Raw genomic sequence first — 72,089 nt, 5'->3', positions numbered from 1 at the left:
TCTAGATGAAAAGCACGCATGAACATAGGGGGAGTGCGGTTTAAACTTATTGAGCTATCCCTCCCCCCATAATGCATAAATAAATCCAAAACATATGCTATTTGTCAAATAAGTGCCTAATGAGCTTCATGTCAAGTTGTAGCCGTGAGTCCCAGATACATCTACGCGACCTCACACTACTATACTCTTACACGGTGGCTTCGGCCACCAACCTCCTCCTTGAGGAGTTTTTGGTTCTTCTTGTTTCTCTTTGACTTTCTTTTGTTTTTCTTATTTTGTCTTTGGTTCTTTTTCTCCATGTTCTTTGTGGGAGTCTCATCCAAGCTTTGTTTTTTCCTTGTTGGTTTTTGCAAGCTTGGTTATGTATTTCCTTACCATCCTTGTTGGTATGCTTCTTCTCCTTTTTTGGTGTTCCAATGCCAAAGGGGGAGAAGTTATCTATTAGGACGGGTTTTTGCATGGGGTTTTTGCATGGGGTCTTTCGTGGGGTCTTTCGTTTCTTATCTTATGTGTTGGCTACATCAATTCTATGGAGGCACTTGTTGTGAGTTTGGGTATTCTCAAGGCAAAGGTATGACAAACTCACCCAAAGCTCTTTGCATGATCTTGTGTTGCCTCCATAGTGTGCATATGCTATATGAACATGTCAAGTATCCTTGTTGCATATATGCATGGTCTTTGTTGCTTATCTCTTGTGTTGGCTACATCAATTCTATGGAGGCACTTGTTGTGAGTTTGGGTATTCTCAAGGCAAAGGTATGACAAATTCACCCAAAGCTCTTTGCATGATCTTGTGTTTCCTCCATAGTGTGCATATGCTATATGAACATGTCAACTATCCTTGTTGCAGATGTGCATGGTTTGTAAAATCTAGGGGGAGTTATGCCTCTAGGATGTGTGTATATGTATTCAAATGCATATTCTAATTATGCACATGTCTAGGGGGAGCTCCGTCGAGCTTTTGCAAATCTAGAACCTCATCATAATATCTTATGCCATTGCAAATTCTTGTGTTGTCATCAAACACCAAAAAAGGGGAGATAGAAAGACCAAAGTCTATACTCCGTGTTTTGTGTGTTTGATAACAACACAAGAATGAATCTCACCGTGTACAAAGATTGTCTTTCATAGATTTGAAAGTGCACAGTGACCTCACTGAACACGTCATGATCGGAGGACTGAAGCGTAGCTTATAGGTTTTCTGGTTTGTGTGTGTATCGCGAGGTAACATGGCTGGAGAGGAAAAGGGGAAAAAGCAGTTTCTGCGTGACCGGTACTACTGGTACCAGGAGCGATAGTACCGCTACCCTACTGGTACCGCCCTGCAGTACCGCTCAGGAAGATTGCACTGAAAAGTCCCACAGAGAGCCTTACGGTACCTTGAGCGGTAGTACCGCTTACGAGCGGTAGTACCGCCTTGGTACCGCTTAGGTACCGTAACGCAAGTTACGGCACCACCGCTTTGGTACCGCTAAGGTACCGCGCGAGGGTCCAGGGACTCACAGAGGTCATTGCGGTACCTCAAGCGGTACCGCAAGCGGTACTACCCCTGTGAGTCCACGTGGCTAAATCTGTGGGGGATTTCGAATCCAGAGTGGTACTACCGCTTGCGAAAGTGGTAGTACCGGTCGTGCGGGAACTGCACATAACGGTTGGATTTGAGGGGCCCTATAAAAAGGCCCCTTCTTCCCCATCTCGATTTTATCTCCTCTCTCTCTCCTCCATTGTTGCTGAGCTTAAACCTTGAGGATCTCCCCACCCATCCAACCAATCTTGCCCAAACTTTGAGGAGTGGTGGAGGAGGCCCCGATCTATAGTTCTACCAAGAGATATTTCACCAATTCGTGCTAGACCTTTGTGGATCTTGGAGTTAGGGTTCATATGGTGGGATCTTGGAGGAAGTGCTCCTATGGAGGGTAGCTTGAAGTTGTGCTAGCCCCATAGGGTGTTGAGAGCCTCTGGTGTTGTGGAGCTCGCTCCAACCTTGTGAAGGAACCACCGCCTCGACCGGTGCCTTAGTGGAGAAGGGGGAGCCCCTTTGTGGAGCTCTCTCGAGGAAGAAGGTGAGGCCTTTCTTTGTGGTGTGGCCGCCTAGCCTCTTGTGTGAGGCTAGCACCTCCTCAACGCAGACGTACTCCCTCTTGTGGAAGGAACTGCGGGAAACAAACCTCGCCTCGTCTCCGCGCCCCCCGGTTGTCCCGCTCCCTACCTTTGTTATTATGCTTGGTTCCTTTGCTTGTTAAACTAGCCTAGGATCATACTAGGAACATCTCCACCACTAAAGCTATCACCTTTACCTTCCGCATCGCCTAAAATCTGAAAAATACTTAAAATTTGTGTAGCGTCCATTCACCCCCCCCCCCCCCTCTTGTTCACTACGATCCATTCATTTGGGACAGACTAGGTTGCTACCACCCTTAAAAGGAGTCCTCCTTGGTGTTGCAAAAATTCTATGGTTTCACTCTGGAGCCTCGTCTTATTGTGGTAGCTCTATCTTTTTGACTTCTTCAAAGCTCCCTTGATGTGATGATTGCTTCTTGTTGGACTTCAAAGGCTTGCTTCTTAGAACAACATGTTGAGGGCTCTTTTCAAAGTTTTAATTCAGATAGAATATCATTTTCTTTGTGTCCATTGTTTTTGTTTTGTAGTACTTCTCCATGTTCTAGATGTTCTTCTGGTCTTCAAGTCTTATCCACTTCATGAATCTATTATTTCAGGGTTTAAGATAGGGGAGAGTAGACTATAGAAATAAAAGAGAGATATATCGATACCCACAACAACAAAAATTAATATATATATATTTTTTATTGTCAACAAAACAATAAAAATGACAACTCACAAGTCATCGCAACTAACGTTGTAGCGGAGTCTATCTAGGTTTGGTTCCTAATAGGGAACTTGAAATGTTCATACTCTGGAGTAGTGTGTTTGTAGTCTTCTAGTCTTTTGAATCTTCATAGTACTTCAAGATCTTCGGAGTATTCAGTAGACTATTAGCGGAGTCTATCTAGCTTTGGTTCCTAACAGGGAACTTGAAATCTTCATAGTCTAGAGTAGTGTGTTTGTAGTCTTCTAGTCTTCTGAATCTTCATAGTACTTCAAAGTCTTCGGTGTATTCAGTAGACTATCGTTGAAAAATCATTGGTTAGAACATTGTAGATCTAACTTTGTGTAATGTATCATCTTGATAAGTCTCTGGGTAATGGTCAACTATTAATTTTGAAAAGAGAAAGGATTAGAAATTTTTCACTTAGATGGAAGACGAGTAGTACTAGATTATTTCATAAATTACTTAGAAGTTATAAGTTCTAAGGTTTTCTAAGGCTAGGGTCACGTCCTACAGTCAACATGTGCTCTGATACCATCTGTAACGACCCCAGATCTGGTAGGATACAAAGTCCCTCTGATTAAACATGTAGTCCCTCGATTATTACCTAGCACTCACAGTCGATGAATTATCATGTAAAACACAAGTGTTTATTACACGATTTGAATTATCTAGAGTAAAAATAATTATAACTTGCATATAGCCAAAGGCTAGTTCAATACAACGGAAAACAAAATTACATCTTGGAAGTCCCATCAATGCCACAGGCTTGTTGAGTGCAGACTCGTGACCTACGCATTCTCACAAGTCGTCGATTAACCTGCAACATGAAAGGTTGCAGCCATGAGAGTGGTCAATATTTTGAATGTATGGAAAATTACACCGAGAAGGGAAAAATTGACTAGAACTACATGCAAGGCAGAAAAGAGGAGGCTTCAGGTTTTATTTGCATAAAACCAATTTTCACTTAAGAAGTAGAGACAAATTCTTTTTTTCCTACTTTGCAAAATTTTGATAAGTAATATTGGCCGAGTGGAACACATGGATATTACACACCAAGTTTCCAAATCAACCTAACACTTGGATATGACACACCAAGTCCCCAAAATCCCACCTATGAATGATATTACACACGTCATAGGGTTTTGAAAATTCCTTTGAAAAGAGAGAGGAAATCATTTAGAGGCTCCATCCTTTAGATGCTCAAATTGTCCTTTTACCGTGGACACGGCTGATCGATCAGGTTAACACTCTCGAGAGGTTGTGCACTTTCCCCACAATTCACAACCAAACCTTTTCGCCAAAACTACTCATCTTCATTAAGGCCAGGACGAGGTCACGACAAAGCTTTTCCTTAGCAGCCCCTCTACCTTCCGGATCCACCCGTGCCAAAATTCCTCCAAATGGCGGTACCCAGGTGAGGTTTCCCGCTAAGTACTTAGCCAAGACAGAGCCCATATTGTATTGTGGTTGCACTAGAAGCACATCTGGAACATGGCATACTTCTTTGATCCTGGGCGGCAGTCCTCCACCAATCTCCACTCGTTCTCCCGACAAAACCACTCCGCCGAGAAGAAAACTTAGTTTTATTTTGAAGAAGACTTTTGGGAGAAAAGTTTCGCTCATAAGCTCAAGTACTTAGAAATTTTCTTGTTTTGAACCCTTTCGATATTTATATAGCACAAGCATAGCACTTTGAAAAATTTAGGGATTCCTATGGCCATGATATCAAGTGGAAATATTTCTAAGTAATATTTCTACGCATGGCAATCTACAAAATAGCACACGAACTTGTAAAATATTAAAGTAAAAACTACCAAAACATCCTACACATGCATACTAATCATTTGAAGGAAAAAGACATGCATAGTAGAAAACTTGGACAAACATATGAACAAAGGTGTAACTTGCCTTAGTAAAATTTCATGATGATTTCTTCCTTGTGAACTTTCTCTCGCACTCCAAGTAAATCTAACGCATAGAAAATTACACGCAATAAACAACCATTGCAAATAAAGAGCCAAATAAAACACATAATCATGTAAAACAAAGAAAATGCAAAATAATTTTAGATTATATATTTATTTCATGCTAGAGTAACTATGTTTGGTACAAATATTACATATGGTCATAAGGATCAATTTGCAAAAGGGATTATTTTAATAGGATTTATATATGTTCAAATTAAGGTTTAAACTAATATTACATGCTGGCAGATTAATTATTTATATTTTCGAAATTCCAACACCAAAGTATAGATATTAAAATTATGAAACTAACGCAAAAAGAATCGACCAAAACGGAGTTATGATTATTTAAATATGATTTTTCAAAGGTTTAACTTTTTCGGGATTTAAAACTTGTTGCGATGAACATGCCCCATTGGATCTACATCTCACGAGTCCCGATGCTCCTGTCTGGGAAGCCTTCAGCCTGAAGTTGACGTCACGGTGACCGTGGCTCCGGTGTTGCTTGAAGCGATGCGATTCGATCTCAATATTATTTTCTGATACGAGATTTAATCGAAACAAAACTAGAGATAGCATAAAGAAGATTCGAAACAAATTTAAAACTTGAAGATTTTATTAAATCTATAATTGGAAAAACTAGAATCATTAGATAGAACTTTTAATTACGAAATTAATGCAAAAAGAATTATTTAAAACTAAGTTACAAATTTTTATAGTTATGAATTTTCGAAATCTAACATGAGCTAGCAATCTACCGAACTGATGGATCTTATGTGCGCGGGTAAAAGAAAAAGAATCTAAGGAACACGTGGCATGGTACGATAGGCTGTATATATGGTTATTTCCTACGATGCTGGGAGGGGCGACGAGGACGACGTGGTGATCGGGGCGTGGATGGCGACATCGCTGTGCTGGCCTCCGACTCTCAAGGTGACGACGAGGTGCGGCTCCACGAGGTGATCCCATTCACGTACTCTTCAGCGATTTGCTAGTTCCGAACTGCGGCGATATGTGGCTGAATTCCTCTGTCTCCGACGAAGCTCCGGCGTTCCCGTCTGCTGTTTCCGTGGTCCTGCGTGCAAGAAATAGAGCTGAAGTGGATTCGGTTGAGCGATTAGGAAGATTTGGCAGAGAAGGGCGGGCGAGCAGTGCTGGAACCTTCTCTCTCGAGCTCGGCGGTGGTGCTTCGGCAAGATCGGAAATCGAGCTTTTCGTGGTCTATAGTTTACGATTTTTGGAAAAACGGAGAGAGGCTGATGCGGAAGTATATATGGGAGAGTTTTCATGATGTAGGGGCACGGATTCAAACGAAATCAGGATAAATTTTCGTGAAGTAGGGGCACGGATTCAAACGAAATCGGGATAAATTTCTGGGGATTTGAGCCGGCTTGGTAGTCTCGTGTTCGTACGAAAGTCGAACAGGAGGCTGAAGACGATAAGGACCAGCGTGGACCCTGGATGTCAGCGTTGGCAGGAAAGGAAAAAAAAAGGAAAACAGGAGCTGGCCGCCTCCGCTGCTGCGTCCTAGGCCGGACTAGCCGATGCGGCGCTTCCGTGCGCGAATGTGGGATGGACGTGGTGTGGCCACTTCACAGGTATGTCACGTTCTCGTTTGTTATTTTTTTTTTCATTTTTAAAATCTCAATTTAGATCAGAAACAACTCATATAAATTTTGTCCCAAAGAAAAACTGAATTTAAATTTCGATTTTTCTTTTGAGAATACAAATAGTTTTATTAGAGTCAGGGAGCATTGGTCCGGTCCGAAACTTATTGTAGAGAAATAGTTTTGTACACGTTGGCCTCACATGGCTACTTATGTAAATTCAAAAATTAGTTTTCTAATGCTCGAATTAAATTCAAACATGCCACAAAATGCACAAAACTGAACGATCTTAACATCCAAATAAAAATGAAGAAGTCATATTATCTTCTCTCTTTAAATAGGCGGTAGAAACATTTAGAAGATTCCACAAATTTGAATATAAATGACCTAGAAATCAGTTGGGACATTAAAATAATAATCCACCATAATTGGGAAAGTCATTTTATTCCCTCTCATTAATAATACAGGTATGGTTGGATGAAGATTTTATATGCCACTCAAATTCAACAACTTGGATAGTCATGTTAATCCACTCATATAAACAAAAATAATTAAAGCGAGGTTGGAAAAATTCAAACAAGTCGTCAAAATTTTCTTTTCATTCATAATTCCAATCAATGTCAAACAATTCAATCAAATTAATTTAATAATTTTAACATTCCAAAATTAGGAAAAATTGTGGATGTCAGGCAGAGCCAACCATAGCTTGGCCTGGGGTGGAAGGAAGGGATGCCCTATGGCTGCACATGCTAATGCTCGGTTGGGCTCTTCTTCTCTCTCTCTCTTTCATTTCTTCCTCTCACCAGCGTGCCAGGGTTCAGGTGCAAACGTGCTTGATCAAGATCATTACTTAGTCGAAGTTGTCGTTCTCCGTACGCAACACCAAGTAAATTAGGACGAGCAGTGGAAACTTTTCATTCACGTGGTTGCGTTCATAGCTGTGAGCCATGTCTGGATGTGTGTGACCCTAGAGTGAGTGGTTTGTTGCAATCTCAGGCCGGCTATCACCAATGGTCCTATGTTCGAACGTGGCAGAGAGCAAATGAGCAATCTGAATTACATCTATAGCAACAATGATGTAGAGTATGTCCAGATGTTGAGGATGAAAAGAGCCTCTTTTAATAGCCTGGTGAACACATTCAGGTTTAGGGGGTTGCTTACAGATAGCATCCACTGTTGTATCAAATATCAGGTGGCAATGTTTCTTCATATTCTTGGACATAACTAGAGACTTTGAATGATTCAAAACACATGGAGGGTCCACTGAAACAATATCTCGCTATTTCAAGCAAGTATTGTTTGCAATTGGGGAGCTCAGAGAAGAGTTGATGAAGCCGCCAGCAGCCCACACTCTCATCAAGATCAAAGACAGCAACCGATGGTTTCCATATTTTAAGGTGAGCAAATGAACACTTCGTGCATCACACTATTCTACTTCAGCAAGACCTAACAAGTTTCTCATTTTCATGTCAGGATTGCATTGGTGCGATTGATGGCATTCATGTCACTGCAAGAGTGCCAAGAAGCGAGTCTGATGCATACAGGGGAGGAAACACTACACAAGCCAAAATGTGATGGCAACTATTTATTTTGATATGAGGTTCACATATGTTCTAGCAGGATGTGAATGATCAGCCCATGATGCGACGATTTTGGTAGAAAACTTGGAGAGACCTGATGGCATGGTAGTACCAGAGGGCAAGTTCTACCTTGCTGATGCGGGTTATGCATGTTGTCCAGGTTTTCTTCCACCCTTCATGTCAACAAGGTATCATCTCAATGAGTTCTCTACAAGACACTGCCCCAAAAAATGCCTAAGAACTATTTAATCTCAGACACTCTAGCCTCCTAGTAACAATCAACAGGGCATTCGCTGAACAGGTTTAAGATCCTTGATCAGAAGACATTCCATCCTTTCCCCACCAAAGTTAAGCTTGTTTTTGCGCGTTTCATTCTACACAACTAGATCTTACGGTGGGGTTTTGATGAGTTCTTCCTAGGTGAGGAGGATGTGACGCCAGACGGCATTGACTATGACCACGGTGTTACTCAGGGTGATATTCACGCTTGGAAGAGCAAGAGGAAGGACTGGGCTGACACAATGTGATACGGGGTGACTTTCGGTCTTCACCGCATCATGTGCTTCATCGCCAAGACGGCACGCAAAGGTGAATCTTCTCCTTTACGCGTGCCTCGAATCGCCTATTTGGGACGATATACTACTTCATACTCCATTATATCTTGATGATAGGAACTCGACGACAAGTACGGAGGGAAGAGAGGACACCATGGAGACCCGAGGACGCAAGGCCGATGTCACGGAAGTATGGAAGAGAAGGAGAAAGAGGCGTTGGACGCTCCAGGCCGGAACTTCCGCCCGCCACCGCCGGAACTTCCGCCCAGATACTGTCAAGAATGAAGATGCTCACGCTGAAGGAATCCAGCCGGAACTTCCACCCCTTAGGACCGGAAATTCCGCCTAGATGCTCTCGCTGAAGGAATCCAGTCGGAACTTCCGCCCCTTAGGACCAGAACTTCCGCCCTGACAGGAACTTCCGCCCCCGGAATCCGGAACTTCCGCATGTACGCTTTACATCACGAAACTGTATGTTTTCAGCTTGTAACTTACCCCTTCCGCCCCCTACCTATAAATAGGCACCTACCCCCACCTTCATGAGGGAGAGATGATGTTTAGATGAATTGGCTTATGCCGCTATTAACCCTTTGTGGATTTGGGAAGCCCCCACCTTAGATGATCCATCTATTGTATCCCTCCTTATCCGGATCTTCTCCATTCTAGTAATTCTATCAATTGAGAATCTCTTGTTTTGCAACTCTATTCTTAGTTGATCTTTACTCTTTGGACTTCTATTTGGATTTGTCGATCTTTTGCGAGAGATTCTATCGTTTGGTCTTTGTCTTGCAATTCTATCGAGTTGGTGGTTCGGGCCAACGAGGATAACCGATTTGTGTGTGTGTGTTTGTATCGTGTTCTTCGCGTTCATCCACCTCCCCGGGAATCCCCCTCCGCAATCACACTCCCCCGGGTCAATTCGTGAGATCAGGCAACCCACACAGGCTCAGCCCGTATCACAATGTAGACAGACAGAGGCACAACCAGGCTCTGAAAAAAGAAGGAATATGAACCTGCAAGAACACCTTGATCACCGTTGCTATCTTCATGATGTCCAGCACTTCACTTCTTCTCATTATGTTGTACTGAACACCAATTTGCTAGTAGCTAGGGAACATCATGACAAACTATAGTTTGCTAGTAGCTAGGGAACATCTAACGAACTGATATTTGCTTGTAGCTAGGGTTGAATGACATTTATTTTACTTTTGCCTATTACTTGGATATTCCACTTAGATGTTCATAGTATTGTGTGTAAGGTCACCATCTGTGACGTAGCTAGGGTTGAATGATATTTATTTTACTTTTTCTTATTACTTGCATATTCCGCTTAGATGTTCATAGTATTGCGTGGTAAGGTCACCATCTATGACTACTGGTTACCCGAGCAGTACATAGCAACCAAACTGGCTAATATTATGTCCTCGCTCACGGATTTGTGCTTTGGGGGCTGTCAAACAAAGTGCATAAATGGACCAGAAATGCCTTGTTACCAACCAAACTAGATATTGAACATGATTTTGGACTTGGCCCAGCCCATCATGGCTCTACGGGAAAGATCTCCGCAGATGCAACAAAAACTTCCAAGCAACCCAACAGGTCTTTTGTGAATACAATAGAACATACATCATCCATGATTACCTCTAGATCATATTTCCAACACTTGGATGCTGCTAGTCCTGGATTGGATAGAGCGATTGTCGCCTCCTAATGAGGACACAAATCAAAAGCAAAAGCAAAAAAGGTGGACAACTGCCCTCAAACTAGCATTCAGAAGGGAAAGTCACTCAAGTGTATAAACATTAAAAGTGACAGCCGTAGGAAAGTCATCTGCAGTTGTTTGATGGATGATCTTGTTCCTCGGCTCATCATCTCAGTTTATGTCTTTGGTGGTTTTGGTCTTGCTCTTTTCCTTTTTCCCTAGCTTTGTGATGTAGAAGTGATGGGCTTGTCATGGTTCTCAAGTCTCGAGATCTTGGCCATGCAGTGTGAGTGGGTGTTGCCCCATGGTGTTGGTGTTCGTCTAGCATGGCCCTGTGGTTTGAGTGGCCATCACCCCGTTGTGTTGGTGTTCGACGGGCTTGGCCCTTGTTACGGGAATCTAGGTTTTGCCTCTGTTTCAAAGAAGAAGAAAAAAGGCACTAACCCCATCGGTATAAATGTGAGCACCAGGACTGAACCCCCACAATTCCACCACACGGTGCGCTTTCGTGACAACGATAGGCAACATCTTCCGGATGCCACAAAAAGAACAGCTCACAGTATCTCTACAATCTTACACAGTTGATAGTACAAATTCTAACAAATGCTCTCATACGTACAAAGAAAAAGGTATGGTAAGAGCATACAACTACCGGAAGGCTATGCTATCCAGCGTACTGAAAGCTGCATTGTAAGCTCTACTATATCTTCCTAAATCCACGGTGATGGTGTAAGATTATAGTATCTTATGTTGGCGGGGCCTCCTTGAGTTTTCCATTATCTCCACTTGCGCTGCCATTGCCATTTCGAATGAATTTTTCCAGCCGGAACTTCCGCCCCTTAGGACCGGAACTTCCGCCTAGATGCTCACGCTGAAGGAATACAGACGGAACTTCCGCCCCTTAGGACCGGAACTTCCGCCCTGACAGGAACTTCCGCCCCCGGAGACCGGAACTTCCGCCTGTATGCTTTACATCACGAAACTGCTTGTTTTCAGCTTGTAACTTACCCCTTCGGTCCCTACTATAAATAGGCACCTACCCCCACCTTCATGAGGGAGAGATGATGTTTAGATGAATTGGCTTATGCCTCTATTATCCCTTTGTGGATTTGGGAATCCCCCACCTTAGATGATCCATCTATTGTATCCCTCCTTATCCGGATCTTTTCCATTCTCGTAATTCTATCAATTGAGAATATCTTGCTTTGCAACTCTATTCTTAGTTGATCTTTTACTCTTTGGACTTCTATTTGGATTTGTCGATCTTTTGCGAGAGATTCTACCGTTTGGTCTTTATCTTGCAATTCTACCGAGTTGGTGGTTCGGGCCAACGAGGATAACCGATTTGTGTGCGTGTGTTTGTATCGTGTTCTTCGCGTTCATCCACCTCCCCCCGAATCCCCCTCCGCAATCACACTCCCCCGGGTCAATTCATGAGATCGGGCAACCCACACGGGCTCAGCCCGTATCATATTGTAATAACCCAGAACATAGGAACATCGAAGGGTAGATTTAGGAATGGGATGTGCATTTCATCGCAAAACGGGGGAAATTTTCGCTCCTTATTGCAACTAAACCTAAGAGGGATCGAGGTTCTCTCTCAACTGCAATTAGGGTTAGGCAAGCTGAGTTATGAATTTTGACATGAACTCTTTTGAATCTTGTTGATTTTGGAATTGATTTCAATTAACAAGTTAAACTAAATTTATAACTCAAAGAATAAACAATAAGCATTATTGAGAATGAAATATGAATTCATAATTCAAATAGAACTCATAATTCAAATGACTTTGAATTGCAAATTGAAATATAAATATAACAAAAATTTAAAATGGAATTATACAAATAAAAATGAGCTCATAGTTAAACCTTGAGCTTTATTGATAGACATACACACACATACATTGTCTTTACAATATTGTCAATACAAGAACTTAATGAAAAATAAACATAAATAAAAATAAGATTACATTGTTTGATCCTAAACTAAAATCCTAAAAATATGACTTGGAAGAAATGCTTTTGTAGTCATATTCACCTTCAAAATCTGCAAAGAACAAATAGAAATACTATACAGGGGTAAATAGAAAGTTAGTATTCAGTTTTGGAAGGAACCAAGTGTCACAGACACTTGTGCTTGTCCAAAATCCTGGACAGCACAAGGATAAGATGGAGCAGACCAAACCTGAGCCTGTATAGGGGCTCAAGTTTCACCATTTGAGCACACAGCTCCTGGGTTGCTTTGCAAGCAACAGCAAGGCAAGGCCAAGCCTAGTCACCAGGTCAAGCCAGGCTTGTGTGGCATGGCCAGTGGAGAAGTATCAGGGGTATAAAATGAGCACAAACCCAGAAATGGTACACAGTCGATAGCTAAACATTCACCAGGCAACCAGAGAGTGAAATAGGATAGAGTTCATCTTGTTCTTGCTCAAGAACAACACCAACTATCATAGAACTCCACCAATCATCCAAAACCACCAACCCATCACCAGCAAGCATGGTGACATAAGGAGGAGATCAACCAAGAGCTGGAGGTGAAGGGCTGTGAACATAAATCCACCAGAAGCACTGCAACAACACAATATTTCTTTCTAGGAGCTGGAATAAGGTATACCAAATTCCTGGAGTGGATCCAATGGATCCAATCCATCAATTATGCATGACACAAGTCATGGGATTGAGCATATGCTCAAGGGATGACCATCACTTGGTTTTCACCAAGGATCACTGGCAGATGAGGAAACCACTAGAGCTAGAAATCATCCAGACACAATTTCTGTGCAAGTCAACTAGAACACATGCACAGATGTGCACACAAGCAAGCACACATGCACAGATAGCACCAATAGATGAATTGCTAGGAATAGCAGTGACCAAGAACCACCTAGTGAAACCTAAGCAAATAACCATCAGGAAACCCTAGATTTTCTTCACAGGCAAACATAATGGCATTCATATTAATTATGATCCCCAATTATGCAAGCAAAGGTGAGTAGCCAACCCGATCTAGCCAACTGTGTGAGCAACCAGTCAGTAGCAATGTTACTGAGGTCACCACAAACACAAATCCATCCAAGTAAAGCAAAAAAAATAAGTCATCACTATCCAGTAAAGGATCCAGACTTCATTTATTTCCAAATTGATCATGGAAATATCAAATCATGTATAGCAAATCATTTAACCAACACTACATAAGCAGTTCATCAATAATTAATCCATCCAGGCATGAATACATAACAAAACCATGCAATACTTTTACAGTAGCATCACTGTGAGGCAACAACAGCATGTACCATTGCATCCTAGCTACTGGATCAAGTCCAGGGAGCTATGGATGACAGCAGCACACACACACAGAGGCATAGACATGAGCAGCAGTATCAGCAAGCAAACCATCCATTTAGAAAAAGAATACATCAGTAACCAGCCACTAGCATTTGATTGATCAAATGGATCAATTAGAGCAAGCACAAGGCATAGTATAGCATCAGAGACAAGCAGGGATCCAAGAAATGGATCAACTGAAGCCTACACACAGCATGTGTCAGTGAAGCAAACCTAGGCCAGATAGCAACCCAATAAGCATATTTATCAACCAATAAGCCTAGAAACGAGCCAGTAAGCATATGAACAAGGCCATTAAGCATATACACAAGGACCAGTAACCATTTGCACATCATATAGGCATGAATCAATGGATTGAGCACAGCATAGGGAGCCAGAAGGCATAGGAATGGCCAGTAGGAATAGGAATGGCATCAGTAGGCATAGGAGAGAGCATAGCATGCGCACAGCACAGCTCAGGCAAGCAAGAACAGCAGCAAAGCAGCACAGCATAGAGCAGCAGCATACGCAGTAGGGCTGTAGGCATAGATAGAGCAAGGATAGGTAGATCACAGTATAGGATAACGTTGCATAGAAAACAAAAAATTTCCTACCGGGAACACGCAATCCAAGCCAAGATGCAATCTAGAAGACGGTAGCAACGAGGGGTTTATCGAGTCTCACCCTTGAAGAGATTCCAAAGCCTACAAGAGGAGGCTCTTGTTGCTGCGGTAGATGTTCACTTGTCGCTTGCAAAAGCGCGTAGAAGATCTTGATCACGATCGGTTCCGGCGCCACGAACGGGCAGCACCTCCGTACTCGGTCACACGTTCGGTTGTTGATGAAGACGACGTCCACCTCCCCGTTCCAGCGGGCAGCGGAAGTAGTAGCTCCTCTTGAATCCGACAGCACGACGGCGTGGTGTCGGTGGTGGTGGAGAAGTCCGGCGGAGCTTCGCTAAGCGTGCGGGAAGTGGAGGAGCGGGGCGGCTAGGGTTTGGGGAGAGGGGGGCGCCGGCCACTATGGGGTGCGGCCACCTTGGTGGTGATTGAGGTGGCCGGCCCCCTCCCCCTTGGCCCTCTATATATAGGTGGAACCCCAAGAGTTGGTCTCCAAGTCTTCGAATAAGACCCGAACCAAAAACCTTCCATATGGAGGGGAAACCTAGCCAAGCTAGGACTCCCACTAGAGGTGGGAGTTCCACCTCCCATATAGGGGGCGGCCGGCCCCCTAAGGGGGAGTCCACTTGGGACTCCTCCCCCACTAGGGTTGGCCGGCCATGGAGGTGGAGTCCCATGTGGACTCCACCTTCCTTGGTGGTTTCTTCCAGACTTTTCTAGAACCTTCTAGAACCTTCCATAGAACCTTCTGCGACATTTTAATTCACATAAAATGACATCCTATATATGAATCTTATTCTCTGGACCATTCCGGAACTCCTCGTGATGTCCGGGATCTCATCCGGGACTCCGAACAAATATTTGAACTCCATTCCATATTCAAGTACTACCATTTCAACATCCAACTTTAAGTGTGTCACCCTACGGTTCGTGAACTATGCGGACATGGTTGAGTACTCACTCCGACCAATAACCAATAGCGGGATCTGGAGATCCATAATGGCTCCCACATATTCAACGATGACTTTAGTGATCGAATGAACCATTCACATACAATACCAATTCCCTTTGTCACGCTATATTTTACTTGTCCGAGGTTTGATCTTCGGTATCACTCTATACCTTGTTCAACCTCGTCTCCTGACAAGTACTCTTTACTCGTATCGTGGTATGTGGTCTCTTATGAACTCATTCATATGCTTGCAAGACATTAGACGACATTCCACCGAGAGGGCCCCAGTATATCTATCCGTCATCGGGATGGACAAATCCCACTGTTGATCCATATGCCTCAACTCATACTTTCCGGATACTTAATCCCACCTTTATAGCCACCCATTTACGCAGTGGTGTTTGGTGTAATCAAAGTACCTTTCCGGTATAAGTGATTTACATGATCTCATGGTCATAAGGACTAGGTAACTATGTATCGAAAGCTTATAGCAAATAACTTAATGACGAGATCTTATGCTACGCTTAATTGGGTGTGTCCATTACATCATTCATACAATGACATAACCTTGTTATTAATAACATCCAATGTTCATGATTATGAAACTAATCATCCATTAATCAACAAGCTAGTTTAAGAGGCATACTAGGGACTTCTTTGTTGTCTACATATCACACATGTACTAATGTTTCGGTTAATACAATTATAGCATGATATATAAACATTTATCATAAACATAAAGATATAAATAATAACCACTTTATTATTGCCTCTAGGGCATATCTCGTTCAGTCTCCCACTTGCACTAGAGTCAATAATCTAGATTACATTGTAATATACCTAACACCCATGGCATTCTGGTGTTGGTCATGCTTTGCCCTAGGGAGAGCTTTAGTCAACGGATCTGCTACATTCAGATCAGTGTGTACTTTGCAAATCTTTACTTCTCCATCTTCGATGTACTCGCGAATCGAGTGGTAACGCAGCTTGATATGCTTCAGCCTCTTGTGTGACCTTGGCTCTTGTGCATTGGCGATGGCACCCATGTTATCACAGTAAATGATTAATGGGTCCAATGCACTAGGAACCACACCGAGCTCTACAATGAACCTCTTCATCCATACCGCTTCTGATGAAGCCTCTGAAGCCGCTATGTACTCTGATTCTGTTGAAGACTTCGCCACCGTGCAATCGCTACGAGCTTGCCCACTACTTTGCAGCACCATTCAATATAAACACGTACCTGCATTGTGACTTAGAGTCATCAGGATCAGTGTTCCAACTTGCATCGGTGTAACCACTTACAACGAGCTCTTGGTCACCTCCATAACAAAGAAACATATCCTTAGTTCTTTTCAAGTACTTCAGGATATTCTTGACCGCTGTCCAGTGTTCCATTCCTGGATCACTTTGATATCTGCTAGTCAAACTAACAGCATGTGCTATATCCGATCTAGTACATAGCATGGCATACATGATAGATCCTCTTTGCCCGAGGCATAGGGGATTTTAATCATCCTTTCTCTTTCTTCTGCCGTAGCCGGTCCTTGAGTCTTACTCAAGACTTTGCCTGGTAACATAGGTAAGAACCCTTTCTTACTTTCGCCCATTCTAAACTTCTTTAGAATCTTGTCCAGATATGTACTCAGGATAGCCCTATTAGGCGTCTTGATCTATCTCTATAAATCTTGATGCCTAATATATATGATGCTTCACCAAGGTCTTTCATTGAAAAACTATTATTCAAATAACCTTTAACAACTGCTTAATAGTTCTATATCATTCCCGATCAATAATATGTCATCTACATATAATATCAGGAATGCTACAGAGCTCCCACTCACTTTCTTGTAAATACAGGCCTCTCCATGACACTGTATAAACCCGAAGTCTTTGATCACCTTATCAAAGCGTCGGTTCCAACTTCTCGATGCTTGCTTCAGTCCATAGATTGAACGCTGAAGTTTGCATACTTTGTCAGCATTTTTAGGATCGACAAAACCTTTGGGTTGTACCATATACAACTCTTCCTCAATGTCTCCATTAAGGAACGCCGTTTTGACATCCATCTGCCAAATCTCATAATCGAAAAATGCAGCTATTGCTAACAAAATCCTCACAGATTTTAGCTTCGCTACAGGTGAGAAAGTCTCATCGTAGTCAACTCCTTGAATTTATCGGAAACCCTTTGCGACAAGTCGAGCTTTATAGACAGTAATATTACCATCAGCATCTGTTTTTCTCTTGAAGATCCATTTATTCTCGACAGCCTTTCGGCTATCAGGTAAGTCTACCAAAGTCCATACTTTGTTATCATACATGGATCCCATTTCGGATTTCATGGCTTCTTGCCATTTGTTGGAATCTGGGCTCATCATCGCTTCTTCATACGTCGCAGTGACCTCATCATTGTTTTCCACACTCATGACCGTTAGACAAGGTGCATACCACTCGGGAGTGGTACGTTCCCTTGTCGATCTGCGAGGTTCGATAGTTTCCTCGTTCGAAGTTTCATGATCATTATCATTAGCTTCCTCTGTTGCCGGTGTAGGCGGTACAAGTACAACTTTCGGTACTGCGCTACTCTGATCAACGAGTATAGATTCATCAATCTCATCGAGTTCTACTTTTCTTCCAGTCACTTCTTTAGTGAGAAATTCTTTCTCAAGAAAGGTTCCGTTCTTAGCAACAAAGATTTTGCCTTCGGATCTGTGATAGAAAGTGTACCCTATAGTTTCCTTAGGGTATCCTATGAAGACGCATTTCTCCGCTTTGGGTTCTAGCTTGTCCGGTTGTAACTTCTTTACATAGGCTTCGCAACCCCAAACTTTCAGGAACGACAGCTTAGGTTTCTTATTAAACCATAGTTCATACGGTGTCGTTTCTACGGATTTTGATGGTGCTCTATTTAAAGTGAATGCGGCTGTCTCTAATGCATAACTCCAAAATGATAACGGCAAATCAGTAAGAGACATCATAGAACGAACCATATCTAAGAGAGTTCGATTACGACGTTCGGACACACCGTTACGTTGAGGTGTTCCCGGCGGTGTCAATTGTGAAAGTATTCCGCATTTCTTTAAATGCATGCCAAACTCATAACTCAGATATTCACCTCCACGATCAGATCGTAGAAATTTAATCTTCTTGTTACGTTGATTTTCTACTTCACTTTGAAATTCCTTAAACTTCTCGAAAGTTTCGGATTTATATTTCATGAAATAGATATACCCATATCTACTCAGATCATCTATGAAGGTTAGAACATAACGATAACCACCGCGCGATGCTACGCTCATTGGTCTGCACACATCGGTATGTATGATTTCCAATAAGTCAGTAGCTCGCTCCATCATACCAGAAAATGGAGTCTTAGTCATTTTACCCATTAGACATGCTTCACATCTATCAAGTGACTCAAAGTCAAGTGATTCAAGTAATCCATCAGTATGGAGTTTCTTCATGCGTTTCACTCCAATATGACCAAGACGACAGTGCCACATATAAGTAGAATTATCATTCAATTTAATTCGCTTAGCATCAATGTTATGTATATGCGTATCACTACTATCGAGATCTAACAGAAATAAGCCATTCTTTTGTGGTGCTCGACCATAAAAGATATTATTCATAAAAATAGAACAACCATTATTCTCAGACTTGAATGAATAACCGACTTGCATTAAACAAGATCCAGATATAATGTTCATGCTCAACGCAGGTACATAATAGCAATTATTTAGGCTTAAAACTAATCCCGAAGGTAGATGTAGAGGAAGTGTGCCGACTGCGATCACATTGACCTTGGATCCGTTTCCAACGCGCATCATCACTTCATCTTTCAGCAGTTGTCGTTTATTCTTTAGTTCCTGTTTCGAGTTACAAATATGAGCAACCGAACCAGTATCAAATACCCAGGTACTAGAACGAGAACCAGTGAAATGAACATCTATAACATGTATATCAGATATACCTTCATTCTTCTTCTTGACAAGGCCGCTCTTTAGATCAGCCAGATACTTGGAGCAATTACGCTTCCAGTGTCCCTTCTCCTTGCAGTAATAGCACTCAGCATCAGGCTTAGGGCCGTTCTTAGGTTTCAGAGGAGGCGTGGCAGCTTTCTTGCCACCCTTCTTGAATTTTCCCTTAGACTTGCCCTGTTTCTTGAAACTGGTGGTCTTGTTGACCATCAACACTTGGTGCTCTTTCTTGATCTCAATCTCAGCAGCTTTTAGCATGCCAAAGAGTTCGAGTAACTCCTTGTTCATGTTACGCATATTGTAGTTCATCACAAAGTTCTTGTAACTTGGTGGCAGTGATTGAAGGACACGATTAATCCCCAGTCTGTTAGGAATCACTATTCCCAAGTCACTGAGTTTCTTCGCATGCCCGGTCATGGCAAGCATGTGCTCACTAACGGAGCTGCCTTCTTCCATCATGCAGCTGAAGAATTGTTTCGATGCTTCACAGCATTCCACGGCCGCATGAGTCTCAAAAATAGCTTTCAGCTCTTTCATCAACTCATGAGGATCGTGGTGCTCAAAACATTTTTGAAGATCTGATTCCAGACTGCACAGGATGGCACATTGAACTTGAGAGTACCGTATATTCCGAGTCTCGTAAACAACTTTTACTTCATCGGTTTCAGTTTCTGCAGCAGGGTCACCTAGCGGTGCATCAAGCACATATTGCAGATTTCCGCCAGAGAGGAAGATCCTCACATGACGGAACCAGTCGGTGAAGTTGCTACCGTTGCTCTTAAGTTTCTCTTTCTCTAGGAACTGATTAAAATTGATTGGGGACGCCATCTCTACAACATATATTTGCAAAAGTTTAGACTAAGTTTATGACAAATTGAGTTCAAATTTTAATTCAACATAATTAAAAATCTAGGTGAACTCCCACTCAAAACAATATCCCTCGCATTGTCTTAGTGATCACACGAACCAAATCCACCACACCTAAACCCGATCATCACGAGAAAAAGTGTGATTTCAATGGCGAACACTCAAAGTGTTCATCATATCAACCATATGATTCATGCTCTACCTTTCGGTATCACGTGTTCCGAGACCATGTCTGTACATGCTAGGCTCGTCAAGGCCACCTTAGTATCCGCATGTGCAAAACTGTCTTGCACCCGTTGTATGTACTTATTGAATCTATCACACCCGATCATCACGAGATGCTTCGAAACGACAAGACTTGGTAACGGTGCTACTAAGGATGAACACTTTATTATCTTGAGATTTTAGTGAGGGATCATCTTATAATGCTACCGTCGCGATCTAAGCAAAATAAGATGCATAAAAGGATTAACATCACATGCAGTTCATATGTGATATGATATGGCCCTTTAGTCTTTGCGCCTTTGATCTTCATCTCCAAAGCACGGACATGATCTCCATCATCTTCGGGCATGATCTCCATCATCGTCGGCGTAGCGTCAAGGTCAATGGTGCCATCTTCATGATTGTCCTCCATGTAGCAACTATTACAACTACTTTGAAATACTACTCAACATGAAATTTAAAGACAACCATAAGGCTCCTGCCGGTTGCCACAATACAATAATGATCATCTCATACATATTCATCATCACATTATGGCCATATCACATCACCAAACCCTGCAAAAACAAGTTAGACGTCTCTAATTTGGTTTGCATATTTTACGTGGTTTAGGGTTTTCGAGAGAGATCTAATCTACCTACGAACATGAACCACAATGTTGATACTAATGTTTTCAATAGAAGAGTAAATTGAATCTTCACTATAGTAGGAGAGACAGACACCCGCAAAGCCTCTTATGCAATACAAGTTGCATGTCGAACGAGGAACAAGTCTCATGAACGCGGTCATGTAAAGTTAGTCCGAGCCGCTTCATCCCACTATGCCACAAAGATGCAAAGTACTCAAACTAAAGATAACAAGAGCATCAACGCCCACAAAACCATTGTGTTCTACTCGTGCAACCATCTATGCATAGACACGGCTCTGATACCACTATAGGATAACGTTGCATAGAAAACAAAAAATTTCCTACCGCGAACACGCAATCCAAGCCAAGATGCAATCTAGAAGACGGTAGCAACGAGGGGTTTATCGAGTCTCACCCTTGAAGAGATTCCAAAGCCTACAAGAGGAGGCTCTTGTTGCTGCGGTAGACGTTCACTTGCCGCTTGCAAAAGCGCGTAGAAGATCTTGATCACGATCGGTTCCGGCGCCACGAACGGGCAGCACCTCCGTACTCGGTCACACGTTCGGTTGTTGATGAAGACGACGTCCACCTCCCCGTTCCAGCGGGCAGCGGAAGTAGTAGCTCCTCTTGAATCCGACAGCACGACAGCGTGGTGTCGGTGGTGGTGGAGAAGTCCGGCGGAGCTTCGCTAAGCGTGCGGGAAGTGGAGGAGCGGGGCGGCTAGGGTTTGGGGAGAGGGGGGCGCCGGCCACTATGGGGTGCGGCCACCTTGGTGGTGATTGAGGTGGCCGGCCCCCTCCCCCTTGGCCCTCTATATATAGGTGGAACCCCAAGAGTTGGTCTCCAAGTCTTCGAATAAGACCCGAACAAAAAACCTTCCATATGGAGGGGAAACCTAGCCAAGCTAGGACTCCCACTAGAGGTGGGAGTTCCACCTCCCATATGGGGGGTGGCCGGCCCCTAAGGGGAGTCCACTTTGTACTCCTCCCGCACTAGGGTTGGCCGGCCATGGAGGTGGAGTCCCATGTGGACTCCACCTTCCTTGGTGGTTTCTTCCGGACTTTTCTAGAACCTTCTAGAACCTTCCATAGAACCTTCCGCGACATTTTAATTCACATAAAATGACATCCTATATATGAATCTTATTCTCCGGACCATTCCGGAACTCCTCGGGATGTCCGGGATCTCATCCGGGACTCCGAACAAATATTTGAACTCCATTCCATATTCAAGTACTACCATTTCAACATCCAACTTTAAGTGTGTCACCCTACGGTTCGTGAACTATGCGGACATGGTTGAGTACTCACTCCAACCAATAACCAATAGCGGGATCTGGAGATCCATAATGGCTCCCACATATTCAACGATGACTTTAGTGATCGAATGAACCATTCACATACAATACCAATTCCCTTTGTCACGCGATATTTTACTTGTCCGAGGTTTGATCTTCGGTATCACTCTATACCTTGTTCAACCTCGTCTCCTGACAAGTACTCTTTACTCGTATCGTGGTATGTGGTCTCTTATGAACTCATTCATATGCTTGCAAGACATTAGACGACATTCCACCGAGAGGGCCCAGAGTATATCTATCCGTCATCGGGATGGACAAATCCCACTGTTGATCCATATGCCTCAACTCATACTTTCCGGATACTTAATCCCACCTTTATAGCCACCCATTTACGCAGTGGTGTTTGGTGTAATCAAAGTACCTTTCCGGTATAAGTGATTTACATGATCTCATGGTCATAAGGACTAGGTAACTATGTATCGAAAGTAGCAAATAACTTAATGACGAGATCTTATGCTACGCTTAATTGGGTGTGTCCATTACATCATTCATACAATGACATAACCTTGTTATTAATAACATCCAATGTTCATGATTATGAAACTAATCATCCATTAATCAACAAGCTAGTTTAAGAGGCATACTAGGGACTTCTTTGTTGTCTACATATCACACATGTACTAATGTTTCGGTTAATACAATTATAGCATGATATATAAACATTTATCATAAACATAAAGATATAAATAATAACCACTTTATTATTGCCTCTAGGGCATATCTCCTTCACAGAGAAGGTAGGAGTAGCAGAGAGGAGTACCTGGTGGCGTAGGAGGCGGCGACAATGGCGGCACGGTGGCACAGGCTGGCCACAGCGGCACCAAACCGCGGCCAAGCCCGTGCCAGGCCACGTACAGGGGTGGCGAGGAAGAGCAGATCAGCGGGGATCAACGCGAAACCGTCGGCGTCTGCGAGTGTCGCACACGTGCACGAGCAGACGGAGACGAGATCGACGAATCTACACGGATGAGAAGATGCGCTGTCACGCGCTGCATCGTTCAAGCACCTTGTCGTGCCCTGGTTCGGCCGGAGCTGGCCGGAGCACGGCGGCGGCCATGGCGGTGACGCAGTCGCCACCTGAATCGCCTCGGCGATTAGGGTTTCGGGCGAGAGAGAGGTGAGCGAGTGAGTTAGAGGGGGTGGGCCGAATCGGTTCTCCACCGAACCGATTTGGACAGGCCTTAACGGGCTGTCCAAATGGGCCTTGTAATTAGGCTGGCCCAATTGGGCCAGGGGGTTATTTTGGTCTTTTCTATTTTAAAATATACCTCTAAAAATCCAATAAAATTTGGATTAGTGGATTAAAAATTATTCTTAACCAGAATAAAATAAGAAACAAAATTTAGAAAACAAATTCGAATTTTGGAATTTTGAATTTAAATTTAAACTTGGAATTTTCCTTGTATATAAAAATCAAGGAAAAATTTCAAATGAATTCAAATGCTTGTTTTCAAATATGTTCAAAAGAATTTCTATTATTCCAAGACATTTCTTTTAAGAAAAATATTTTCCAAATGAAAATATTTCAATATTTATATTTCTTTTATTCCTTATATAAAAGCAAAACCTTATTATTTCAAATTATTTTTGAAATAAATATTTTTCTACCAGGAAAATTCTATTACTCTTAAAATTCTTTTCTTTGCAAAGAAAAATGATATTAACAACTTCAAAGTAATTACAAATTACTGCCAAAGGCATCAATCCTTAGTTTAACCCTAAATCTTAATAAAATATCGGGGTAAGGGATTCAACATAAAATAATACATCCATGCATGCATTATTTGGATTTTATAACATTGTCCTTACCGGACAATGATGCTTCTTTAAAGAACCCGAGGTCCAGGTTCCATCCACTGCATTGAACTGCACTATCTCGCAGTCCACATGCAAGTTCACTCTTGCTCATGTCATCTTGAGTATTTCTATCAATTTACCGCAAATCTATATACTTATCATTCCTGCATTGAAAATGAAATGTTACTTTTCCAATTATGAATATGACTATGCGGTTGGCAATGGAACCATGGTATGTGCTGACATGGTGGAGGTTCCATTGCAAGTGTTCTAATTATTTAGGACTAATCACCAATGCCGTCTAGTGATTGTAGCGCCGTATATTTCGCGTTGACCATAAGATCTATAATGGCTCTAGGGAAGCCAGCTGTATCTTTTCCCTCTCGCATGCCAACAGACTGATGATAAGGGTTGCCTGTATCGGTCTATCTTTGGTAAAGGTGGGGATAGAGGTCCGTCACGGTCTACCATTAGATACAGGAAATGGCAGACTTATTAATGGTCTATGAAGGATTGTAAGGGTTGTCCGGGTCGGTCTATCTATGATGTATAGGACAGGGCATATGAAGTATTCGGAACGGTCTACCTTAATGGTAAAGGTGAGAACAAATGCCTGGGTCGGTCTCTCCATAGATAAAGGGCATGACAGACTTACAAAAGGGTGGGTCTGCGAGGTCGCGGAGAATGCGGTGTGGGCTTGGATCTTATTTCTGGCCTCACACCAAGGGAAGTGTGGACGGGGACAAGTTCCTGCGGCTGGCAGAAAGGTAAGGTCTCTTATGGAAAAAGTAACGCACCTCTGCAGCGTGTATCAAATTGTGGCTTGTCACTCCCAGTTCCGGGAAGGGAACTACGAACGCGGCATGAAAGGAACTCCATGAAGTTCTGGTCAACCTGTGAAGACCGGCGAGCATAGTTTTCAATATAAAATCAATCTTTTGAAGAAATGTTTTCGAAACATGCATTGACCTGAGATTTCCTGATCAACGGTCGTAGCTAGTGCATCAAACACCTTTTCTCTTTTTAACTTGCTGAGTACCTTTGTACTCACTTTTTTTCGACACCCTTGCTAGACTGTGATATGGAAGTGGAGGCCAACGACGGAGCGCCGGAAGGAGGCTACGAGCTGGTATATGAAGAACCTGATATGACCGCAGTAGTGGAAGGCGTAGACTATGGGATAGTCTACGGCTCGACGACAATGAGGCGGAGGAGTAGTGACATACCTTAGTTATCTTAGAGCCGAGCAGCGTAGTGGCATACTTAAATAAGTTGCTGAGCTCTTTCATCTATATGTGAGTTGTAATAGTACTTAAGTAATATCTTAGGGTGTCTCATCGGACCTATGAGAATACCAACTTGTTAAGACTATGTTTGTAATAATATCTGAAGTGTTATGACATGCAATGTTTCTGTTGTACCACTCTGAGGGATGTGACATTTGTGAATAAGTCCCTTCACGAAGATCATATCAATGACTTGTATACTACAACATGCAGTGGTATGCTGGGTTACCGCACATATGGTATCAGATCAAAGGTTGCCACGGATTTGACCCTTCAATACAACCAATTTCGCCCAAAAAAATCCCCAAAAATTTTGCCCCAAAAAATAGCTCGAATTTGGATCTCATAATTTGTTGCGTTTTTTGTGGTTTTGGTCCACAGATCTTGTGTTATTGGTGTTGATCTATCATCCCCCAACTTTTCTCCGTCAAATTCCACTATTTATCCCTCAAATCCATCGATTTCTGCTCCAATTTTTGCCCCGTGTTCGTGCAGTTCTTCGCTCCAGATTCAGATAAAAAAATTGGTATTTCCGGAAGAACCGCCCATCAAACCCCAGAACTTCCGCCGAGGCCAAGTATTGCTAAAATCGTGGTCAAATATCCATCTTCCTCGCTCGCTCGCGTACCCAGGCTGCGCCCCTGTCGAACAATAGCAGCAACCGCCGCACCCCGCACTGCTCTCGCTCGCAACGCAAGCCACCGGAAACTGCTCGCTAGCGCGCGCTAGCGATTACCGATTCGCTACATGGTTTCTTAGTGGGCTCGGCCCATTTTCTCTTTTGTGGGATGTTTTCGATATCCTTGTTCCCTTCAGACAGATCTTGTTCCCTTCAGATAGATCTTGTTCCCTGTTCCCCTTTTCTCACTGGGAGTTGCTTCGCGAGGTGGTTCTTCTCCTCCTCCACCGCCACCTATTCCGCCGCTCCATTTTCCGGCGTATCTTCGCCGCCGCGCGCTCATATTTTCCGTCGAATCTCCTCCGCGTGGCCGCTTCCGGCGTGTTTGATTCGCTCGTTCGGCCGTTCGTCCCGAATCACTCGAATGGTCGCCGTCCCCGTCGAGCATCTCCGCCGCACCACTCCCCTTCTCGCCGAACCTGTTGTCGCTGCTCGTTTCTAGTGTTTCTGGTGCGGCCACTCGTCCCGCATCACACAGAAGGTCCCCTATCCCCGTCGAGCACCTCCGCCGCGCCGCTTCCCGTGTCGCCTGATCTCTCGTCGATACCCGAAGAAGTCCTTTGTCCTTTTTCTTCGCGCGGTACCTATGGGAGGTTAGATTTTCTATCATTTTTGTTGCATATTACTTTCTATTGTTAATAATGGTTCTAGCCATTTTGTTACTGTCAATTAGGTTTCTAGCCATTTTTGATTTTTTTAAGGTTGTTTCTGCTTGCTTTTCTACTGTTGTTAGGCTCAAATAGGCACTTAATGATCTGCTAGCAAATATGGATTAATTTTCTATGGTTCCTATATGTTCTAAAATAATTCATATTCTCCAGATATGCCTTCTGTAGAAGATGATCTAGGTGATGATCCTACTGTCCGTTTCAAGATGAGGTTTTCTGTTCGGCGTTTCGAGGTTGCAATGAAAAGTCTTACACCAAAACAGGTTGGATTCGTTGTGAAATATGGATATGAACTTGTTCTCGAACTCAAACACAAGGTTGTTTTTCCTATGGTCATTATTGATTGGGTAATGGATAAGATGGTGCCTGAGCGTGCTATGTTTCGTCATGAACATAAATGCATAAACTTCCACAAGAATATGATTCAGCAGTTTGTTGGAATCCCTTCAGGTATTTTATTTGTCTTTGTTCGACAAGATGGTGCCTGCGCAGTTTTTTTTGCTGTTTGATGTCTACTGATTTATGTATAAATGTCCTATTTTAATTTTAGGTGGTACCATAGCAAAATTATCTAGCAAGGACTCTCTTATAGTAGATAAGGTAAATATGCTGAAGGCGAAGTACATGGGTACTGGTAACAAAATCTTCATGAGAACGCTTATTGATCAGCTCAAAGGTGATGAGGATGAGGAATCATTTATGAGGACTTTCATGATGGTTCTTCTGGGAACTATTCTTTGCCCTTCCACATCTGATACCGTTGATTGGAGGTTTCTTTATTCGTTGACTGATCTAGCTACGATGACTAGTGTTGACTGGGCTGCTCTTTCACTTCAAGTGTTGCTCAATGAAGTTGCAAATTTTAAAAAGAAATTGTTGAAATTTCCTAATGGCATCCCAAGTACAGCAATTTATGTTGGCTGCCTTCCCTTTCTAGCAGTAAGTAGAAAGCAAAACTCCATTCTCATTTTCTGTTCAAGCTGTTCTTGTATATAGGCTGACATTAGTTATTTCGTGTTTTCCCTTTTTGTAGGTTGTTTATATGGACTTCTTGGAACTAAATGCATGCTCTATTCGGCAAACTATTGACTATGGCGTTCCAAGGTTATTCCATGTTGACAATGCTGACTTCAAGCTTCTTACTCAGTTTGATAGAATTCAATCTTCAGGAATGGTTTGTTTCGGAGCAATCGATGTAAGTTTTTTTTTATCCAATGTATTATGTCATGTTTTCATCTATTTCTGTTGTTGCTGTTTATGAAATTCATTTTTTTTCCTTTTGTTGGTTTTACAATGTGCAGTTTAGGGAGAAGTCGTGTACTCCTTACGGTGATCTTCAATTTAAAGAATTCTTGGATAGTCAGTCCAAGCGGCAGCAGTTAGTATTGGCTTCTCTTGGTTATACTGAAACAAAGAATATGAATTCAGATGCGCCAAGTTCAAATGTGCCAAGTTCAAGCCAGAATAATATGAATTCAGATCCTTTTAATGTGTACTCAAACAATGTTGGAGATATACCTGTTGATGTTAGTTCCTCTGCATATTTCTATATCTCATGTACCTTTTTTATAAGTCGAAGTTTGTTTACATGCATATGTTTTTGTAGTTCATTTCCTGATTTCTACTTTATTTTGTCTAGTTTATTCTGTCGTAACTTTCTTCAATTTTCCATTCAGTTACAGAAAATTGTTGGTTCTATAATTAAATCAAACACAGAGAAGATTGCTGCTGATGTTACAAAATTGCTCGCGACAAGTTTTCATTTAATGTCCAAAGAAATATTCTCTGCTATTTCCGAGCACTGTAAGCCAGCTCCAGTTGAGACGCCTTTGAAGTCACCTGCAGCTGAGACCCACTTCAAGCCTCATTCAACTGGCACGCACTCGCATCCTCCTACTTCTGAGACACACTTTCAGCCACCCACAGGTTATACTTAAACAATTTTTTGAACATTAGCACATGGATACTTGTAGATTATACATTTTTGTTGGATATTCAGTGATCTTGTATTGATGTAGATAATTAAGTTCCAATTCTGGCTACAGCACACTCCTTTTTATTATTGTTTTCTATATTTATTTAAGTACTACAAGCAAGTATTTGGTTTTCATATATTTTATATTTTTTCTTTTTTAGGTAGTGCAAGCAATATTGTTTCAAGCCCTCGACAAGAATATGCTGCAAGTGATCATGTTCATGTTATGGACAAGCATGAAGTAGCTGTTGCCAAGAGTTCACAATTCAATGACATTGTTTCTAAACAGGAGAAGGTTCCTGATGACTCAAATGTTACTGGTATGTTTTCTTGTTTTGTGACTTATAATTCATAATCTGTATTTATGATTTTGTTTTAATTTTACTTTTTATATTTTGTTTCCTAAATAAATCTATGAAGGTGATAAAAGGAACTGTGATGCTGGTACTAGCTCTCCTCAAGCAAACCCCCAATGTGATTTTGTTATCAATGAAAATGAATCTGTGTTGGATAAAGATAAGGATGCTGATGCTAGCTCTTATAATGAACCTTCTGATGATGTTGCTGATGCTCAAGCAGATCACCTTTCTGTTCCTGTCATGAATACCCATAATGAACCTGTATTGGATAAAGATATGTCAAATTCTGACGTACCAGAAAGTAGTAAGTGTGTTTTTAATTGCACTTTTGTTTTCTGAGTTGTTATTTTTTCTGTTTTAACAAGATGACACTCTTTATATGTTTTTCTTCAATTTTGTAGTTTACACCAGGGATGCAGAAACTGTTCATAGTCTTGACCCAAAGCAGTGTCCATTTGCTAATATTCCTAGTGTAGCTGATACTTTGCTAGATGCTGGTACTGCGAGTATACTTCAAGAAGATTTCCAATCTGATGTTGTTACTAAGATTCATCATGAATCTATTTTGGATAAAGATAAGTCAAAATCCGACATATCTGCAACTAGTAAGTGTTTTTATTTTTAATTTTAATTTTTCATAGTTCGTCTCTCTTTTGTAAGAATTCCACTCTTATATTTCTTCTTTCTCATTTTTCTTTTGTAGTTGAGTTTAAGGGTGATGTTCCTGTTCATAATGTGGACCCACAACAGTCTCCAGCTGCTAATCTTTTCATGCCAAATCAAGATTCAGTTGTTATAGTATCCAGTGCAGCTAACTTTTCTCACCCTCAGTATGATGAGTCGGCAACTTCTAGTATGTTTTTGCTTGTTGTTGCTTTTCTAAATATAGTTCCATTTCATAAACCCTTCTGTATGATTTGATTTTTTCAAATGTTTTTATTTATTGTTCCTGAAGGAGATTCACTCATGAAGGCAAAAACTCTTCTTGATGTTGCTTCTGGCAGTCCTAAACATCTTAATTTTGAAAATTCTGGTTCGAGTGTAGTTTATATTTCAAGCCAAGAAATGGAAGTAGACCATTTTGTGGAAAATGTTCTCATTGGCGATGTTGCCTCAGCACCTCTCTCCTCATCAGTCAATGCTGAATCTCATTCAGATACTATTAAACCAGCAGCTAAAGGTTGTTGTCCTTTATTTGAATTTTGCTATTTCCTTAATTTATGTATCATTGATTTTACTTTTTGTTTTCTGCATGAAAGGTGATTTACCTTTTCCTCTTCTTTTTCCCTCTTTCTGTCAGATTGTGATGATGCAGATGTAAATTTAGGAATTGATATCGTCATATGCATCTGAAGATCCTCAATCTCCATTGCCTAATCATACACCATTATGCAGTATGTATTTTTCCCACCTTATCTTTTTTGGTTCACCTTATCCATTTATGCTTTTTATGTTGATATCTAAATTTCTTTTATATTCAGATAGTAGTGATGAAGTGCAGTCAGATGACGTTTTGAAAACTGGCCCTAGTACTATTGACAAGAGAAAGCGGAAGAAAAGATATGCAAAGAAACCTTGTAATTCCGAAGAGAGGCTAAATCTGATTGTTGATCACTCCGCTGAAATTTTTTACAATAAGAATGTTGCTAAAATGTTGTTTAAAAATTCTAAGAAAACTAGAGAGACAAGGTGAGCACAGATTACCCAAACCCTTTACTTTTTAGAATAGATAAGTATTGTAGCTTTCATTCTTTTTTCTAATTTTACACTTTTTATTTTTCTTCTCTTAGCATTGTTGTGGATTTAGATGGCCACACAGTAACCTATGAAAGGTTCTACCAATCTCTGAAACCAAGAGGAGAAATATCTAATGAAGTCATGGATGCATATGTGCAATTATTCAATAATCGGAACGTTAAAGTCAAAGATGACAAGAGTGCTCTAAGGAAGATTTCTTTTAGTCCATTCTTTGCGGTCTGATTTATTATCTTTTCTATCTCAATTTAATCCAAGTTTATGTACTTTTTCCCGATTTGATGAATACATCTTTCTTTTTGCAGTCGAAGCTCAATGTGCCACCTGAGAATTTCATTGCCAAATCTGTAACTAGAGAACTTGGAAAGATGAACAAGAAGTTCAACTTTGCTAAGTGTGACCTGGTATTACTTTGGGATAGCCTTTTCCTTTCTTTTCTCTTCTGAACCTATTTTCCCAAGGTCTTGTTCTCCTTTTCTGTGTTTCTATATTGTGATGTTCTGTCAGAGTCTTTCCAACACCCATTTGGCAATAAAATTGTCTGTCCGTGGCTGTTTTAGTTGCAAAAAAGTATTTTATTTCAGTTGAAGTAAAAGAAGAAATTGCCTATCTATACATATTCTTTATATCATCCAGTTTAACTACCAAGTATCAAATTCACAAAGCGGTACATTTAGTTGTTATTTGTACCCTATAAACATAGATGGAGTTCCACATTGTTTTTAATAACTAGATGACCCGTTGCGCTATCGCGCAATGGCAGAATCTGAACAGAATTTAAACCATAAGTGTTTTAGCTTATTTTAGTAGATGCATCTGTTATGAACTTCCGATATGATCCATTCACATAATCCATGGTGAACTTTGGAAGACAACAATGACCAAACCGAAATAAACAATAAATCTCCGTAGTTAAAAAAACCCGAGGGAAATATTCATTTGCAAGAGCATAAAACTCAGCATTAGAAATCTTGTGCTGAAGATCCTAAATAGTGTTTTTGATATGTTTGTAACCGCAGCCCTAAACTAAATAATCACATGATTGTGTGAATAGAGCAAGAACAGAAAATAAATATTATCTTATAATATCCCAAAATTTGGAACCAATACACTCTAGGGAGTGAGTATGTTAACATGCCAACATACTATACAAGATGAAGCTGTAAAACAGGAGAACCAAGTTCATAAAAAAGAGATCGAACTCAATAAACAAAACTACCAGAGTGTGCATATATTATATATGCATTACATCCAATGACACTTACAATTATATAGCTGTTATATAGCAAGAAAAAAATAGATACATGTGATGTTCAGTTGCTGCAACTATTTAAAATGACACAAACCGTAGTTGACCACATATATAAAATCTGCAATAGTTGCATAAATTATGTAACCAAGTTTCAAACAAACCATTTGAAATTTAATGCCTTCAGCACACACACAATTATAGTCACCTGTACCTTTGCAATGAGGCTCTACGCATATCACTGTACCTGTTGCGCTATCGCGCAAGCAAAATCAAGTCATAATTTAAATTATATAAATTTTAGCTTATTTTAATATTAAGAATTAGCCCAGAATTTAAGCTGTTTTAGTGCCTTGTAGGTAGGCCATTCCATCCAGGTGTTACGGTAAGATGCGTTGAGCCACGGTGTAAAGACTAAAGTGATTTAAGACCACGGGTTTACATTAATTGGTCTTAAGTTTTATAGGTTGGCATATTACTTTATTTAAATAGGTGGACATTAACTGGAAATTTAATTCGGCTCCCGGATGCGTATGCTCCCTCTACCAAAAAATCATATTTAAGAATGTCGAAAAAATTTGAAAAAAAATTCTACATGTACATCTCCATAATAAATGTGCGTTCGTCAAGTTTCACGAATAACCAACATTTTATGTGGTCTATGTAAAAAAAAGAAAATTTGTCTTATGAAATTCATGTGCACATTCTACAGAAATTTAGTTAAAGGTTCAACAACACGATCTCACAACTAAAAATATTGCATGAAATGTTCGTATGATCGGATCAGGTTCACCATAGAGGATAGATAACATGTGAGAACCATCCAAGGCAAGCAGTATAGACCTTCAAAAGTTGATCGATCTTGCCATCACGGAAGTAGCTCCGATGAATTATATTCACATGTAGAGCGGAAAAAAAACCCTGCAAGGCTATGTATCCTGTCTGCAAAATAAAGTTAACAATATAGCATAAATATTTAGCAAATCATCACATGTAAGTATTGTATGAAAATCAGTGAACACAGGTGGGAAAACATCAATTTGAATGAAATGTTTGTTTATAAAGAAGTAACTTTTCTTTGATAAAATGCAAGCATCATTTTTAATCTCCTGTTAAACTGAAAAAAGCCAAATCGAGGGCCACATCCATCCTCAAAGGCCAGAGTTTATGTGAACTGAATTTATAAGAGCCCAATGCGTCACTAAAGACAAAGAGTCGTGCCAGAATAGAAGCCATAAGTTTTATCTTGTTATAGCTGGTATATACTGAAAGCCAAGTATTAGGCTTGGTGTCCAATCTTGCAGGAGAAAAATACCAAGTAATAAAATTCGTTAAACAATCACCAAACTTCCATTCAGAAGGCTGCAGTTGTATATTTGGGACGGAGTCGCCTTAATATTATTTACTGAATTGCACGATGTGCGAATATGCAACATTTCACAAGGAATAGTTTATACAACATTGACATACTGAAACTCACTATACATGGATCATAACCAATAACATATATACCAGGAACGAAGCTCTGCTAAGCTCATAATTAACAAGGCGTGACAAACTTCACCAGAGATCTTAATGCATATACAATGGGGTGGTGCCCTTGTGCCAGGAGCCAGTACTTCGGAAGTCATCTGACGCTAAGCTTATGAAATATGTCTGCCCAAGAAGCATCTGCACAGTAACACCATAAGCACAATACCGCATGCAAAGCTGAAGTATATAATCTATTTTATGACACAGGCTTACACAAAGAACTAAAACTAATTTAGTGTTGTTGTGTTAGGATGGGTACAAGAGCACGAGTACCTGGAATACCCGTTGGTACTACTCGGCATCAGGTTACTGGAACTACTTTGCAGCAGATGTTCAGGACATCATCTAATGGTTCATGAGCACAAAACCAAACCTTCCCAAGAAGCTGATTAGCAAGAACATTCTACTCCGTCACCTCCCAAAAAGTCTCTAGAACATAAGGTGATAATGTGCTTGGCTGCAACCTTTGAAAATAACCTGAAATTTGAGAAGAGTGGTCAAATTAGAACCATATATATTCCCTAACAAAAAGAAATGCGACCAAACATAGAAAAATACTACAAATATTGCATGGCAAGGGCAGTAAGCTATCCTAAACCTGATAAAGTGAAGAGAATAAGCCTGAGTAGTTCAGGCTGAATCAGCTTCATTGGATAGCATACTATGCCATTGGGCTCATGGAGATCTGCACAACGAAAACTATCAAGCATTCAGATTATATATCAATGTCGGTGCAATTACAATTCCAGCAATTAAACATCTACAGAAAATCTAAGTCAGGAACAGGGTGCTGGTAGAATTATTTTTCAACAAGCTAGCTAAACTTTGTAATTAAATTATCAACTATTGGTGCAGGAAAAAGAGTCAATTCAAAGGTATATAATCCCCGCTTCTCTAACCAGAGGAAAACTTCTGGTTGGTGTTCAACCCTTTTGAAACTTTAACCATTAAATACTATATATTACACATATATAGATCAGCTACACTAAATAATTTCATTTTATTTTTATTTCTATGATTATCTCCCTTGGCAAACAAAGTGTTTGGTTGCTGAATGCCTTAGCATTGGACTGAACAAAACTTACTACTTCGAGGATTGATTGTCTAGAAGATTGCATTCTTTTCATTGAAGGATAACAAAAATATCCGTATGTTGTTTGTTTCACATATAAAGGGCATGATCGATTGGAACAATCATCTAACATACAAGCACAATAATCTGATTTTTAGAGACCATAGGGTCCACCAAAGAATTATTAATTGTGGCATGCACTTTCCGATGCTATATCATGGAAATCTTATGCCTATTGTTTAAAAGATGAGAGTGAGATAACAAGTCTTGCCATCACGAGAACTGGAACGAATCATCTTACCTCGACTTCCTACCAAGGATCTCTTCTTTTATGGACCTAGACCTAGCACTTCTTTGCACCCCATAGATTTTTGAAGCCACCCTAAGAAGCCAATGTGAGAATTAATGTCCGAGGTAATTTGATGATGTCACAACATCAAGTACTTCTAGGGAAAGAAGAGTCACGGAAAAAAAACAGAAGGCAACTAACAGGTTAAAAATCTTCACGGCCTTGGAAAAAACATCAAATATTGCAGAAAAAATATAGTCCTAAAGATACTTCACTTTTTGTTAGGTCCTCTCAAATTGGTACAAAGAATCGGAACGAAAGGTCACCTACCCAAGAGTCACAGGAGTCTCCGCCATATCAAGTCAATATAGACAAAAGTACTCATGCTGTGACTAACAAACGAAGGAGTGCCGCTGCTAGAGTGGGTTGTACTGCACCGTGGCATACATTATTCAAGATGCAGCAGCCTCTGCAGTTTAATCCTAGGTGGAGTACACAAACTGAGAACATATCACACCACCGTTCTGCAAGGAAAAGTAACCGATCATCTGAAAGCACTACAACCATTGAGTAATTGCAGAGCATTAATAGAACTAACTGGTTGGGCAAAACTCATTTATTATTTACATGCCTCAATGCCATATTATGTGAGAAGCCCTATCCAAATATATTTGACTAACAAGTATCCACAATGCTGGAGTTCAAGCATCATAGGACTAAAAACCATCAACAATGCTCTATTAAAAATAGGCAGCTGGTCCATGTCAGGGAATGCATCAGGACCCTGTCAAGAAATGCATATCTTCTAGTACACAGAAATTGCATTATTCAGAACCATGTACATCGCTACAAATAAAGAATCTGACCTACAAGCTCATCATGCAACCCAAAGATAAGAATTACTATTAATCTTGCAAGGATATCACGATGAACATGAAATTGGATAAGTCAGTGGGCTGCAGTAGCCATCCAGGCAAGCCAAATCGACTTGAATCTGAATAAATGGAAATACTGGAGTAACTTTTCTTGTAGCATGGCTTACCTTTGACTCTGTGGGCTGCATCAGGGGACTTCTGATACAATGTCGTTTCCGTCTTGCTGCCAAAGGTAACAGAATATTAGGAAAAAGAGGGATGCAAATATTATATTTGTCTCAGAGAAATTGCATCAGCATTTGTTTTCGGAAGCAACATAGTTGTTTAAACATCTCAACTGAGCCAAAAAATACAAAAGAAGGCTACAGTTCCAATCAAACCAAAATGTATCGCACTGATCACTTTCACTTTTAGCTTCAAACCAACACCACAAACAATATAAATTTCAGATTGAACCAATTGGTATGTACATTAGCTAGAGTAACATAATTGCCTTTTTTTGGGATAATCCAAAGAACAAAAAAAGGGGAACAAGGAAAACTTCAAGCACTGCTAGAATTATGGTTTTGAAAGGTAAGGAAATAATAGTCAGCGCTGTACCTATAAAAATATTGGCCATGCTTTGCTTGGAATACCACTGAGTACATCCTCAATAGCATATTTATGTCTGACCAGAGAAATCACCTGATAACACATCAAAGCACCGAAAAAAATATTATCATGAAGAGAAGTTATACCATGGTAGATATTAGCCTAATACACACCTACGTGATGCATCGGTATCACCTGGGGTTAAGGTGATAGGAGCTGGAGTGTTACATGGGCAATGTCCAACCAATGTTCAGAGAAATCAACATATGCCTTTAGAAAAGAAGAGGCAGACCTAGCTAACATAAAGCCAACAAAATCAACAAACGCGTAAAGGAAAAAAAAGAGAGGCTGAAGTATATATACGAACCTGAGCAAGGAGGACATGCGGCTGAGTTGATACTTTGCGGAAGCATCACAAACCGACACACGCCGTTTTGGGAGCTTCCCACCAACTTTCTCAATGAATTGGCTGAGGTACATTAAACCAGCGCATGAGAATCCTATTGGCAGAACATCATTAGTAGGCATAAGAAAAAGGAAGTTCAAGTAGGTCACCATTTAAGTGAACACAGGTAAAATCAACCTTCTATATGGTGAAAATACAATTTATTTGCAAATGATATTTTTATCACTAACAATTTAAGTAGTTGACAGAGAAAAGGGACCAGAGAAGACACATGTCATTTCAGAAGTTGTGTAAACTCAAGAATCCACACCGTGCACATAATATTTCAAGAGATTTTTGCTGGAATTTAAGCTTCAGCCTTCAGATCCTATATAGACAGTGCTTACATATTTGTATGGGAGAGCCATTAAATCCTATGATCTAAACAATATCGCTTGAAACTATGAGTTGATTTTAGTAATAGCACAAACCATTTGCCACGGATAAACCAAATGATATTGATTGAGCTGTCCAGTTGCAGTTTAAGCTGAACACTGAAGAGGAAGTTGGCTAGTATGTTGTTAACCTGTCCAGCCTCACTGTGGTGCCGGGTTCCCTGAGACAAAGGCATGTGCACTCCTGATGTCAATGAAACGTTTGTGGCACTGCGCACATGAGATAGAAACTCTCAATACAAAAGAGTGTAACGAAACATAAGGCCCGAATATCTGCAAATAGCTATCAGCCTGGCCATAAATACCTACTTGTTGACCGAAGGAGGCTTCATGTCAACCGGCAACACACAAATTGATCTGTAGCCTGTTTCAAATTCTTACAGACACTCAATATCCTGAAACACAATCAAACTCAGTATATAATTCCTACATAGAGGAAATTCTGTTTAGTAGGGGAAAAAATAGCACATAAGCTGCTGAACATTCACCAAAATATACATGATAAAAGAGGAGAAAAATAAGACGAGTGAACCGCATGGTATGCGTCGCTGACACCAGGAAACATGTTTCAAATAGATTAATACAAGGAAACGACCGACAATGCATGAAAAAGGATCGATTCAAAATTACTAACAATACAGATGTGGACATAACAGTACATTTTCTAATCTCTAATGTTGTAAAATGGCAACCTGGATGCACCCACAAGCCAGACAACCGCCGGTGGTAGTTGCCTTCCCCACCCTATTTTTCACCGCCAAATGCATATGACATTATTAAATATGAAATGTCTGGATACGCATATAATTACTGAACTATGTTGTTTTAAACAAAGCATGGCATCTACTTTTCAGATAATAATTGTGCCTATTATTCAGAAATTCCATCATACAATTTATACCTAAGTAACATGACGTAGGTGATGGTGAGCCTTCTCGCTGGAACATGAACTTTTCATGCTGGCAGAGATCCTCTGAGAGATCTGCCATGCCTGAGGGGCTCATCCATGTCCAAGAAGAAATCGAGCAGCTTGGATTTCATTACCAATTTGCAGAAATCTTCTCAAATTCATACAGAATGAATAGTTAGAACATAGGAATTGAGATATATTATCAAGATAATTGACTGCAATTTCCATTGAGTAAAGTACAAAAACAGGTTGCACTTAATTCTCTATGAAACAAAAAATCTAAAGGTAACCAGACAATAACTACTTTGTCCAAGGTGCTACGGCGTGCAAAATGTTGGCATGAACACAAAAAAAACACAGAACCAACCTTTATACAAGGTATGGACAAAGGGTGGGCTACTGCTATGCAACGGATAGGTTAATACAGTATTATTTTAATTCAGAGCTCAATAAAACAAATGACAATGCAATCAAAAGCGTTCTCGGTAGTAACAAATCTAGGAGAGAGAGAGAAACCATACTATTCATATGTCCTTGAAGTATTAAAATCATGCAGTATTATGAAAAGAAAATTCAAGAATCTGAGTGCTGACCTAGGACTAAAAAAACCTCTATCGCTGCTCAACCCGTCCACACCACTCTGAAACATACACTCTCAGCAGCAAAAACAAAAGGGAACCAACCAAACTGAGTACAGCCAATAAGCCCAAATGAACACCCGATGACTGAGATATTCAAAGCCATAGGAAAAAAAATCTGAGCCTCGACCTGCCAAGAAACATAAGAAGAAACCTCGGCGACAGTAGCAGGTTGCGGGCATTGTGTTTGACGAGGATGACGCCACGCACAAAGTCGACGAGCGTGCAGTCCTTCTGGTGGGCGATGTACGACGCCACGAGTGCGCGGATGGTGACGAGGGATATGAGGAGGCCGGACCTCTGAGCCGCCTCATCTCCTAGCGCTGGAGGCGGCATAGCGGGCTTGCGCAGGACATCTACCAGACGGCGTCCTCCATGAGATGGCTGAAGCTCGAGATCAGCGAGCGAGGGCATGTCATCACCTGATCCATTGAGTGAACAAACAAATCATACGCCTTTTTTCACCAAGTTGATTCTCACAAAAAGATCCTAATGCAACTGGATCTCTTCTATCTGAACCCAAATGCAGCAAACCAACAAATGCAGCACAAGAATAATCGCCGGTGTGAACCGAATTAGCATCACCTCCAACAATAAAAAAAAAGCCAATAAACGGAAGAGATGGCTATGACTTTCTCTGTACCCATGCGTGGCTGAGCAGATCCACCATCATGGCCATGCGAAAAATTAATTAAAGTAGGAGGAAGAACGAGAATAAAGAACTCACATGGGGAAGTAATATTGACGAGTGACGAGATGCTGATGTGCTCTGGCGAGCGGCGCCATGGCCGGCGCGCTCGTCACTGCTCCTCCACCACCGCCCCAGCGCTGCCCCTCGCTGCTCCTCCACCTCCGGCTGGCCCGTCTCTGGCCGCGCCCCTTCGCCTCTGGTCGTCGCCGGAGCGGATCCGCCCCGCGCCGGCCCATCTTCGGCCGCGCCCGGCGCCTCCCCAAATCTGCACCCCCCATTTAGCATTTGTGTCAGGCGGCAAACAACAATCTAGGGTGTAACATCAAGTACAAGATACGTCAAACAAGCATAACCAAATCAGAGATTGCACAAAAACTCAAGAGGAGACATGAAGGATTTGGTATACCTGCAGCTAAGTTGGAGAAGGCGAGGCCGCAGGCATGGACACCTCATCTAGCTCGACGTAAGAGGAATTAACCACCCAAAATAGATGGTAATGAAGGGAGACAGAAATACCACACATCGAGCAACTCAGAACCACGAGTCCAGCAAAGGTTGCCTGAATCAAGGCACACCCGGTCTGATACTATTACAGTATTTCCACTGATAATGAGTATATATGAGAATATGAAGTGCATTCCGTAATGAGACAGCGCCAGGCGAGCTAAATAGCTGTTGTATTGGGAGGGAGGTGTGTGCCATTCGCACAACTACATGAATGGCCATCCATATCAAATAAGGAAACCTGTAAACCCTGCGGATCAGTGAAACGACAATAAGAACATAGTTGAAAAATACCTTAAAACAGAATTATAGACACCAAGTTCAAAGAACTCTGAAGAACCACCAAAATCTTCTGAAATGTACATCCTCTATCAAAGTACAAATGACTCGAATAGTCTAACCAGTGGCCTCCATGGTGTTGTCGCTACCAAGACGTTTAAAATGTGTACAATCGAACAAAACTGCTTGTATAAAAAAAATTCCATGGTACATTAGCATGCGATCCACCAAACTAAACTGAAAACCTTGCAATGGCTATGGAGGCTTTGGTTTATCATGTTATTTGGTTCTGGGTAACAGGCTACTATTTCATGCCAAAACAGATCCAGCGATCAAAATGAGATAAATCATCAGTGGAAAAGAAATTTATTACTACTAAGATCGCACTGGTAAAGATCATACGAAGATGCCACTTACTAATAAAGAACATGACCTGCTCCAGGCGTCCATTTGGGGCGTTGCTGCTGTCATCATCTAACCTACAGACATACATACATCAGATCCATATATTTAACTTGAATTCAGATGTATACAAATCTAGCAGTAGCCCACAGCAGCAGCAACAACACACACATCCCTGCATCTTGCCAGCAGCACACACACATCTAGCAGTTGCCCACAGCAGCAACAACACAAGCACAGTACCCTCATACAATCGACGAGAGACAGAGAAAGGAAGAAGGAGCTCACCTGCGTAACAGAGACGAGACCACACCGAGGAGGAGGGGCATAGGCGACGTGCGTGTCACTGCCGCTGGTGGATGAGATGCACGCGCGTGGCAAGCTGGAGGGGAAAACCCCATGCTGCCGCTCGGCCGCATCCAGTCACCCGCGTCGCTTCCAATCGCGGAAGCCGGCGCCACTTCGAACCGGTTCTTCACTCGAGGCGGCCGCCCAGCGCCGGCCCATCTCCGGCCTCGCCCGTCGCCTCCGGTCGTCACCGCCGCGGATCTGCCCCGCGCCGGCCCGTCTCCGACCGCGCCCGGCGCCGGGCCGTCTCCGGCTGTGCCCGGCTCCTCCGGTCGCCGCCGCCGTGGATTCGCCCCGCACCAGCCTGTCTCTGGCCACGCCCGCCTCACCTCCACCCGCCGCCACCGATGCCACCACCGGAATGGGCCGCCCAAGCCGTGGTGAATGCTCCAGGCACCTCTATCGCTCGGGATGGCTTGCGGAGGAAGCAGATTGGGCAGGAGGAAGGAGGCGGGGGATTGGTGAGGAGGGAGGCAGCGGGTCGGTGGAGAATTTCACCGATCTAGGTTTTCACCATCTCCTGGCCCCACGCGCACAAAAAGGAAGGCGACGCGAGGGAGATTGCGTCGCTGCCTCTGGCCGGCTGCCCCGCACGCCCTCGGGTCCAGCATACAGGGACTCAGAACGAGCAGCAACAGGTGAAAAACATATTGCTGCATCGAACGGCTGTGGTGAAAAGTGGGATGCAGATTTTACTGTTGCTGGGCAAACGGACGAACCAGATGTTTTTGCCCCTTTTGAGTGCCTTGGTTGGCCGGGTAGTCTAGGGACATTTATAGGAGAAATAGAAGTCAAGCATGCAGTAACGGAAACTCCCAAATCTAGAGCTGTTTGGCATTCCAATCCAGTTCCAACAATGCACTTCTCGGACCGAGAAAGGGGAACTGCTTGGCGCTGCATATTAGCATTTTTCATCTGACTTTTGATTATTATTATAATTATTTTGATTTATTATTTTTTCAGTTGCATTTTCCAATAGTGACTGATAATCACTGGACAGTAACTTCCATCAATTTGCTGTTCAAGAAAATTAATTTTCTTGACTCACTTCAAGATACTGACAAGGAGAAGAAGGCTATAATGGCTAGCAACATTGTAAATTTCTTCATCCTATGTTTCTCTTTTCCACTAATTATTATTCGTACTGTTTCTATTTCAAGTTTTTCATATATCATGTACATTGTCACAGGTTACAAATTTTCGTAAGGCATGTACTGAGACTAAGTGCTTTAGTTTCACACTGGACAATTATGTACCAGAAATACCGCATAACTTACCTCAGCAAACTACAACGTATGTTTACTTTATCTTTGAACTAACCAAACTACCAGAAGTCCACAAGTTCTTTGTTTATCAGTACTGGTTCATCACTACTGTATTTTTTCAGGTTTGATTGCGGTGTTTTCTCAATCCTTTACATGGAACATTGGGAGGGACAGGATTTCAAGGTGTTTGAGCCTGTAAGTTACTTAGTTTGAGAGGAACTATCTTTTCACAGATTACATCTTTTTGTTTTCTTACTCATGTCCCATGCATGTTTTTTTTTTCTGTAGTCATTGATCAGCAATGTTCGGAAAGTTGTCGCACACGCACTTGTATCATCGGAGATGAATGATATGACTACAGAGTTGGAGAGTTTCAAGAAGCAAAGACTGTCGTGAAGACCGTTGATAGAGCAGTAGTTGTAGCAAGATTTTCTTGGGACATGTATATATTTTTGCACATGAATATGTCATATTCATGTAATCGCATACCAGTAGTTTTTTCGCAAGCTTTTGGGATATGTATATTCCCCTGATATAGCCTACTATGGATATGCTTTTGTTACCATATGTCCCCTGATATTTTTCTTGTTAACTCCCTGATTTTTGCTTTTGTTAGCATATGTCCAGTTACATAGTGCCGAGTAATAATAGTAATACCTTCAGTATCAATCTTATTGAGGACAGAGTCTGGAGGCTGATTATGATAAAGCCGCTCCCGTTTTTTCAGCGATGATTTCAAAATTGATTGTGTAATCTGTGTTTTATGTTCATGTCCATGGCTCTTTGTTCATTTTGAGGATGATTTTTTAAATTTCTTTTCCAAATGCAAAGACATTTTTCATTTAACATTTATGCAAATATATATGAAATGTGAATGCATCGCACAGTGCCATCTTGCCTGAACGCATAATGCCATCTAAAAATATGTTTTCTCACACATAATGCCTTCTGACCGCATGTAGTTTTCCTGACCGCACGGAGCTTTTCGGATCGATTCCCTACATCTAACATTATCCTTGTTGCAAGATAGTGTCCCACTGTTCGGCAATAGGTCTAGTTGAGCCATGGTTCAAGCAATGCACAGTAGGATAGGATGTCAACAATAGAGATTAGTATGTTGTACTGATTGAAAACAACCTCGTAGCCAACCATGCATAGAGCTAGGAGTTAGTCAACAAGATCATTAAAGACGACTTTAATTTTCCCAACCTCATAGTGCATTCTGACCGCATGTAGTTTTCCTGACCGCACACACATAGTACTATTCTGACCGCACACATAGCTTCTTTATTCTGACCGCATAACACATTCTAAAAATAGATTAGAATTTGTCTTGTAATTTTTGCTAACCACACAAATTCTTCCAGTTTATTTCTCACCGCACAACACATTCCAATTTTTGCTAACCACACAAATGCTTTCTATTATTTCTCACCGCATAACACATTCTAAAAATAGACAATTTTCACTATAAATATGTCTACTCGTCACTGTTCATTCACCACTCACCACTCGTCACTTCATCATATCTTCTTTTGCTGGTGCTCCTTTGCGCTCCTTGTGCTTCTTTTGTAAGTTTTTTTATTGATGTTTTTTGTAAGCACTCGTTCTTTTCAATGTTAATTCAGCACATCATATGTACTGATGTTTTTATTAGAGTATCAGCGCATCATTGCAAGCAATGTTAATTCAGGGCATCATCACTCAATTAGTTGTACTAGCCAGGGTAAGGCGCGGTGGCACGCCGCGCAGATCTGGTGGCTCCAACGTGAAACTAACAAATAGTATTATTATAGATTAGTGAGATGTTGGTTTACCTTAGAATCGATAAACTATCATGCCCACAACCATAAACATGACAATGACAGGCTCATCCACAGAGTTGATCCCAAAGGAATGAAAACCGACTATCCCATGGACAAAGGAGATAATTCCTTTGGTAGTGACAACGGCAAATGGGTATTTAAAATTTATCCTTCATAATTCATTACTTCTATAAAAGTAAGCATTCCATAATTATATCCTCACCCAAGGGTGCTCTACATAAGGGGAAACAAGAAAATTTTATCCTCCTTAATTCATTACTTCTATCAAAATTAGGGAGAACATGATTATATCCTCGCCTAAGGGTGCTCTACATAAGGGGAAATAAGAAAGATATATGTTGTACATACATTGATATATAAAATAATTGCCAATTGGTGCTCTACATAAGGGGAAATATATGTTGTACTTCTTTTTCACCGTTATCTCTGCTACTCAAACCCTAAGAATAGAAAAACGGATACATGTCATTGACAAAGAACTACGTACAGACAAATAAAATTGATACAGCATGGAGCAGGAACATCCATAATTGACAATTGGTGTTACTTTCTGGACTTGCACATAGAGCATTACTGCATCACCTCCTTAGGCATCATTTGGCCTTCCCTGACTTGAGATGTTCAGAGAGAAATATAGAGCATCAATTGGAACACATGAAGAAAAGTGTAAATCTAATAATTTTTAACTACTCGAACTGATATTGGTCGAGCCCAACATTAGTGAAACAAATGATAAAGTTTGTGTATTCGTCTATCAGTTTAACCTGCAAACAATACTCTAAATAATTGAGCCATCTAACACAGCAATGAGAAGCCTCCCCAATTCTTAGAATCGGTGTTAGGTTTTTCTGATAATCATATCATCATGTAGTTATCTTTTTCTAAATAACTGCTCTCTTGCACACAACTTGGTTCCATAGTGGTGTGATGCAACATAAAGACGAAAAATTCTTCATTTGGTCACTTAGATATGGTACAGAAATGCCGAAGAGAACTATGCCAAGATGTAGACATCCAGATCATCATAAGGAATCTGACAAAATTGAGTGCATACGGTTATTATGCCAAGACGTACTACACATCCAGATCATCATAAGGCCTAAACCAAAATTGAGTGGATACAGTTATTATGGCCTCACAGTCAGCTGTACTCTCAAGTGAGGGGACTATTCTATAGCAGATTAAGACCCAAGGATTCATAGGCAATATACTTGGAATAATTAGGAAGAAACAACTGGCAAGTGATAGAAAGGCGAATAAGAAGTTCATGGTAGCACAAAAAACAGACGAAAGTTCAATTTTCAGACATGATTTTTTTAAATCCACAACTACTTAAACACTCTAAATTCTAGGTTATGTGTTACATCAGAGATACTATGTAGAAAATAACGTCAAGGAGCCACTTCCAAAATGAAGATTGATTCTCGGATAAAATCACCAAATATGAAGCTCCTGTTTTAATACCAATTTTCATCTAATTGTGCTCCAAGAGGAGTGCCAACCTGCATGATAATGAACTGACCGTACGATTTCCAAAAGGCACATAAACAACTTATAATGGAAATTTCAAGGTTCATTCAAACTCTACAAAATATCCTATAAGCTCATTGGCATTTTGAATAGAAAAACGCCAAATAAGACTCGAAATATCCTATCATCAACTGCATATGCCTAACGACAGGTTGGAGTCTCCTTTTCAGAGCCACAACATCTACATTAATGATTAGAGGAAAAAGTGAATAAATAAAATAATACACAATGTCAATAATTTAAGACAAAGCAGGCCAGTCAAAACAGATCACGAATAAAGTGAATAGTTCATTTATTTTAGTATCATGTGAACTGAATCAGTCACAAACTCCTATAGGTCAAGAGTATGAATTGACAAAGATTTGTAGCAATGCACTTTAAGCGAGTGAAACACATAACAAAAAAAATGGGTCATAGCATTTATCAACCCTAAAACAACTTTTCCCTCTGCAATGCACTATGTCTTGGACAGACAAATTCTTGCAACTTGAAAGCATGAAAATTATGTGAATGCCAGTATCAAGCCCTTCGCTTCTCCAACTCCAAGTTTTGAACATATAACGGAGCACCCTTCCTTTTAATCTACATCAACCGCTGGGTACTTTCTTGTAATATATATACACGTTCATTACAACCAAGATTCAAGTATGGATGAACATCCAATTCCCCTTTATGCGACATTTTCTCAACCTGTTCATGTTGTAGAAAAAGGTCAAGTTCATCAAATACCTCATTCTTCAAACTATGCATGAAAATTTAATCCCACAATACCCAGTGAAAATTGACTTGTTAACTCATAGTATCAAGAGGCGATAAACGATAAAGAATGTTTATGCTCCAGAAAATTACTTAACTATGAACTACAGTAGCACACTTTAAGAACATCTGGTCAAATATGGTTATTTTAATTAGAAATATAACTACTTAAGTATTCCTTTTGATTCTTTGATGAACTGAAATAATTAATTGTCCATGTTATACATGCGGAGTATTTCATCATAGAGATGAGGATGCCGAACGGACAGCCATCCTATTTGATCAGCAGTACAAATCCAGCAGGATACCCAACCTTTTTTTGATTGGTGGACCAGAAGAAAGACCAAACAAAGAAGAAGAACATAAATAATGTTAGAAGATGTGCATATACATGTTGTGTTGCATCTGCTATATTTGTTCTCCTTGATCCGAATATAGCCCAACTAAGAAAAAACATTCTAGGCTGCAAGAAGAACTAACAAATCAAATAGTTGACATGCAATCGATCATGCACTACTTACTACTCACATTCTCTGGTGGTGACTGGTGACAGTCACAAATCTTACACACACTGATTTTGCCATCTAGATTCAGATCACAGCACAAAGTGGGGTACTCAAACAACACAATCAATAATAGTACTCTCATTTTCAGATAAATGTACCGATACCACTCCCTCTATTTTGTGACATACTGTTACTCCCTATGATGTACAAGTACGGGACATTGATTTAACCTAGACCAATCCAGTCGGGTTTGTATGTGTGCCCTTAATTACCAAGAAACCTCAAGCTCAAAATCAAATGATTGAAAGCGTATTCACTCTAGTTTGTATGTGCCCTTACCCCGAGAAATCTCAAGCTCAGAATTAAATATCAAAGTAGAAAACTCATTGGAAATTACACAGTGAGAAGCTACATTATTAGAAATGCATTGAACATTATAATATATATCTGGCGACCATGCACAGTCGAATGCTTCATAAAACATATCCCCACAAAACTAAAATAGTACTCACACGGTCATATATAGAACAATAGATAATTACAAACGTTAAGTTGAGACATCCAATAAATAATTAAGGTGAATAAGTAGAAGGTTAACTTGTCACGTAAGAAGTACAAAATAATAAAACATCAGGTGATAAAATCATCCACAGATTGACATTCATGCCATTATAGCAGTGTCTTTCAAATATAGTACTGAATTATCAGATATTTGAGAAAATACACCCAGGTGTACGATCAAACTCGCCAGGAAATCGCTGGTCACATCATGGCTCTATCGACCAATAACCTATCTCCTCATTGTGTAACTAATTTCCGAGCTAGCAAATTACAGAGTGTCAGTGGGAAACAGCTTGGGGAAAAGCCATATTAGTCAACCAAAACACATAACAGATATAGGAATAAGAACATGGAGGCCCCACAGGAACCAATCATTGGCAGTTCTAGATTTTACCTTGAACCTACAGGCCCAACAACACCTCACACGAAATATATTCTCTAGAGCAAAGCAAATTCATTTAAACAGCTATAACCAGTGCAGAACACATAAATATAATTCTGGTGGGAAATGATAACATGTCGATTACTTTCCATGATACATCAAAGAGAATCCATTCAGGCACGTATATCATATTAGAACTGTATATGGAAAATGGTTCTAACTAATCAGAGTAGGCTAAAAACATATAAATAAATAGATTCTGAAGTTTATGACTGGATACTAAAAGCATGATGCTATCGCTGACACTGATGAACTTATAGAGCAGATACATAAATTTTATTGGCAGATTTATGGGCAAGTTGTCGAACTTATTCACCGAAAGTATGCTCATCCTTTGTACGACATAGTAGTTAACTAATCTGGCCTACAACATGACACACACATTGTATGCTTGTTACATATGCTTCTTTTGTCATCCAGATTCCAGCTGACACCACCAAGAAGTAGAGAACTCAAACAGTGCATATCACCACGGTACTGTGATTTTCAGTAATGCACTGATACAAATCCCTCCACGTTGTCCTTTGTTGTTACTCCTGGTGTTGTTCAAGTGCAGGACACTGACTTGCAAATTAAATGCATCAAGATGAAAGAAACCACAATGCATCAACGGAAGTATCTAGGCTGAAAGCTGAAAACACTCTTATTTATCATTCTGGTCACATATACCATAAGAGTATCCATAAATAAGAACCTATTTTATTCAAGATTTAAACAGTGATGATGCATGTGATACAGTAGATCTGAAAGTGCAGTAGTTCTGCTCCATAAATGCATTACATAAGGCAATCAATATGATATAAATTCCAAAATATCTAGTTAACTGTTGACTTAAAAAAGAGTGTGTCCGATGGATCAATATCGACCTTAGGATAGTTTTTACAGCACTCTTGGTTTTATCATTCCCAGATTACTCATTACTATATATTAATTCTTTAGGCTATTTCTTATTTGGCGCCTTCATCATAAATAATTTAAATAGCATGAAACAGTACATGACATCTCTTTCTACCTAAGCATAAATTGAACTAAGGCATTCATATCTACTATCAAAGTACTCTGAAAATGTATGAGGGAGCGCAACTTACATGCCATGAATAGATAACTCTGTAAAAATCTGAACTCATATAAACCCCCTTAGGAGAAAAATGCTGATCTTATACATTATAATAAGATGTATAAACTGAAGCAACTCTTACTATACGTGCAACGTTATACACTATAAGAATCAGTTGTGATAAACAAAAATGCATATATCATTTTCTAGGAAAACACTCTGTTGACTAAATCTGCTACTGCTACTTAATTAGTGAAGAAATACGTATAATGCACTGTATTCTATTTCATGGCCTTTAACATTGTATTGGGAGAAAATGTTGTGGGATTTTCCATACTGCTATTTTTTCTGTTTTCAGTCATAAGTTTCCACAGTCTAGTCAAAACAAATAACAGTACCATATGTGCTCTCCAACACATTACCTCAAACACATCGTGAGCAGCTTGCATGTAGATGGACGCGGGGAGAAATGAAGTATAGAAGATAGAACTGGGCAGTGAAAAGATGCATTTTGCAAACTCCATTGTTGCCCTCGAAGGATGAATGCAGTCCAGGGTGTTTCTCGTCCTCGTTGAAGCCAGTGCCGCAACCAAATCAATTGTTAAAAGAAATAATATCATAAATCAACCAATGTCTTGGGGCTTAGTCTGTGATACACATGCATGCAACATGCAAATACGATGACACAGCGAGATGAGCATATGTGCCCTGGCCGGAAGATAAAATTTTGCGAGCTTGAACACATTGTATGAAGAGACAATGCCTTCTTTTTTACCTAGCCATATGCTTGACAGTGAGATGCACAAAATATCAATCAGCGGCAATCCATGGTTGATAGTCTGGTCGTTGTTCAATTCTTCGGGACAGATGGAGCCAAACTAATACTACATCTGACTCTGACGACACTAAGAGCTTGCAGCTTCTTTGTTGTTTGCATGAGATTGATGATGTGATAAACTATTTTTTTAGCAGATATGCAATAAACTCAAGAAGGCCTAACCAATATATTCATCAAAGATAAATGATATGTATTTTAGTTGCTGCCAAATAACCAAAAGTAAATAAGCATATTGCTCCAAAGATTTGCAAATAAGCATACCTGTTGGTACATCTGTAAGGGAGAGGAAAAGTATTCTCAATTCACTTCATTTTTTCTCTAATAACTTGTAGACCACTTTGTAGAAAGTAATCACAAGTACATCGTGGACATCTCAGGATTCCAGCTTACATGGTCCTCTAGATAATCATCACCTAGAAATGTATCTAGAGGATATGAGACGTAATAAAAAGAACAGAAGGAATGCACAAATGTGAGCTCTTTGTTCCATCGTAGTAGAGGGCCAGGGAAAGAGAATAGATGGGAAACTCACGCACGCGACGGAGGTGGATCTTGCAGTAGGTATGACTCATGTGAGCCTGAATCCGCCGGCCCGTCTTTCCTTCGGGCGAAGATGGTACGATGCAACTACAGCCTGAATTTTTTGGTGGTGAGAACTGAGAAGCAGGATCGAATGACCCGTGCTCCTCCTGGGGCAACGGGAGAGTGCCGCTGGAGGAAAGGGACTCCGGCAGGGCAGAAAGCCGCTGCAGCACCCTGAACCAAATTGGCCTCACGGGACTACACGCGTGGACGTGGGAAGCTGCATCCCGTAGAGGGACCGTCGGACGAAGGGCGGCGTAGCACCGCCATGACCCACCAGCGCAAGTGCCAAGTGACCCATGTTGCGCCTGCGCCGGTACCCCGGCAAGCCTTGGCTTGGCAGCACGCGGCGCCGCCATCTAATTCTTCTTTGCCGGAGCGGGAGAGCTCCCACATCGTTTTTTTTTTCAGATCAACATCTTGGGAGAGAGGGAGGCATAGGGGAGAGGTTGGATGACGCGGGAAGGGGATGGGGCGTCATCGCCTTCGCCGTGGAGGCACCTGCGGCGACCACGGGTAAAGCAACACAGCTAGCGGCGGCCGACATCTCCGGCACGGGCGCGGCGGCCGTGCATCTCCGGCGCGGGCTAGGCCCCTGTTCGGGTGGTGGCAAGCAGCTCCAACACGGCGGAGCCGCTGTGGAAGCTCATCAGCATGGGGGATTGGTAGAAAGATGATGGGTAGGAAGAGACATTAGGAGAAGAGGAGGAGATGAGTATCAGGTAGGGCCGTATGGCAAAACGAAAATCTGGTCAAAGCGGTGGTATGGAAACCAAGAAAATCAACTGGCCCACCTGACATCGCAGCTACACCCACAGTATTGATGCACCTAGAAAACACATCAGCAAATGAACATACGCATGTCACCGCATTACAAAGCACCGGAAGTACACACAGAAAAAATGAAGACGAATCAAACCCATCAACACAACACGTGTCACTGCTGGCTTAATCCTCACTTAGGCTCAAAATTCTTATAAAAAAGATGTTGGTTACCCTTTAATATAGTAGTTATGTGTGAAGTATACTGTACATTTTTTGTGTGTGAACTAGGTTTGTGGGGCATCTTTTTTTTGTGTTGACACACTGCATTTCTAAAAAAGCACACATCATGCATAGTGCCTTATTATTTTTTCCCACCACATACTTCATTCTAAAAATAGATCACTGCATGGAATTCTTTTTTTTTCTGATCGCATAATGTCTTCTAATATTAGATCATTTTTCCACTTAGCAAATATATTTTCTTGTCACTTCATCATATGTTTTTTGCTGCTCATTTGCGCAAATTCAGTGTTTGCCCCTTATGCTACTTGTAATAAGAACTATTTATACTATCTTTTTCCTTTTTTTAATATGTTTTCCTTTTTTTGTGTAGCATTGTTTTTGAAAATTTTACTGTTGAAGGTATGGCTGCATGCTCGGAATGCTCCCAACCCAGAAACTTGTGCACCTGACCATCTAGATATTGTACAGAGTTTTCTGTCAAGATGTTGCCAGAAGATTTCGAACAATATTCTGTATGTATTTCCTGATAAAAGTTTTCATATTTTTTTTTCATAAAAAGTTTTTTTTTGTATTTATCTTATTTGTTCTTAAAAAAATCTATGCAGATTCTCCCTTGTTACTATACAAGGATTAAATTTTTATGCCCATCAAAAATCATGAAAGCTGTAGGTAGACCAGCTCCCCACTTGGAGGCAGATGATGATGATTTCACAACACATCATCTATTATTGGATGATTGCGATACATACTTTTCAATAGAAGGACCATAATATTTGTCCTTGTTAGAAGCATTTCGTATCTCTGCTGGAGATACAATCAAATTTTCATATGATGAAGATGAAGACATCTTTAATGTTTCTGTTCATGTTGGAATAGATCAACCAAAATATTGGTTTGGATTCCCTGGTAATTTTATTTGAATCTTTATATTATTAATTTTTTAATTTTTTCTTTTTTTCACTACTAATTATAGGACATTTTTTCCTTTGATAGAATGCAATAACCTACCCGCTGATTGCGAAGAAGCGTTCTATAGTACTTATTTCATGGAAGCAACGGATGTTTCCCAAGCAGAAATGAACAGACTAGTCACTCGTTATAGGGAGTATATGAGGAGTCTGGATTATGATAACAATGAACCTAATTTCATTATTCACAGGCTTGTGAGTAGTGAATACGCCTGTTGGGTTAGTTTGTTTTCTTTTTTTTTACAATTGTTGTTATTATTCTTATTTTTAAAAAAAATTCTAGGTTTTTTTGTCATCACTAGTTTTGAGAAAGATTTTTTGTTTTTGATTTTGTAGGTAGTTCCAATCGAAGCTATCAAAAGTAATGTTGTTCTACCAAGAAAGGGTGATTCTATTTATGCATACAATCAATATTCTGTCCAAGGAACTTACAAAATAAGAGATGATGGGACTATCATTTTCCTTGAACACTGGGCTGATTTACGGGTGGACAATAGTATATTCCCAGGAGACTTATTCATTGCCAGGGTGGTGGCAAATAGAAGTTATATAGGACTGGATATTCATATTATTTAGGAAGACAAGGATTTTTTTATTCATAATAGTAGTTTTCCTCTAAATTTTTTGTAATAATTTTTTATCTTTTTTTAGTGTTGTATTTCAAGAAGATTGGTATTTTTATTTTCTCCAACTTGTAATAATTGTTATTTTTATTGGTACAACTGTAATCCAAGCTGTGTTTACCATGTTTCTTTTCCATGCAATCACAAAGGTTTATTCCAATATGGTACCGTCTTTTGTTTCCTCCCAATCATATGGTTTGTTCCTTAGGGTTTGTTCCAACATGTTATTGTTTTTGTTCCTACATATCATGTGGTTTTGTTCCTTCATATCCCTTGTAATGAGGTTTGTTCCTTCACAGCCCTTTTGTTTGTTCCATTCATATTATAATGTTTGTTCCAATTATTTCCCAAAAGTTGTTCCAACATGTTGGTGTTTGTGTAACCTATATGTTATCATCTTGTTCCATGTGATCCCATTTTTCTGTTCCTCCTATTCATGATTTTTTGTTCCTTCATAACACTACTATGTTGTTGCCTTCAAACTATTATGTTGTCTTTTGTTCCTTTCAGCCATGTCATTTGTTCCTTTTAGAACATTTTTTTTGTTCCAATGTGTTTGGATTTATGTTCCATGCAGTCACATAGGGTTGTTCCAATATGGTTTTGTATTTGTTCCAATATGTGTTTTTGTTCCTTAGGTTTTTGTTCCAACATGTTTTTGTTTTTGTTCCTACCTATCATGTGGTTTTTGTTCCTTCATTTCCCTGGTCATGAGATTTGTTCCTTCACAACCCTACTATTTGTTCCCCTTCAATTTGTTTATGTTGTTCCTAGTATTCCCAAAAGTTTGTTGGAACATGTTGCTGTCGTTTGTTCCTCTCAGCCATGTGGTTTGTTCCTTTTAGAACACTAAATTTGTTCCAATGTGCTACTATTCATGTTCCAAGCAGTCACATAGGTTGTTCCAATATGGTATTGTATTTGTTGCCTCCTAATCATGTGTTTTTGTTCCTTAGTTTTTTGTTCCAACATGTTTTTGTTTTTCTTCCCACCTATCATGTGGTTTTGTTCCTTCATATCCCTGGTCATGAGATTTGTTCCTTCACAAACTTTAGTTTGTTCCATTTATATTATCATGTTGTTGTCTTTTTGTTCCTTTCAGCCATGTCACTTGTTCTTTTTAGAACACTATTTTTTGTTCCAATGTGTTTCTATTTATGTTCCATGCAGTCACATAGGTTGTTCCAATATGGTATTTGTCTTTGTTTCTTGTTCCAACATGTTGGTGTTTGTGTAACCTATATGTTATCATCTTGTTCCATGTGATCCCATTTTTCTGTTCCTCCTATTCATGATTTTTTGTTCCTTCATAACACTACTATGTTGTTGCCTTCAAACTGTTATGTTGTCTTTTGTTCCTTTCAGCCATGTCATTTGTTCCTTTTAGAACATTTTTTTTGTTCCAATGTGTTTCTATTTATGTTCCATGCAGTCACATAGGGTTGTTCCAATATGGTTTGTATTTGTTCCAATATGTGTTTTTGTTCCTTAGGTTTTGTTCCAACATGTTTTTGTTTTTGTTCCTACCTATCATGTGGTTTTTGTTCCTTCATTTCCCTGTTCATGAGATTTGTTCCTTCACAACCCTACTATTGTTACCCTTCAATTTGTTTTTATGTTGTTCCTACTAATCCCAAAAGTTTGTTGCAACATGTTGCTGTCGTTTGTTCCTCTCAGCCATGTGGTTTGTTCCTTTTAGAACACTAGGTTTGTTCCAATGTGTCACTATTTATGTTCCAAGCAGTCACAAAGGTTGTTCCAATATGGTATTGTATTTGTTGCCTCCCAATCATGTGTTTTTGTTCCTTAGTTTTTTGTTACAACATGTTTTTGTTTTTGTTCCTACCTATCATGTGGTTTTGTTCCTTCATATCCCTGGTCATGAAATTTGTTCCTTCATAACCTTTTGTTTGTTCCATTTATATTATCATGTTGTTGTCTTTTTGTTCCTTCCAGCCATGTCACTTGTTCCTTTTAGAACAATATTTTTGTTCCAATGTGTTTCTATTTATGTTCCATGCAGTCACATAGGTTGTTCCAATATGGTATTGTCTTTGTTTCTTGTTCCATTATGTGTTTGTTCCTTTAGGTTTTTGTTCCAACATGTTTTTGTTTTTTGTTCCTACCTATCATGTGGTTTTCTTCATTCATATCCCTAGTCATGTGGTTTGTTCCTTCACAAATTTTTCCTTTCAAGCTGTTATGTTGTTCCAAGTAATCCCAAAAGTTTGTTCCAACATGTTGCTATCGTTTGTTCCTATCAGCATGTTGTTTGTTCCTTTTAGAACACTTATTTTGTTGCAATGTGTTACTATTTTTGTTCCATGCAGTCACATGGTAATGTTTTTTTGTTTCCTACCAAACATGTGTTTTTGTTCCTTAGGTTTTTGTTCCAACATGTTTTTGTTTTTGTTCCTACCTATCATGTGGTTTTTGTTCCTTCATTTCCCTGATCATGAGATTTGTTCCTTCACAACCCTACTATTATTCCCCTTCAATTTATTTTTATGTTGTTCCTACTAATCCCAAAAGTTTGTTGCAACATGTTGATGTCGTTTGTTCCTCTCTGCCATGTGGTTTGTTCCTTTTAGAACACTAGGTTTGTTCCAATGTGTCACTATTTATGTTCCAAGCAGTCACAAAGGTTGTTCCAATATGGTATTGTATTTGTTGCCTCCCAATCATGTGTTTTTGTTCATTAGTTTTTTGTTCCAACATGTTTTTGTTTTTGTTCCTATCTATCATGTGGTTTTGTTCCTTCATATCCCTGGTCATGAGATTTGTTCCTTCATAACCTTTTGTTTGTTCCATTTATATTATCATGTTGTTGTCTTTTTGTTCCTTTCAGCCATGTCACTTGTTCTTTTTAGAACACTATTTTTGTTCCAATGTGTTTCTATTTATGTTCCATGCAGTCACATAGGTTGTTCCAATATGGTATTGTCTTTGTTTCTTGTTCCATTATGTGTTTGTTCCTTTAGGTTTTTGTTCCAACACGTTTTTGTTTTTTTGTTCCTACCTATCATGTAGTTTTCTTCATTCATATCCCTAGTCATGTGGTTTGTTCCTTCACAAATTTTTCCTTTCAAGCTGTTATGTTTTTCCAAGTAATCCCAAAAGTTTGTTCCAACATGTTGCTATCGTTTGTTCCTATCAGCATGTTGTTTGTTCCTTTTAGAACACTTATTTTGTTGCAATGTGTTACTATTTTTGTTCCATGCAGTCACATGGTAATGTTTTTTTGTTTCCTACCAAACATGTGTTTTTGTTCCTTAGGTTTTTGTTCCAACATGTTTTTGTTTTTGTTCCTACCTATCATGTGGTTTTTGTTCCTTCATTTGCCTGGTCATGAGATTTGTTCCTTCACAACCCTACTATTTGTTCCCCTTCAATTTGTTTATGTTGTTCCTAGTATTCCCAAAAGTTTGTTGGAACATGTTGCTGTCGTTTGTTCCTCTCAGCCATGTGGTTTGTTCCTTTTAGAACACTAAATTTGTTCCAATGTGCTACTATTCATGTTCCAAGCAGTCACATAGGTTGTTCCAATATGGTATTGTATTTGTTGCCTCCCAATCATGTGTTTTTGTTCCTTAGTTTTTTGTTCCAACATGTTTTTGTTTTTGTTCCTACCTATCATGTGGTTTTGTTCCTTCATATGTCTGGTCATGAGATTTGTTCCTTCACAACCTTTTGTTTGTTCCATTCATATTATCATGTTTGTTCCAAATCATTCCAAAAGTTGTTCTTCATGTTGGTTTTTTTTTGTCACTTGCATGTTTTCATGTTTGTTCCATGTGATCCCACTTTCTGTTCCTCCTAGTCATGAGATTTTGTTCCTTCACAACCCTACCCTTTGTTCCCTTCAAATTGTTATGTTGTTCCTACTAATCGCAAAGTTTTGTTCCAACATGTTGTTGTCTTTTGTTCCTTTCAGCCATGTGGTTTGTTCCTTTAGAACACTAGTTTTGTTCCATTTTATTGCTATGATTATTATATTGCAAGAAATAAAAAAGAGATACCAATGTTTCAGAATTTACACTATATTCATTCAATATTTTCATTTTTTAGATGACAAATTGATGCAATTTCTTTAGCACCGTATGCTACGTTTTCCATATTCTTTGCATTTATTTTGATTTTCTTCTTTACAATTATTAAAATTCTAATATTTTTTTTATTACTTCAATGAAATCTAACTCTTTATGTATCATAATATAAATTTTCCTTATTGTTTCATCGTAAACAATCTCCTTTTCTTACAAATTTTAGCAGGGTTAAGATTTTTTTTTTATGAAAACTATATCAAGGGAAGTCCTTTTTTTGCATTATGTTCGATGAATAAATTAATCGTTATTTTATCTCTCATAATATGCTTTTTTACAACTAATTGTGAATCTATTATTTTATTGATGATCTGACATTCCACATATATAGTACTATGGACATAAATAGAGTTCATAATAATAGCCTAGATATACATATGAATCCCATATATAATAGTCTGGACATACATAGGAATCACAATCACAAACTAATGTATGCCATAATATGCTTTTATAACCTCACAGAATGATTACATATAGCCAAAATAATCAATCAAGGAAGATCAATTTTATCATCCGCTTTTTTTTTGCTTTCTTCATATTTGTTTTCTTTTCTGATTGCCTTTTCAGTCTGTCACCTTTTGTCTACTGATTTGTTGCTTCTTATTGGCAGATCTTTCAATGGTCCCTGATGAGGCGAAGGTCCTTGTGCAGGTTGTGTTTTATGCTTCAATGTGTAACTCTTGAAGTTTTTGAATCTCCTCCAAGAACTCTTTGCTGCTATCGGCATCTTTGCATACCTCATTGATACCTGTGAGCTTTCACTCCCTGCCCCTTCATCAATCATTCTTTTCTTGTGTTTTGAGTAATTCAATTTTCTCCATATTCTTCGGTCCATCGCTTATTGAAGGAAAATTTGCATTTATTTTGATTTTCTTCTTTACAATTATTCAAATTCTAATATTTTTTTATTACTTCAATGAAATCTAACTCTTTATGTATCATAATATAAATTTTCCTTGTTGTTTCATCGTAAACAATCTCCTTTTCTTACAAATTTTAGCAGGGTTAAGAATTTTTTTTATGAAAACTATATCAAGGGAAGTACTTTTTTTGCATTATGTTCGATGAATAAATTAATCGTTGTGTTTATCTCTCATAATATGCTTTTTTACAACTAATTTTCAATCTATCATTTTATTGATGATGTGACATTTCACATATATAGTACTCTGGACATAAATAGAGTTCATAATAATAGTCTGGACATACATATGAATCCTATATATAATAGTCTGGACATACATAGGAATCACAATCACAAACTAATGTATACCAACACACATAATATGCTTTGTTGCACCTCATAGTTTAATGTTTTATAACCTCACAGAATGATTACATATAGCCAAAATAATCAATCAAGGAAGATCACTTTTATCATCCGCTTTTTTTTTGCTTTCTTCTTGTTTGTGTTCTTTTCTGATTGCCTTTTCAGTCTGTCACCTTTGTCTACTGATTTGTTGCTTCTTATTGGCGGATCTTTCAGTGGTTCCTGATGAGGCGGAGGTCCTTGTGCAGGTTGTGTTTTATGCTTCAATGTGTATTTCTCTTGAAGTTTTTGAATCTCCTCCAAGAACTCTTTGCTGCTGTCGGCATCTTTGCATACTTCTGCGCACAAGTCTGACACCTTGTTCATTACAATTGCATACCTCATTGACACCTGTGAGCTTTCACTCCCTGCCCCTTCATCAATCATTCTTTTCTTGTGTTTGAGTAATTCAGTTTCTCTATATTCCTTGGTCCATCGCTTATTGATGTAATGATCTGGGATTTGATTTATGTCAAACTGTGTGAAGAGTCGTAAAACATGACAGCACAGTATGCCATCTCGTTCAAACTTCCCGCAGATGCAATCAAACAACTCATTTGTTCTGTCAACTTCTACACGGAAAGACTGCTGATAGAATTCTTGCCCTTTGTAGCTGAAATTCTTCTTCAGGTTATAAATTTTGTTTTCTTCTATTACTTCAACCCCGAGGCAGTTGAGTTGTGCATTTCTTCTTGGAACTTGAAGAAAATTCCCCTAGTGTAGATCTTTCCAGCATGTTTTTCGACAAGGTTGTGGCCCCAATATATTGGCTCGAGACCAATCGATACAAATCTGTCATCATTTTCCGCTTCAATGATTGTTTCTTGAAACAACTCGTACTGGACAAGGAATGTTTCTACTGTGTCCTTGCGCTTCACGTAATCCTTGAAGATGGAATTCATCCCTTCGCTGCGATCTGTTGTACGGATGAAGGGGCAGAAAACTTTTCGGAAGTACACAGGTACCCACTGTGATCTGCATTTCCACATTAAGGGCAAATGTTTGCTACTAGATGCATCGTACTTATCAATCATGGCATTCCACTTGCTTTCAAATTCTTCTATTGTAAGGGAGTCCATGATTATCTTCCTCATCTCATCTTCCATCCCTTCCCTAGCAGCCATGAAACCTCCCATTTTGTCCGAACAATTGTTCATGATATGCCATAAACAAAATCTATGCCAGACTGAAAACAGAACATCATCTATCGCAGATTTAATTGCCTTGTCCTGATCAGTCATGATAATCGATGGTTTGTTTCCGTCCATGACGTCCAAAAATGTTTCCAGAGCCCATTTGAAGGTTGCTGCTGTTTGATCCTTTAGCAAAGCCCATGCGAAAACAATTGTTCGCCCTTGGCCGTTGATGCCAATGAATGGGGCAAATGGCATGTTATATTTGTTTGTGGAGAAGGTGGTATCAAATGAAAGGAAATCGCCATACAGAGAATAATCCATTTTGGAGCGAGCATCAGTCCACAGAATGCTTTGGACTGTGTTGTCTTCATCAGTATCCATCTTCATCACAATTCCTTGGTTTTTTGCCTGTAGCTTCTCAACAAACTTGAGTGAATTTGCAATATCAGTGTTCTTATCTCTCTTCTCCTTCCTTTTGAGGTTCTGTATTTTCTTCTTGTTGAAGGAAAGAACTTTCCTGCTTCCTTTCAAGCGACGGAATATGCTCATTATCCTTCGCGGAGGAACCCTGCAGTCTTGAAGTATCATGGACAAGTTCTTATCTTCCTCTGACATGTTTTGGTGGTTTGAAAAGAACTTAGTCAAAGATGGTGTGTTCAGACAGTCATGGTTGTGTTCAAGATTGACTGATATGAATCTCCACTGTCCATTCTTCAATTGTACTGTAACATTCATGGGGCACTGTGTTCTTTGAACTACTGACCTTTTCCTTTTCCGCTGTGTAAGATTTGGAGCATGAGTTTTCCTTGCTAAGCAGCACTGGAAAGTGATCTTCTTGTTCTTGTAGTTCCGACCTTTGACCACACCATATCCATGCAAGTACCCATAAATATTGAGAACCCGCTAGGATGCTTCCAATGTATCAAAGAGCATTCCAATTTCTGGTGGCCTCTCTTCAGTAAGTTCTTCTCCAGTGGGAATGAATGTGTTTGTAGAGTCTTCAAATTCTGATATGTCTTCGTCGCTTTCACCATCTGGTAGTATTTTGGCCAATTGGTTACAAGCATCATCACCATCACTTTCGTCCTGTGTGAAAAATAAGTAGTTAATGCTGGAATTTGTTTGAGGGGGAGTGAACTTTCATGCTGCAAGAAGATTTCCTATCTATTTTTTTCAAGTTACCTCTTCGATGCTCTTATCTTCTTCGTCACGAGATAGGAATTTCAGTACTGCCTCTGGTGCTTTCATTATGGTTGTGTCATTGATAGCAAATTTTCCAGTCTGCGACATTTACTAGTCATATCAGTAACTCTTTTATTTTTTCCTTGTAATAATGTTATTCTAATACTTTTGTAAGCAAGTTAATACCTCTGCATTTTGCTCCTTCTCTGGATCTTTTGTCACTAAAGGAAGAACTTCATGCAGAAATTCATCTCCTTCAAGAACAATACTCTGCACAACAAATTAGCATCTGTTTCAATATTTTTTTTTCATAAAATGCATTATATCTGTGTTTTTTGTAACCAATGAATGAACTAATTCATCCATCATACCTGGTCAATATTTGGCTCCAACAATCTTCCATCTTTGAAAGGCACAATCTAATTGCATGCATCCTTAAGAACATGTGGAGACTGCAATTCTAAGGCAACCTACAACAGGTAAAACATGTATTAATAAGTTTTTTTGTACATGTTTCTCGTGGAACTACAATTCCAGAAAAATAGAACTCCGTTAATTGTACCTTCTTCCTTTTTTCCATCTCGGCATGGACAACAAACTGATCAAACTGATCTAGAAGGTCATCATTTTTGGATTGAAATTTGTCCTGCGTCTCTTTCTCTACATACTGCATGTTGTGTTAAATTTGTCAGATAAACCAATTCTGAAGCCCAATTCATCGATTTGTCACCTTTTTTCTGTCCCACCTCATTACCTTGTTATCCTTGGAAGAAAGTATGTTATCTCTTAGTTGTATTCCTTCATTTACAACCTGGATATGAAGAAAATAAGTAGCTGTATCTCTTTTTTTAAAACTATTTCTACATGCATGGTTTCTTCATCTTTTTACCTTCTTCAAGTTTGAGAGAATGATTTGTTTCTCATGTGCGCCACTAGAGGATTTTCTTGGTTTAGTTTGAGGTTTCTTCGGTACCTGATCCAGATTTTTGCAATTTGCATATCAGAGGTAATACCTTTACAGAATATCTTCACATAATAACAAACAATAACAATTGGATGGAATAGTAAGGTAGGCACGAGACAAACAATTCAGTCCTTGTTTTCAAAATAAGCTGCTTATGCTTGTCTACATACATTTAAATTTAAATACTATTTTTTAAGGTGTACATATATTCGTATTTAGAACAGAGCAAGTACTGAGTACATTTTTTTCTATGGCAAAAATCGAAGGGTAGCCCACGCAGGAGAATCAGCAAACAATAACAAACAATAGCAAACAAGCAAGAAGGTAATTTCCACGAGAATCAGTGGGGATGGTTATCTCTTCCAATGGGGATTTACTTTTGATTCTTGGAATTTACCTTTGCTGAGCGAGATCCAATTTTTGGATGTTGTTGCAGCACTTGACTATCAGGTTGGATGTTCTCATCACGAGCTGCACCTCCTCCTACCGATATGTTGTTTGATTTTGGTGCAGGTTTTGATCCGAGTGGAGGATCGGGCGGCGCTTCCGCCGGCTTCACCGCCGCAGGATCCATTGTCGAACCCGCCCCCGATTTCCTCTATCTTTGTTTTTCTATGGGTATTTCTTTTTCCTTTTAGTTCGGGCAAGTCATTTATGTTAATTTAATGCCAGATATGCCCATGGTGGGGCTCACATGCAAGAGACATAAACAAACTACCCGACCATGTCCAATGGTGGCACTAGTCATCTTCCCTTATCTCTTCTTCTCCACCGATCTTCTCCGCCGCCCATTTCCTCCAGATTCCTCTCCTTTCCCAATCTCTGTTTCTTCGTTAGTCCCAATCGTTCCGTCGCGACAACATTCTTCGTTACTCCCAGGTTCCGTTCCTCACCCCCGCCCCCCCCCACCTCCGCCCCCCGCAACACACCCCTTTTTGATTTTGATCTTAACCTCGTATTTCTAATCCATTCCATACTAAGGAACTGTAACTTTTTCTTTTTACCCAGATCTGCAACATAGTTTTTTTCTTCGACTCTGTTCTGCAGCATAATACATCTCGAATCTATTCTTCAAGGTTAGTGTTTCGATTGCAACAGTAGGTTATGTGTTTACCATGTTTCTTTTCCATGCTGTGTTTACCACATGTTTTCTTCACATGCTAAATTGTCCATCTGTTTATATTTTTGCAATTTGCAGTTCTAGGTACCTTCTTTCTATTAATTTCATAGAGATTTAATTTTCTACTCTGTGCTATTTTTTTTAGATGGATGAATCACTAGGTAGAAAAAGACAACGGCAGACAAAGGGGAAATATGAGGTACGTGAACAGGATTTTATGTTTGCTATTGACAAATAAATGATTATATCATTCATGTCCTTTTTAAGTTATTTTCTGAATTATACAGAATGTCATTGTTTCTTTCATTCAACATGATATATTATTTTCTTCATTTACTGATTTCTTTATTCAAACCACTGAGCACATGTGTTTATGTACATGTCAGTAAACCATTGTTGTGCAGTTTTTGTTCTTCATAAACCATTGTTTTGTTCTTCATAAACCATTGTGCAGTCTAACATTGGTATGTTTTTGGGTTTTTAATGTCTGTATAGGTGTCAAACCATCTTAAGTTGCTCTTTGATGTTATCAAAAAGTTGACATCTGAGCAAAAAGCGATTATTCAAAATATTGGGTTTGGTACATTGCTTCAATTAGCATGCTCTGTTTTTCCAAGTGAAGTTTACAATTGGTTAGCAATGTACATAAACACAACCACTGGCTGCATCGAGTTACCTAATGGGTTCTCATTCAAATTAACAAGAGAAAGTGTTCAAGTAATTATCGGTCTTCCTATTGGTTCTAGACCGATATCTTTCACGTCGTCACCTGAAATTGAGAGGCAAATTAACTTGGAAATTCATGGGAAGGAGCGCAGCCCTTCTATATTTGAGTTGGCAGAATTAATAGGAAATGGAATTACAGGATCTGCCTTCATAAAGTCATTTGCACTGCTTGCAAATTGTCTTCTTCTCTGTCCCACAAATCAGAATTTTCCTAGTTCTCTCCATTACACTGCTATTGCGCATGAAGATGAGATCAGAGAATATGATTGGTGCTCATACATTTTGCAATGGATTCTGCTATCTGTCAACAAGTTCCAGCTCAACTCTTATAGTGGAAGTTGCGTTGGTTGTGGGTTAATTCCAGTGGTATGTAAATGCTTTCTTCTTATTTCTGTTTTTCAGAATTTTTATCTTGATTCTTAATCTTTTTTACTGTTTTAGTGGAACAAGAAATTCCTTTTTTCATTTTATTACATATCCATTATTAAAATTTCTTACTAACAAGTTCCTTTTTCTGTAGATCACTTATTTCGAGTTCCTCATGGTTCTTGAAATTGATTTTCAAAATACAATACCCCGCCTTCCTTTGTGGACAGATAATGCCATCAAACTATATTCTATTCTAGATTGTAAGGATGATTCAATCTTTGGGAAACTTCCAGTAAGATAAACAAGTCCCCTCTTTTACTGAACTGTATGTTTTTGTATTATTTTCTGTTGCTTTAATATAATGTATGTATGACAAATATCTTGTTTTTTTTTCTAGATGAAACATCAGTGTTCAACACCCTTTGTTAATATTGACCAGAAATGCAAGCTGTCATATGTTATGCCTAAGGATGTTGTCAACTTCATAGAGAACACATATAATGAGGATGAGCAAAGAAAAGTAAGTTCCTAAATTCAGATCTCATTTTTTTCTTGCTTTTACTTGACAAATGTTTGAATGAGTATTCAACCTTCCTTTTTTGCTTTGTTTCTATCTATTGAAGGTAAAGAAAAAACTTAACATGCTTTCAAGAAATTTGCATGCAACCATATTAAGCAACACTACGACATCAATTTCAAACTGTGTTGATGGAGTATTGCGAGCTATCTGCAATGATGTAACAGTAGCTCCTGCACTAGCTCCTGCACAGAATTTCAATCCAGCTAGCATTCAATTCAAGGATTTGCTAGATGCTTCTTTCCTTAGTCCAGCAGAAATGAAAGATCAAGGTGTCTGCAAAGAAATTGTTGTTGCTCAGGATCCAGTAACATCAACCCAAGAAATGATTAAGGAAATGATTTACCATTACATGGAAACTTCATTCCCTCCTCTTCCCGAAGTTATAATTCCTGAGTTGTCAGAGCAAGAGCTAATATCCACAACAGAAATTTTCCATGAACTACTTCAGAACTTGAGAGAAAGAGAAATCCAGGAAGAAAGTGGCTTTCTGACCATGGCAAATGTTGATGAATATCTTGAAAAGTTACTAGTTACAAATCTCGACATCTCAAACTATGATGATGGATACCAACCAATGTCTATTCTAGGTCTGTGTTATTTTTTTCTTCGTTGTTCTCTTCTTACTTTCTGCTCTCTTTTTTTTGAACACTTCTTTGATGATGCTGTTATACTTTTCTTCAACAGATGCTTGCAATTTTATCATGCCTGGATCTATCAGCAAAGCCCCCAGAAAGGAGGAGAGAATTGATTTCTCTGGTTGGTTTGATCATCATCTACATAAAAACAGTACAGGTTAGTTCATCCAGTCTCCTTCCCTTTTATAATTTACAAAGAGTTGGGAATTCTGTTTGTTTTTTTTCAACATGTATTTTTACATTTTTACCCTACTATAATTACTTTTTAATTCTGTAATGACTTTTGCAGATGTTGTTTCTCATAATTTTGAGCATGATGGATCGGAAGGAAATTCTGTGAAGAGATTCAACGCTCGTATTCATCCAGTTTCTTTAAATGAGATGCTTGCTGGATGCTCATTACCACAACACACTGCAAACAATGGCAGTGAATTCCCAAGTTGGAGTTTTGGCGAAGAGTTTGAGATTGAACAGTCACCAGCCACTCCAGTTGCTTCAATGATGGTCAGGGATGATTCCAATATGTACACTGGGAAAACAACGGCTCCAAACCAATATCTCAGTTTCAACAAGTCAACATATGAGCCATCAGTAGTTTTTCCTCAACCTTCTGCAACCACAGTTGAGAAGAACACGCATGTTAATGCATTCCCTCCATTGAAAAACCTGGAAGGTCAGTACATTCTGCCAAATTGATAAATACTATGTTTGCTTACTTAATGTTTCAACAATGTAGTTGACTTAATAGGTCGCCAATATGTTTATGCAGATTATCAAAATACAAGCAAATCTATACAGTGGTTAAATGAAAACATGGGGCAAAGAAATATGTGTTCTGTAAGAACTGCATCTCCTTTATCTTGTCAGAGGGAAAACACTGATGATGTGCTTGCTGGAAGCACAAGTGTCAACTTCACTAGGAACACCCATGGCTTATCTTTTAAGGAACGCGAATTCAGGCCTCAATCCTTGAAACATGTTGAAAGTGACAATGCATACACATCTCAAGATGTTTATTTTGACGCGGCTCCGTCATCAGAGAATATTAAAGGAACATCTTCTGGGCATCATTCAATTTTTTTGAATATGTCGAACAATGTTTCTTTTCAGCCTGCTTCTACAATATTGCATTCAGACAAACAGATTGTCTTCTCTACGGCTCTTGAAGATGAACTTTTTAACTTATTAACTTCAAATATCAAGAACATTGTTTTCAGGTATTTCTTCCATGTATCAATACACTAATGTATGATTCATGGCTTACATACATTTTTTTCCTAATTGTGCTCATTGCTCAACCATTATTTCTTCTATCTTTAAGCTCTAGAATTTTCCAAATTGGAGAAAGATGGGCTGATGAAAGAACTTTAGCATTGTGTATGTCCAATGGAGGATACGGAAACAATTATGTTATGAATGCATTCATCAAAATGATTCTCAATGATCAAAAGATGAAAGATAAATGCAGTAAAAAAATTGCTTGCTTGAAGCATATCACATCTACTGAAACTACAGTAAGTTTGCTGTTTCTTTCATCTTTTGCTTCACCCAAATCATATCCTATTCTAGCATTTTTCATGACAGAATACTTCAAGCATTCCACATTTAATTCATTTTAATTTTTTTATGCATGTCCTCATAGGAACTACTAATGGATCCAGAACTTGATTGCGGGCTTTATAAAAAATTACTAACAGAAGCAGTGGTCGGTTTCAGACTTGAGCATGCTGCTTTGGTGAGTACAGATAAGAAAAACAATTTTTAGCCTATCCTAACTTATTTTTGGGACTGAAACGTTTTGTTTTTGTTGAAATCATGCACTTAAGTGGTGTTTTTATATGTTTCCTTTGGTTTTCTAGGTACACATACCTTGTCCTATAAACAAGCAGTGGTTCCTTGTTACTGCCAATTTTATGGACAAGTTCTTTGATGTCCTCATTCCAGCTCAAAATGCAGATAACTTAATACCTGCAATGGATGCAGTTGTGCATAACTTCAAAGAACTGTTCATGTTTGCTTACCCACATTGTCCCAATTTTAACATTTCCCACTTTAAAGTGAGATTTGTGTCTGTACCCAAAAAAAACTTCAAGTAAGAATTCCAATGTTTCTTAATTTTCTAATATTTTCTTCTTTAATTACATTTTTATGTTATTTTCTCAAGCTAATTCATAAATATGATTCATAGATATGATTCGGGTTTCTTCGTCCAGATCTTCATGCTGACATATAATGGTTTCGAAGTTCCTTCATTCTCAAGTGTTAGTAAAGATTTCCCAGAATAGTTTTTAATACATTTTTAAACTGCATTCTTTTCTAGTACTAATTCACACATTTTAAACTGCATTTTTTTTATAATACCTTTTCTCTCTGATTTAAAGGAAGACTTACCTGCTATCAAAAGGAAACTGCTATTCCAACTTGTTACTAATCAGTACAACTCAGCAAAACAAAGCAAGAGGATCAAGGATTTCATCTCAATGAATGTATTATTTCTTCATCTCCCTTTTTCTTTTTTGTTCATACCCGTAACGCTATGCTTATGTATACTGTGTTAAAATACTTGCTGTACTATGTGATGGACACTTTTTTTTATCTTGATTCCAATTAATTTTCCTTTTTTTACTGTGTTAAAAGACTACTGTACTATGCTTATTCTTACTGCTATAGTTGAGGGTGTACAATAAATCAATGAATTTTCTTCTAATTCCAGTTTTCTTCAAATAATTATTTATTAGCAAAATTATTCCATTTTTTAACTGCTCCATTTGACTTTACAATTATTTTTCTTTAATTCACAGGTTCCGCCAAAATGTTGAGAGATCCTGGACATAGCAGTAAGGATGAAGAACAGGAAGATCCTGGACATTTATTTACCACATTTATTTTTCGCATTTTCCTGCAATTATACTTTTTAATAATCCATTGAATTATTCCTGAAATTATTGCTGCACATCTTCTATGTAAAGTTTTGTTCCTCTGAGAGGGATAGTCTTCATCTGAAAAGGCCACGTCACCTTTTTTTTCCAATGTGGGAACAATTACCAGTTCTAGTTCTTACGTCTTTATTTGTTCCTGGACATTGGAACAATGTCCAGTCTTGTTTTGTTCCATTTTTTCGTTCAATTTATTCCCGCCACGCGCGTATGTTCCAGTCAACGAAATACGTCCAACCGAGCGCGTTACTGACTGGTCCCACCGATCAGGTCAACGGCCAGAGCGAAACTAGCGAACTATCGAACGAACAGCGAACAGCGAAAGGCCAGAGCGAAACTAGCGAAGGAAAATAGTCCCACCTCGAAAGTTTGGAGGAAATCCCACCGGTTTATATACCGATCCGGCACAAGTGTTAGCACCAGCAGCCCGAACGCGCGGAAGCGCGGCCCGGGAACGAAGGAATCAGGCCTGGAACTAAATGGAACAACAGAAACATCCCGCGAGGAACAAGCGGCTGGCAAATAATTGGACCGCGAACAAGACCCAGTAAAGGAATTGCTTCAGCGAGGCAGAGGATAGGGGGCGCGCGGGCGCGAGGGAGGAGGACCCAAGCCACCAGCTCGCCCAGGCCAAACCGCCCCAACGCCACCACGCGCTGCAGGCCCGCTCTCCTCACTGCAACCGCTGCCCGGCCCACCACCACCGCTGGCCCACGCCACCACTTGCCCCGCACCGTCGCACCGATCCCACTATCACGCAGACGCGCCGCTCCCCTCGCTAGCGCCGCTCCACCCGCATGCGCCAGGCCCCATCGCACGCAGCTGCTGCAGCGCTCGCCCGCCTGCATCGATCGACCAAGCGCCAAGGTTTGGCCCACGGGAAACCTACGCGTCCGCGCGCCACCAGCTACCGCCCACGCGCTCGCCTCGATCTCCACCTGCCCGGTCCGCTCAGCAGCGCCCGCGCCGGCCGCCTCTATCCACGCGCGAACGCGCAAGGGGCCACCAGTCCGCCTCCAAGCCCCGCTGCCACTGTGGCCCATACGCGCGCGCCAGCCCAAGCGCTCTGCCAGCCCCATCTCGCCTAGCTTCCGCTCAATCCCCGCTCAGCTCACGCACAGATCGCAGCAAAATTCCTAGAAATTTTACCCAGACCGGAACTTCCGGCCAATTGGAGCGGAACATCCGGCCACCGGAAACTTCAGCTCTTGTTCCGGCCTTGTTCCGAAATTTCACGATCTGCTCGCAGTAACCCTGGTGGTATGTTGTGTATTTCTGGAAGTTTACCGGAACTTCCGCCCAACACAAATTTTGATCCCATTTTTAGCAACTTTTTATACCCCACCTTGACCCAACTTTTGATAACTTTCCGGAGCCCGTTGACTTCAAATTTTGACCAGAATCCCACCTATCTTGATTCCAATTTTGACAATTTCGATCGCTCGTTTTGACCCAATTTTTCGGGCATTGACTTTTGTGTTCGAATTTCATCGTGGAGTGCATTGGTTGTCTATTCCGCTTTCGCGCCTACACCAACACCGCGACGACACCTTTTGCACCCCGGATTCCGGCGCAACTTCGACACCATCATCGAAACCACTTCGATCATCGCAAGTTCGTGTGCTTGACACCGCCTAATATCAATAGGTATAACTTGCCTCACCTTGTAGCCAATCTTTCTCCTTTGCGTACATATCCCATTGAGAGTGGCTTTCCGAGTGTTGCGAAGCATTGCACAAGTGTCACGGCCGTGAGAGGGTGTGTGTGCGCGTTGTGTTGAGCAAACCTCCGAAGCAAGCTCGGTGAGAAAGATACACAAAAGAAGAAAAGGTATGACATAGAGAAAAATAAAGCTTCTAAGCATAGAAAAAAGTGAAAAAAAGAGAAAAAGAAATAGAAAAAGTGTGTGTGTCCACCGATACAAATGAGTGCAAAGCTTGTAAACATGATGACGCGTAAAGCACACGCTCGTTGGGAACCCCAAGTGGAAGGTGTGATGCGTACAGCAGCAAGTTTCCCTCAGTAAGAAACCAAGGTTTATCGAACCAGTAGGAGTCAAGAAGCACGTCGAAGGTTGATGGCGGTGGGATGTAGTGCGGCGCAACACCAGGGATTCCGGCGCCAACGTGGAACCTGCACAACACAACCAAAGTACTTTGCCCCAATGAAACAGTGAGGTTGTCAATCTCACCGGCTTGCTGTAACAAAGGATTAACCGTATTGTGTGGAAGATGATTGTTTGCAGAAAACAGTAGAACAAGTATTGCAGTAGATTGTATTTCAGTAAAGAGAATTGGACCGGGGTCCACAGTTCACTAGAGGTGTCTCTCCCATAAGACAAACAGCATGTTGGGTGAACAAATTACAGTTGGGCAATTGACAAATAAAGAGAGCATGACCATGCACATACATATCATGATGATTATAGTGAGATTTAGTTGGGCATTACGACAAAGTACATAGACCGTCATCCAACTGCATCTATGCCTAAAAAGTCCACCTTCAGGTTATCATCCGAACCCCCTCCAGTATTAAGTTGCAAAGCAACAGACAATTGCATCAAGTATGGTGCGTAATGTAATCAACAACTACATCCTTAGACATAGCATCAATGTTTTATCCCTAGTGGCAACAGCACAACACAACCTTAGAACTTTCTCATCGTCCTGTGTCAATGCGTGCATGAACCCACTATCGAGCATAAATACTCCCTCTTGGAGTTACAAGCATCTACTTGGCCAGAGCATCTACTAGTAACGGAGAGCATGCAAGATCATAAACAACACATAGATATAACTTTGATAATCAACATAACAAGTATTCTCTATTCATCGGATCCCAACAAACGCAACATATAGAATTACAGATAGATGATCTTGATCATGTTAGGTAGCTCACAAGATCCGACAATGATAGCACAATGGGGAGAAGACAACCATCTAGCTACTGCTATGGACCCATAGTCCAGGGGTAGACTACTCACTCATCACACCGGAGGCGACCATGGCGGCGTAGAGTCCTCCGGGAGATGATTCCCCTCTCCGGCAGGGTGCCGGAGGCGATCTCCTGGATCCCCCGAGATGGGATCGGCGTTGGCGGCGTCTCTGGAAGGTTTTCTGTATCGTGGCTCTCGGTACTGGGGGTTTCGTCACGGAGGCTTTAAGTAGGCGGAAGGGCAAGTCAGGAGGGGGCACAGGGGCCCCACACCATAGGCCGGCGCGGCCAGGGGGTGGGCCGCGCCGCCCTAGGGTTTGGCCGCCCTGTGGCCCCACTTCGTTTCGTCTTCGGACTTCTGGAAGCTCCGTGGAAAAATAAGCCCCTGGGCGTTGATTTCGTCCAATTCCGAGAATATTTCCTTACTAGGATTTCTAAAACCAAAAACAGCAGAAAAAGAATCGGCACTTCGGCATCTTGTTAATAGGTTAGTTCCAGAAAATGCACGAATATGACATAAAGTGTGCATAAAACATGTAGATAACATCAATAATGTGGCATGGAACATAAGAAATTATCGATACGTCGGAGACGTATCAGCATCCCCAAGCTTAGTTCTGCTCGTCCGAGCGAGTAAAACGATAACACGAGATAATTTACGGAGTGACATGCCATCATAATCTTGATCATACTATTTGTAAAGCATATGTAGTGAATGCAGCGATCAAAACAATGTATATGACATGAGTAAACAAGTGAATCATAAAGCAAAGACTTTTCATGAATAGCACTCCAAGACAAGCATCAATTAAGTCTTGCATAAGAGTTAACTCATAAAGCAATAATTCAAAGTAAAGACATTGAAGCAACACAAAAGAAGATTAAGTTTCAGCGGTTGCTTTCAACTTGTAACATGTATATCTCATGGATATTGTCAACATAGAGTAATATAATAAGTGCAATAAGCAAATATGTAGGAATCAATGCACAGTTCACACAAGTGTTTGCTTCTTGAGGTGGAGAGAAATAGGTGAACTGACTCAACATTGAAAGTAAAAGAATGGTCCTCCATAGAGGAAAAGCATCGATTGCTATATTTGTGCTAGAGCTTTGATTTTGAAAACATGAAACAATTTTGTCAACGGTAGTAATAAAGCATATGTATCATGTAAATTATATCTTATAAGTTGCAAGCCT

The 72,089-nt window shown here is 40.0% G+C and overlaps 1 protein-coding gene and 4 long non-coding RNA genes across 6 annotated transcripts; 1 reads left to right on the top strand and 4 right to left on the bottom strand.

The window, feature by feature from the left end:
• Positions 1–33,329: 33,329 nt before the first annotated feature.
• On the bottom strand, positions 33,330–34,858 carry LOC127326989 (uncharacterized). 2 transcript variants are annotated; one of them, XR_011755502.1, is made up of 3 exons: positions 34,093–34,382; positions 33,768–33,971; positions 33,330–33,632 (listed from the first exon to the last, which is right to left on the bottom strand). It is a non-coding gene; the product is annotated as an uncharacterized lncRNA (long non-coding RNA). The 2 variants fall into 2 exon arrangements; XR_007868307.2 differs by lacking the exon at positions 33,330–33,632 and having other exon boundaries at positions 33,665–33,971; positions 34,093–34,858.
• A 104-nt stretch (positions 34,859–34,962) lies between these two features.
• Positions 34,963–36,815, bottom strand: LOC127327027 (uncharacterized). Its single transcript, XR_011755503.1, has 3 exons — positions 36,689–36,815; positions 36,331–36,591; positions 34,963–35,953 (listed from the first exon to the last, which is right to left on the bottom strand). It is a non-coding gene; the product is annotated as an uncharacterized lncRNA (long non-coding RNA).
• A 1,815-nt stretch (positions 36,816–38,630) lies between these two features.
• On the bottom strand, positions 38,631–41,162 carry LOC127327032 (uncharacterized). Its single transcript, XR_007868336.2, has 5 exons — positions 40,874–41,162; positions 40,601–40,662; positions 39,807–40,154; positions 39,437–39,665; positions 38,631–39,131 (listed from the first exon to the last, which is right to left on the bottom strand). It is a non-coding gene; the product is annotated as an uncharacterized lncRNA (long non-coding RNA).
• A 2,536-nt stretch (positions 41,163–43,698) lies between these two features.
• On the top strand, positions 43,699–53,062 carry LOC127326983 (uncharacterized). Its single transcript, XR_007868298.2, has 5 exons — positions 43,699–43,769; positions 51,675–51,816; positions 51,910–52,210; positions 52,298–52,491; positions 52,609–53,062. It is a non-coding gene; the product is annotated as an uncharacterized lncRNA (long non-coding RNA).
• A 5,901-nt stretch (positions 53,063–58,963) lies between these two features.
• LOC127327130 (protein FAR1-RELATED SEQUENCE 5-like) lies at positions 58,964–60,181 on the bottom strand. Its single transcript, XM_051353913.1, has one exon. It carries the CDS (start codon positions 60,179–60,181, stop codon positions 58,964–58,966), a length of 1,218 nt encoding a protein of 405 aa, XP_051209873.1.
• Between the last annotated feature and the right edge of the window lie 11,908 nt (positions 60,182–72,089).

Source organism: Lolium perenne, chromosome 3 (genome assembly GCF_019359855.2).
Source record: "Lolium perenne isolate Kyuss_39 chromosome 3, Kyuss_2.0, whole genome shotgun sequence".
Lineage (NCBI taxonomy): Eukaryota > Viridiplantae > Streptophyta > Magnoliopsida > Poales > Poaceae > Lolium > Lolium perenne.
The sequence above is the reverse complement of the archived record's forward strand: the minus strand, read 5'-3'. Positions and strand labels throughout refer to the sequence as shown.

Excerpts from the sequence above, each read along its gene's own strand:
- LOC127327130 (XM_051353913.1), bottom strand. The coding sequence starts at position 60,181 with ATGAATGTTACAGTACAATTGAAGAATGGACAGTGGAGATTCATATCA.